At 30.0% G+C, this 72,089-nt stretch overlaps 2 protein-coding genes across 2 annotated transcripts; one reads left to right on the top strand and one right to left on the bottom strand.

The window, feature by feature from the left end:
• Positions 1-34,158: 34,158 nt before the first annotated feature.
• Positions 34,159-56,493, bottom strand: LOC132948023 (uncharacterized). Its single transcript, XM_061018264.1, is given in 10 exon segments — positions 34,159-40,656; positions 42,202-42,285; positions 42,749-42,823; positions 44,498-45,007; positions 45,080-48,376; positions 48,378-48,441; positions 48,542-48,669; positions 49,098-49,186; positions 50,245-50,317; positions 55,808-56,493. Coding segments are annotated over 10 exon segments (4,557 nt in total). The 5' UTR covers positions 55,997-56,493; the 3' UTR covers positions 34,159-40,608.
• LOC132948460 (uncharacterized) lies at positions 36,026-37,910 on the top strand. Its single transcript, XM_061018911.1, is given in 4 exon segments — positions 36,026-36,397; positions 36,400-36,545; positions 36,755-37,554; positions 37,642-37,910. Coding segments are annotated over 4 exon segments (1,587 nt in total).
• Positions 56,494-72,089: the final 15,596 nt, after the last annotated feature.

Consider the following 72,089-nt stretch of genomic DNA (forward strand, 5'->3'; position numbering starts at 1 on the left):
CCTTCGCGAGAGATAGTTTAATGATTTTGTCAATTTGGACTTGTGTTTTATAGTGTTTTATGAAGAACAATTTTAAATATACAACTTAAACTTTTCAACAAAGTCTAATTATTTATCAACCTACCTAATAAATCCTCTACCAACGGTCTTGCTACCTGCAACTAATAAGCTAAGCAATTAACCCAGTTTCTAGTTTATAACAACATTATTCATCATTAAGGTTTATTTTGGTTTTTATTTTATTTGAATCCCCACAATGTATAATATTTAAATATTTAATTAATAAATATTAATTAAATATATATCTTACTAGCTGTCCCTCCCGGCGTTGCCCGGGTAAAAGTTACCTCAGGTGAAATAGTTATAAAAAGCCAATATTATAACTTATGTGTATAAGTTCGAGGACTATATAAAAAATGCATTAATTGTATATATATTATAGCTGATCCCGTTCACTGCGTTGCTTGTTAAAATATGTACCAACTCTATAGGATTCAAACTTTGTTCAATTCGTTTATTTAATATTCGGTGTATGATGTTCAAAAATTTTCATCGATCATCTTGAATATATAATTACCCGAGAGACACGCTTGTATGTATTGTATGTGTGAGACACATAGTATGTTTTCAGATAGGCAACCTGCGGTGGATTGCAGACTCCTCGAAGTGCGTACGTAATTACGAATGTGTTTTTAACACGTTGATATTACGATGTGCATGTGTCGACAAATTGGTCTTGGGAATACCGCTTTTACTAAGCTACATAGCTACAGGTCGAAAATTATATTCATTATTCAATCATAACCAATACCAACCTTACAATAAACAAAAATATATTATTATTTAGTTTCTGTTTTTACTGGACAGATGGCACCTACATCCAAATTTCCTACTTTTCCGGTGGATTTTCTTAAAATTATCTTACCTAAGAGTTAAGAACTTTCTCCTGACAATATTACGAACACAACAAAAAAAGAATAAGCCAAATCGGGGGTCAGGGAGGATCGAATTAGTAGTGATTGTGGAAACCCAGAATGCTTGTCATGTTTCCAAGTCTACGTAACAGGCCATTATTTATAATAATTGATAACTCCTTTGTTTATTAAGTTAGAGAATCGATCAAATGCCATAAACCTTCTCCGCAATGAGCTCTTCAATTTAAAAAAAAATCATAACGGTCGGTTCAGTAGTTACCATTTATATATAAAGATATCTTATATATAAAAATCCCGTGTCACGTCTTTGTCCGGAATAAACTTCGAAACTACTGGACCGATCTTGATAAAATTTTTACAATGTGTGTAATTTGGCCGAACTTAAAGATGGTCTAAATTTAAAAGGGAGAGGATCAACCCCGGGAGGTGCTAAGACGGGAATTTTGAGATTTCAGATGGACATTTTTGTTTATAAATGATTTCCATGAGTGACGTCGCGTCGTATAAAATGATTCGTTCTAGAAATTTCAAACAGAATTATAGTGGATCGTTTTAATTTGTTGCCACGAGAACAAACAAACCATTTATTATATACATCGACGATTTGTTTTTGTACATATACATGTTCAATCAGTATTATTATTATTATGCGTCTATAAGCAATGATGGGTTTTTAAGCTATATAATAATAATAATCAGTGATGTAAATTGTATAATACAAATTGTTTAATATTGTATTATACAAACGTATTATAATATTATGTCATGTATAAAAAAATAAAATACAAATGGTATAAAAAAAAATTGTGATAAATGGTAGATCAATAATAAAGAGAAAATATACGCAACACATAATGTTTCAACTGATAACAGTAATACAACGACGGAGCACGGCCACACAAGTAACATGGTTATTATAGTAGGTGGTAGTCACCGTCATATAGGAAAGATATTATAAAGATCAACACCAAAGGACTATTCTAGTCATAGATCTACTAATCTAAGTTCTATGATTCTAGTCGTAAACATTTGTAAATCGTTCTTATATAGTAGTCTGATATCTTACTGATAACTGATAAGTCATAAGTCATAATCGTGGACACTACACCTAAGACCGTATAGTGTAATATTCTACTAAATTCTAATAATAATATTTAACTACCTACAGGCTACAAGTTACAATTAATTGAAGTTACTAAACGTTAGTTACTGTTTGTTTTTACTATGGGTCGACCTTCAAAGCAAAAAGCTATTGTTGACAAATATTTTACCGAGTATTATGTTGGAAATATTGAAAAACGAAAATGCTTATTTTGTAAAGAGGCTTATGTCTATAATTCATTTCGTTTGGCAAATAATTTTAATATGTCTAAAAACTGATTCAAAAAAGTAAACACTTACTAATTAAATAATTACATAGGTACTAATTAAAATTACTGCAAATATTAAAACCTAATACTCAAAACTTAGAACCAATATATTTTCATATATATTCTATTAGGTAGGTAGTTATTAATTTATTACCAGACTGCCATTACATAATTTAATGATCAAAATGCTTTATTATTCATCAATAAACTGGAATATTATTGATATTACATTCTTATTACACTCTGGTAGCTATATATTTAACAATTATCTAAACTGTATATGATTTTTTAAAAATACTGTATTATGTGCGTATAATTATGATTACCTTTTATCTATTAAATAGATTTTTGGTCTAATTATCTTTATGTAGGTAGATGAAAATATATTTATCTGGACCCAACGTTGCGGCCACGCCTATACAACAATAATTGTGTGAATCTGCGTTTATTGAGTAAAAAATTATCACGTTGTTGTCTACAAATATAGTTAATAACAATTCCTTTTAAAAGTTTTTGATTGTGATATTTGGTACCTCTTGCCATTGTTATTACGACGTATATGGTTTAGGGTTGTGGGTATTGAAATCGGATACCAGTATCGCGGCATTAGATTTGTTATAGCAATAAATGACCTATGACTAATATTGTAATAATACTAATTACTAAACACGTTTACGTCGAAATCAAATATCGTATTTGGTTTTTGACTGTGAGCATGTATACGCAGCGTGACTATAATTATTTTATCCTAAAGAGGGACACTTAAAAAAGGTGGTACATAAATACATAAGAATTGCAAATATTTTTCATTTTATTCATTATAAGCAAATTAGACAAATACCTACTATACATCTTAAAATATTCATGTTCTTATTTTAGATTAAGGGTCTCGGTTCTCCACACATATATTTTTTCAGCTCACAAACAAGGCATTTTTTTTCGCTTATATAAGTGGTTGCAGGGGCGTATACAAGGGGGGGATGTGGGGGTCAGATCCCCCCCCAATAGGCCTTTTTTAAAATTTTATAAAATAGTGTTCTTAATGACTTAATGTAAGGAAATTACAAGGAAAAAAAATGGCAAGGATTTTTTGTAAATTTTTATTTTAACACATTCAACAATTAATTAAAAATAATTTACTTAATATTAATCAGTAATCATATATTTATTTCATATTCATATAATCGTATTATGTGATATTTGATAATATGTATATTATATATACAAGTATAATAAATTATTATAAGATAATAATATGTGGCAGACCAGCCACGGGCCGTCGCCAGTCGCCACTGTCACCGATATCAACGCGGCGGAGACGACGCCCGCATGTCCGTGCGTATAATAATACATTTTCCTATACATTAGAAAAAGAAATATAAAAATAGCTAAAAATAGCTTAAATAATAAATATTATTATCTAAAAACAAAAATCAATCACAAATATTATGTCAGTTGTACGAACAAGTCATAACTACATATAACTACTTGTAGAATTTAAAATAAAATGTATTGAATATATATATGTTTTATCATTTATTAGGTATTTAAATGTGCACATACCTAGGTTTAGGTATTTTTGTTCCATAATAATTTGTTTGCAACTGATCCCCCCCCCCCCCCCATACAAAAGTTATGTATACGCCACTGAGTGGTTGCCATTAGTTACATAATATTATATTACTATTATAGTTTATAATTAGTAGAAATATGGCATATACATTTTTTTACAAATATATTTATAAAAAAAACAGATCTTTGGCACAGGGAATACCGGGATGGACAGCTAGTATTATATAATATGTGAATTATTTTTACTAAAAATTAATTCAATCTACCTTATTATACCTATTACTAGCAAAATATATTAGGTACTAATACCAATATAAATATATATAAAAATACCCTTGTGCGGTCGTTTTTACACATTTTAAAGTTGGAAGGTTTGAGTTCAGTAGAGCCAAACAAGTTAAATACCTGGGTTCAATATTAACTGAAAAAAATGAGACTGACAAAGAAATAGCATCAAATTCTTCTATAGACTCACCAATATACTAGGATTACAATCTATTTCAATAGAAATGAAGATACAACTATATAATATAACCTTAATACGCCCAGTTATCACTTATGGGGCTGAGGCATGGCCATTAGAAAGACTGAAGAAAGGAAATTTTTGTTTTTTGAAAGGAAAGTCTTAAGGAAGATTTTTGGATCTGTGAAGGACAGAGAAACGGAGTAGTAGAGAACAAGAAAAAATGAGGAACTGTAAAGGTGGTTCCGGAAAGAAAATATATTAAGCGTAATCAGAAAACGAAGACTTCAGTGTGCTGGACATGCTATGCGAAGTCAGAACCATTTCATAAGGATGAGAACCCAGTTGGTTAGAGCGGCCACTGGGAAGACCAAGATTGAGGATTAGATGTGAGATGGGATGGTCTCGATGGCCGGAAAACCCAAGAAAAAGAAGAAGAAGAAGAAGAAGAAGAATAAAATACCCTTAGAAATATAGTAGGCTGAGGTCTTCGTTGTGAATCGTTTTTTATTGAACACAATGGTCAATATTTATTTAATTCAAAATTATTTGTTGTAGTGATTATAAATGTACATTGTAGTTGCGTAATAATCACCACGATATATAAGCACTAGTGCTTAAATCTCCAGCTGTTTTATTTAACTTTAATACCGATTATAAATATTCATATTTTATTCAAGATTCAGTAGACACTTTTCAAGTATGGGAATCATGGGTCGATGGGCAATCATACTATCTAAAGCCGTAGTCATGATAGGTTCAAGAGTCATGATAGAGCTATGAATCATGATAGGTTCATGAGTCATGAGTCATAAGTCATGACTCATGACTTATCACTGTTTGTTTACAACGGTAATCGGTAAAAGACGACACGGAAAAAAGCTACATGTAAAAAACGACAAGGTAAAAAACGTCAAATGTAATTTACTCAGAAATCACAAATATTAGTGACTAATTTTATTGTAGGCTGTTACCATTGTCATTCCTCTATAATATGGGTATTTATAACAAAAATCATATTGGAAGTGGCAATTAATGACAAATAAAAATTAGCCCAAAATGCAATTCAAATTACGAACAAAAATATATGCAGAATTATTACACAATAAACTCAAACTATATGTGAAGAATATTTAAGTGGGAAAAATGGAAAATAGATATAGAAACCAACTTTTTTAATAGCAATAGCATATTTTACTATACGATATGTATGATTTCTTTTTTATTATTATGTAGGTAGTAGGTACCTTATTTATATATATATATATATTTTGTATAAAACTTGATCATTGACTAAAACTAATGATTGTGATTTTTAAGTTACTGAATATTTAAGTGGTGAAAGAGACGAAACAAATTTTTAACAGCTATTGCATAATATAAGTAGTACCAGCTACTATACGATGTTTGTGATTTATTATAATTGTTATTTACCAATTTATAATTTTGATAAAGTCTTGATAATTTACTTAAAACTAATATTTGGGATTTTTAAGTAAAATGTATTTGATTTTTTTTACTTTGACGTTTTTTGCTGTGTCGTTTTTTTCTAGATTAGTTCACAACACTATGTGTAGTGTAGTAAATAATGATATGCGTTTCCGCATACCATTAGTTAAACTTAAATATAGACTTCAATATAATATGTATAACATAGTCTTACTGTTCATCATATTATATTTCATAGGATATATGTAATATCAATATTTTTTTTTTTATAACAATCACATAACGATACACAAAAACATGCGCAAATCGAAATAAGATACAGCCTGTAATCTATATATTAATTACTTATTTTTATAGTATTTATAATATTATGTGCAATTGTCCCGATCAACTATCGGATTTACGATCCCGAAACTTCTTCGACAAAGAACAAACAATGAGCATCCGGAGGCTATTCAAAAATAATATCTTCTTCAGGCTATTTATAAATCAATAATAGTCCATTGTTCTTTTGTTTGCCAGTTTCGTATAAATACTTTGAGTAGTCGTGATTGTTGGGAAAACTGTGAGAGATCAATTGTAGCTTTTTGCCTCCGTATTATTTATTCATAGTTTCAAAGGAAATGTGTATAGGTACATGTACATGTATATTTTTGTTAGTGTAATAATCAGTATTACAAATGTATTATATAATATATATTGAACAGTAAGATACATTAAGACTATTGTTATAAACTAGCAATTGGATTAATCGCTTAGCTTATAATTTGCAGGTAGCAAGACCGTTGGTAAAGGGTTTCTTGGGTAAGTTGACAAAATAATTAGACTTTGTTGAAAAGTTAAGTTGTATATTTAAAATTCTTCTTCATAAAATGCTCTAAGTTCAAATTGACAACATTGTTATACTGTCTCTCGTGAAGGTGCTCGTATGTACGACGGTAAATCACGTCTAATCTACAAGCCGTTTCAGGTCTGGTTTTATAGGGCCTCATGCTCTCCTACCATCCCCCTGATCCATCGATATATCCGTAGACCTCACAGGACGTTCTTCAATTTATTATCTATACATTCCCACGCCTGGCTATTCCAAGAATCGTATCCCATTACCATATTTTCAATATATGCTATACGCCATCCGTTAATATTTAGATACTGTGCATTATTTATGTATATATGTTATAAGTAATAACCATATATCATATCATATTCATATAATGATGATTATATTTCTTCTGTAGGCTTTTTTTAATAGTTGTTCAGAAAATCAGAAATACGTACTACGTTTTGATTACTCTATTTAAATATTAATTCTGGGTGCTTGGCTATCTGGTTACTATTTTCTTAACCTGTTCAGGTGAGATTGTAGGACCTATTGAAATGCGGTTCCAAGATCGTATCGCCCTCTCGTTATATTCCCACAGCGTATTTTAATAGGATTTATGACATTGATTTATATATCTAAATTACTATAATATGCTATTCCTTAAGCCGAAACGATCACAATAATATAGTATGTATATTATTGGGTTCGTTACACTATATCTTAAATTGTTTAACTGAAGATGTGTGGAAACGCATATATAATTACAGTAGGATGTATTTTTGATAGATTTTATTAATTATTATCATATATTTAAAATAATTGGCCTGGTGATGTATTTTTATTAAATTTTAAGTTTTAATTATTCATATTTGATTACTCATGCAATAATTATTTTAGCTAAAATCAATTTTAGTTTTCTTAAGTTTAAATGCTAGGTAGGTACATGAAAATACATTAATCGTTATACTTATTTAATTAAAATAATTATTTTAGTTTATATATTTAATTGGTATACAATTAATTTAATTGTCTTAAATCTTTAAATGTCACATGATAAAATAATATGTATATAATTTCATTATACTATTATTTAATTAAAATAATTATTTTAGTCTATATTATATTAAATATTTAATTGGTATAAAATTAGTTTAATTGTCTTTAAATCTGTAAATGTTACATGGTGAAATAATATGAATGTAAAATTAAATTATAGTTATTTATTGTAATAATATAAATTATACAGTAGACTCGTATACAGTGTTAGGACTTATCTAGATAAATTATCAAGATAATTATATTTTTATCTTTTATCTTATCTAGATAAATAAATATTAGTTATCTAAGTATTTATTTTAGATAAAAATTTAACTTATCTAGTGTAATGATCTAGCAATTGGGTTAACTGCTTAGTTCATAAAGTTGCAGGAAGCAAGACTGATTGTAGAGGATTTCTTCAGGTAGAGTTGATAAATAATTTAGACTGGTTGAAAGTTATTTGTTTATTGAAAATACTCTAAGTACCTACAATTTGACAAGTTGTTGCGTTGTCATTCATAAAGGTGCTCGCCTGTACTGTGGTGTTACACGTCTGATCTACAGGCTGTTTCGGGTCTGGTTTTATAGGGCCTCCTGCTCTCCTACTTCCCCCCTAGTCTATCGACTTATCTGCGGATTCCACAGGACGTTGTTCAATTAATCATAATATATATATATATATATTAATACACATAATATATTATTGTGATCGTTCCGCCTTCAGCTACATTTGGCAACATAAAAACTAGATAAACAATGGCACATTAATTCGACTAGATAAATCAAAGTCATATATGCGAATAGAAAACCTATGGAAAGATACCGAGAGGGCAATGCGAATCTTGTTATCTCATTACTACAATCTCACCTTAAATTATGAATGTATGAATATAACAATTAAATCTTATCTTGTTATCCATTGCAATAGGTACTACAATCTCACCTTAAATTATAAATGCATGAATATAACAATTAAATATTGTTATGGAATATGCATATGTATATATATGTATGTAGTGCATAGTATCTAGAATGTAACGGATGGTGTATAACATATATGCAAACACGATAACAGGATACGATTCTCGGAATAACCAGACGTGGAAATGTATCAATTTACAAGATAATTTTTTTGGTGAAAATTAGCTAGATCTGTTCGAAAATATTTCATTTTTATTATCATTATCTGAGGCACAACTTGTACGTAAAATAACATCCAGGGCTAAAAATATATGACGTTATTCTGAAAAGACTATAAATTATTCCTATTTAGTACGTATTACCTACTTCTTAGTAATTAATATTCTGTATTCGGTTAATAATATATAATATAATATACTAATTAATTTATGTAATTAGCCTATATTAGTATATTAACCAACATAAAACTAACCTAACCTTTTTAGTGTCAAAAAGGTTGGGAAACACTGATCTAAAGGATAAACCTAACCGGGATTAAGCAATATTATAATTCTTGGTGGATTTTATGAACAAGAAACTATACCGCCATCCATTTTAGCGGTATAATATCTGACTTCACCCGTGAAAAAATATAAAATATATCTTGGTCAAAATCAGACAAAATGTATCTTGGTTTTAGTGCACCTAGGACCTTAGTTTACGGGTGAATTGGCGTCGGTGTATGTCATTTTGTGAACTAATTCTACTGGGATGGACAATTCGTCTGTGGTGGCCTGTATGTTGATCGTCTGGACATAAGAGGTATAGATACCGTGAGAAATCTATTTTTAGATGACTTGACTTTTAGTAACTCTGAGCTGAATAAAAGATTTTAGTGTAGTAGTTCTGGTAAGAAAACGAATATGGCGTAGGAACTGAGACGATTTTTAATCACTTATTTCTTCCTCACTAATAATATTAAGCATACACGTCGTGTTTCTTCAGATTCCATGGGAAATTCTCACTAGCTTGGTCGCATTGTGTAAAGAAACCACACAATTGACTTTGGTGTCTTCAATAGTAATTTTAGAAATAGGGAACTGTGATTCAACTTTAGAGAACCTTATGCCTACATGGTCATTCTGCCCAAAACGCTGATGAGTTTGATCACCGGCGATTGTTGCGAAAATTGGGCCGTTTAAAGCCGGATTTCTATGCATGTAAGGCTACCCCAATCGTTTCTTTGTTTCGTCTGATTCCTATTAATTTTATCCATTTAATCATTCTTCTCTTATGATAATACTTTTTTTTATTTGAAATTAAGGCTTTGATAACTGAGGTCATTTTAGGTACTGTTGGTTTGAACACGTGTGTGTATGTGTGGCAAAAATCTGTCACTGAAAATTCCGAGTGGTCATCCATCCGGGAAATAGTGACACCTGCTGGTGCGTACACTCAGAGCACTTTCATGACTGAATGCAAACACCGCGCCACAACGAGCCACATGTATTATAATGTCTATATATAGTCTATTATAAACTTAAAGGTAACAGCATATTATATTCTGTGGTTTGATGGAATTTTTTTTATATTTTAATAACATCAACAAAAATTATTCGTATGCAGCTGCGTACATAAAACTGTATAAAATAAACAATGTTATGAGGAGATATTTCCTGCAGTCGTTATAATAAATATCCTGAAACGTAAAGTACCCTACCTATGTCAATATTTAATAAGTTTATAACTATTTAGACATTTAACCGGACACAGATAAAACCCATGTTTATTAATAAATAATTTTCATCCTGTCATTAGGAGATATTTCCTGTAATTTGTCTTCAAATTTCATACATATTGGTACCTTACGACCCACAGATAAATTTAAAGTCACTATATACAATATATACATACAACAACACCATCGTGTTATGTAAAAATTACAGCGGAATTTTTGGAGCAGATATTTTTGTTAATGGGTAATTTTCTAAGATTCATATTAGACAATAGTCCTGCCTCAAAAGTACAAACGAACCTTATTTCTGGAAATCAATATTTACAAATGATCTAGTTATAGTGATGGATGTAGCGATCTCCTGCGTACAGGTAATATTGATGAGATATAGGATGAGGTAGAGTTGTAATAAATTGCGTAGACTGATTAATTTATTAATTTATTTTATTTAAATGTTTTAAAATGTAGTGTGACAATAATATTTCTAAGTGTTTAGAAAATTGACGATTTAACTCGTTTATTTTCTAAGTCTAAAATATTGCAAATCGAAATATTTTAGGTACAAACTAATAAATTTAAAAGAAGGTCTGGCGTGAAGATGCATGCTCGCATTTGCTTGTTAAAATCACGTTTGAAATTCGACCGGTCATGTTTTTCCTATATAAAGTATCCCCTCTATTTCTTGTCGCTTACGATAAGTGTTGTTGCTCCCACGGTCGTGGGGGTCAATGCCCAGAATTAGTTTTTACTACCTACGGTCATACACGTGTGGCCGTGTATTGGCAGCTGTATTTCGTTGCTACACACGTATTACAATATCTAAATGGCATATCCTATGATAAATACGGAGTTCTGTTAATCGTGCATTCTTGGCATAGTGACAAATTAGAATAGTGCAATAATAACTAAGCCCAAAGACTTTCCCACAGTGTATATTATATTCTGGCCCTCGCATCGCTGTTCTTCGCGGTTGACCTTTTCTACCATCTGTGGTCTATGCAGTTGTTAATAATAACCATCTGCTTTCTCAAGGTCTGTTATATGGCAAGATGATCTCTAATGTTATAATTATGTGTAAGGCGAAGTATGTAGCCATCATTTCCGTTCCCGAGGTTATTGACTGTTTATAAATTGTAATCATAATACTGTAATTTACACATCTTATATGTATGTGGAAAGCGAGTCATCAGTATGTAGCATTGAGTATTAGAGGGAAAAATTCATAATGGAAGAATACTATTAAATCGCGTAGATCTTATAGGGTCTTGAACTGTCCAAATCCTACTATGTACTATTCTTCAATCAAGACGTTATCTGCCTATAATATTATTATGTCCTTCATAAATATTATACATCATGACATGTCTAAAAAACTAATTATAGTTTGTATAATAAATATGAATTAAAATGAACAGCAAATGTATACAGTATTACAGTTCTATTTTATTTTAATTATTCAAGAATGTAAGGAAGGGAAGACCGAAAAAATATCTTGAGAAAATAATATTCTTTTATATAAACCATGTACATCTTGTAATTTATCATATTATATGGTAACAACTGTCTTCCAAAAACCGGTAAGTAATATACCTATTATATGTTTAGCTGCGTAAATTACCTATTATTATTTAATGACCTTATAAAAACAAGTAGGTACTACATCAGTACATCATCATAAATTATAAATTATAATTATAAAATAAAATTATAGATTATAATTTTATAATTTTATTTGTTTTATACTTTTATCAGATGTTATCAAAGATTATACCTATATGAATTGTCAGCATTAATTACAAGGTGCACTGATAGGGACTTGTTCTTAAAAAATATACCTATTATAATATTTTATTTTATTACGAACCTTTTCATTTCTGGTAATACTTTAGGCGTAACCTAAAACGTGTTTTGTTGTTACTTATCTTTTGCCAGTCAGTCTAAACGTTATAAAACACAAAACAGAATCAGACACACAACGAGAGTAGTTATAAATTTAATTTTAGGATTATATAATGTTATAACTTATAAATATCCTTATCTTATGCGAACACACAAGGGAGTCTGAAATACACAAGACATCACTACATCAGATGTATTCTAGAGTCACTTGTCAGAACTGTTTTAAATGTTATTATATATTACCTACACATTATTCTCTATAAATTTAAACTAAAAAATTGTTAATTTGAAGCAACATAACAAGCCTTTTCATCTTTCTCGAACAAATTTGCGCACAAAAGGGCTTGTCCACTGTATCGTATCCATTACAATAATATTTCTACCTATATTCATGAGCTCAAAAGGTAGTCCCTAAATATGCACCAAGGCACTAAATCTGAATGTATTTAGTGTTGGGATGGTGATTAACAATATAAGGTAATAACCTACGATTATCATATTCTGCGTATAAAACCTAAAATGTAGTTTTTTAGATTCTGAGCGAAGCGATGAATGTATTGATTCTACAATGATGCGTGTTTTTTTTTTATTTTTTTTTTTATTTTATTTTTTATTTTTGTGTCTGTCATCACCTTTTAGGACAGTAAAAGTGCTTGGATTTTCTTCAATAGTAACTTTTCTGATAGGAAAGTGAATCTAGTTGGTACTTTGGGGGGTCAAAAGTAAAAATTTCCCAGTAGTTTCCAAACGCGACGTGAAAAACAAAAGAAAAATTAATTATTTTTACGCAAAATCAGTTTTTGAGAAAATCGATGTTGGTTTTTGGTGCAACTCTAAAACAAATGACCGTAGATGCTTGAAAATTCAATCTTGAATGTTCATATTAGCATTTTCTATACACCATAAAATGTTGAAAATATTTTGACTCTTTTTGAGCTGTTTACGGACATTGTCAGTTTTCAATTTTTATAGTTTTTTTTTCTATAAATATCAATAAATTTTTATTTGTTGGGTAAAAAAGCGTGAAAATTTAATATAAGGCTCCTGATATATCGTTCTAATAGCAGTTAAAAAATATTAAAAATACATAGGCACAATTTTTTTTTATAAGCATTTAAAGTTCAAATTTTGACAACATTTATCAAATTTATAATTTATTAATTATTTTGTGGTTGAAAATGTATAAAATGTTTAACTTTTATGGCTAAAGATTGAAAATTTAAAACAAGGCTCCGAGTAAATAGGTTATATATAAATTACTTTATTCACAATAATATCATCAAATATACTTGGTAAAATCATAGGCTGACTGACCGTTTTCGCTCAGAATCGTTTTTCTTATACAATGATATTATATCATTGAATTCAAATTTAACACCATCCATTACAGTGACCCACTTGTAACCTACTGTACAGCAGAGCGACATCCACTTATCCACCTTTTTTTGTTAAATTATGTTTGAGTTTATTTGGTAAAAAAAGAGCAACAATTATTTTCAAAACACTTTCAGATTCAGTGCTTTAAAACACATATTTTGAAAAAAAAACGAAAATTGCATACTTAATAAACTGCATTTGTGCTGAACTATAATATCGCATTTAATAAAATTTAAATAATTTAAAACACATTAAATACAATTTCCATTGTTTTAATAATAAATTAAGAATATGTACCTAAGCTAATATGATATTATTGTAAGGTAATATTTACGATTGTCGATAAGAGATATTATTTAGTATAGAGTTTAGATTTAACTTTTCATTAATTTCACAATTAATAGCAAAATATAAGTGTTCATTTTGTGCTGGTGTGAAGGTCTTGCATGTTCGGAGGTTTATGTCTGTCTGAAAATTGTATGTACCAGCGTCGTATTTATATGTGAACACATCAACACGTCATGACTTTCTATATTATTATATACATTATTCGACTCGATGTTTGCATGAATAAATACATTTAAAACTACAATTGAATATTTAAACAACAACAATTCCATGAATATTTTATGATAACTAGTTCGTATTTCTTTAAAAGCATAGAATTAAAATAATGTTATTCTATAATCTATTTTATTATCTTTACGACTTTACCCAATATAGGTCAATTGTGCATAGGGCCTAATTTTTTCCCCACTTCTACACAGAATGAACAAACATATCAATAGTTTTTGACTTTCTGTACACATAAATTATTACTTTCAGCGATAACAATAATAATATGTATTTCGTTATTAAATTATACTTTACCTAATTAATAAATATTATTAATGTGGTGTGCCTAATCGTATCTTTCGACGTATTTACAACATATTATTTAATTGACGTGACTACGTGTTATTTAATTATTATTGTAAATTTAAAAATACATATTTGAAATTACATAAATAAAATCATAAATACAAACTACAACAATAAGTGTGAAATCACACAAAATTCATCTGAAAATAATGTTTCTACGGCTACCACCTTATATTTTATTATAATTATTTAGTGACTTAAACTTTAGAGCCAGATTCGTGATATTTAATATTATGTAAATAGATACATTTGTCATAACACGAACCGCAAGCAACCGTAGGTAGTACATATTTGTTAGGTATAGTAATTTCTGAATAATCATTAGTCATTAACATGTGTCAAATATCACATTATACTTATTAAGTTACATGTAAATAGATTTTTCTCTTAATTAACATGTTCATTATTATAGCCAATAGCTGTAATGTTGTTAATAATAATAGGTATTATAGAAAATTATTAAAAATAATAGACAATATGCTACTTATTTATTTAATTATTATTAAAAAAAAAATGATTTATGTAAAAAATATATATTTTTTTTATTATACTACTCACTTAAATGTAATCTTTATTTTAAATAATTAAAACAATATATAATATTTATTATAATATATAGGTACATTTATATTAATAATACAAAAATAATCTAACAAACTATGTAAAGTTTGATTTTATTAATCATATTCCTACTATAATATTATACTTAATATATTTATTACTGAAACATAACTATTTAACCAATATTGTAAATCAAAAGTTATAATTAATTAAGGAATTTAATATAATTAAAAATTGTCAAACCTTCAATAATATATCTTCTATATTCTTTGTAATAGGTGATTTTACTCTGTAATTACTCAAAAATCATAAAAAATACGGTTTTTTGTGAATGTGTTTTATCTATGTTGAGAAGAATACAAATATTGTGCTAACTATTCCAACTGCGTTTTTATATTTATTGAAATTAAAAAACAATTTGGCTATATCATTATCATAATTATAGCGTACCAAGAATGCAATAAAAGAAATAGATGATTATAAAACCATTATGTTCTCATTGTTTATCTCATTAGAACAATTTACACAGATTTATCATTTGACTGACAATATTTGAATATTTTTTCACATTTACGTTTGAATTGAACTTATTTAAATTTAATAAAATCAATAAATAACATAATTATTCAAAATTACGTCTGGGGTACCTAAATATACTTATAAGCTCAATGCTCATGTCCTATTTGTATACCAAGGTATTAATAAGATAAGATAAGATATAAATATATAATATAAGATATTTACGATATACGCTGACCATCACAGATACGGTATCAGGGTTTAGCAAGTTACTCAATTTATTTAACTGGTTACAAGTTACAAGTTACTATAAAACTATTTCACTAGATACTTTTATGCTGTGTAACTAGAGAAAGTTAGACTGTTACAGTAATGTAACCAAGTTTAAAGTTGCATAATACATTGGTAAATGTATAAAGGATTATTGACCGGCTTCGGATTAGAAATGTTAGGAAAAAAAGATGTGCCTATCATAATCGTATAGCCACTGTATCCAATGGCCAGATTAATTGTAAAAATCAAAATAGACGAATTAAACGTTTTTCTTTAGCAGTCCCGCTTATGAATTTTCAAAGCACAAAAAGCACAATGTAACTGTAATATCCTTGGTGCTTGGTACCTACTATCGTAGTACTAATAGTAGATAAGTGGCTGCCAAGTTATTATAGATGCAGGTCGCAGACACTTTATTTGATGTTGAAGTCGTGGTTGATGAATAAATAAAAGACAGATGTTGTTTATCGTGAATTTTATAATATTGTTCCAAAATAATGTTGTACAAAGTAGCGTGAAGATGCTTGCACTAATGGGTGGTAGTACACGTCTGAAAACAGGCCGATTCGGGCTCCCTTTTATATGAAGTTCCCCGTACCCCTTGCGGCCTTGCCTATAGACACGGATGTGATTTGTGTGACCATCGTTCCAGCCCACGCATTTTATGACTTCCCAGTATAATAATTCTGCGTATTCAATTGAAATAATCATTCTACTCTTTTATATTTTTATATTGAATATCGTCGCATACAGCGTTGTAATAAAAATAATCATTCTACTATTTTATATTTTTATATTTGAACATTGTCGTATACAGGGCTTCCCGAGTAATTATATTATTCAGTGAGCCTGTCTTCTTATGCTAAACAGTAGGAAATCCTATTTCCGTTTCTAATATCCGATTTATGCCGAATTACAGTATAGCTATTACAGATTTATGTTCCATGTTGCCTTATGCTAAACAGTAGGAAATCCTATTTCCGTTTCTAATATCCGATTTATGCCGAATTACAGTATAGTATAATTATGTACCTGTGGAATCTGTTTTATTGTTAAGTAGTAACTTGCTTACTACATAACTTTTAATTGTAATTTGTAACTTTCATATAAATTTACATGACAATTTATAACTAGTTAAAAATTACAAATTACGAGTTACAAAAGTAACCTAGTTAGACAACTTAGTTACATGACGATATGGCCAAGTGCCCAACCCTGCAGATATACCTTGTTAATTGTTTTAGTTTTATACGATCAGTGGCTCAGTGGTTACACATAATAATTTGAGTTTAACAATATGATTGTCACGCATATTTTAGAGGGCATGGACCTGAGTCACAATGGTTCAACAAATTTAAAATATTATATTAGTCATATTTTTACGATAAACTCAATTTAATTTTGAATAAACATGTAGTAAGCAAGTTACTACTTAACAATAATACAAATTACACAGGTACATTAATTATACTATACTATAATTTAGATACTGTAATTCGGCATAAATCGGATAATAGAAACGGAGGTAAGGGTTCTTTCTGTATATTACATTTTAATGTCTTGGGTAAGAGACGGTAGATATTAGGAACTCACTGAACCATAATTTGCTCTGTATACGACAGATGTTCAAATATAAAAAATATATACCATATGATTATTTTGATTACAACGCTGTACGCTGTACGCGACGATAGTCATTATAAAAATATTAAAATCATATTAAAAAGATTATTTCAAATTTAATACACAGAATTATACTGGGAAGTCATAAAATGCGTGGGCTGGAACGATCGTCACACAAATCACATCCGTGAGCCGAGATACAGTATCTATAGGCAAGGGGTACGGGGAACTGCATATAAAAGGGAGCCCGAATCGGCCTGTTTTCAGACGTGTACTACCACCCATTAGTGCAAGCACCTTCACGCCACTCTGTACGAGCATTATTTTGGACTTAGAAAATTATCAACAATATAATAAAATTCACAATAAACAACAACTGTCTTTTAATTATTATCAACCACGACTACAACATCAAACAAATTGTCTGCGACCTGCATCTATAATATCTTGGCAGCCACTTATCTACTATCAGTACTACGATAGTAGGTACCAAGCTCCCGAGTATATTACAAACATATACTTTCCAATTTGCCTCTACGCCTAAGTTAACGTTAGTTGATTACTTATAATGTTTTTAATATTTCCAAATAAGTTAATTTTGAATTTTCGTATTATCCAGATGTTTTAGCCACGGATTCTCCGAAACGTATTTACTAAAAACGATACAATCTAGTACTTACGTCTACGTCCTAACGAGAAACCTCGGGAATTTTTTAATGTAGATACATGTTATTGTAAGATAATAATCAGAATCACGATTTTATTGTATCAATATCACGAATATAAGCACCACGAATTATATTAAAAGTTGTATACGGACTGAGAACTTCTATAATAGATCCAGACGCTGGTGTTTTTTTCAATAAATAGTTTAAAACAATTTCAACATTAATATAATGATAGTTTATTTTAAATAAAAACAATTAACAAATTAATCAGTTTACGCAAATGTATAACAACACTACGTCAGTACCTCATTCTATATTATCAACAGGTAACTGTAAGTGGGAGATCGCTACATTATAATTTATGATATTATATGTAATGTAGGCATAATAGTCAATGTACGTGCCATGCCTGAATGACAGGAAAGCCTATAGAGCAAAGGTGAAAACAACAAGTTATTTTTACTTATTAGCATAATAATGCAATTCGGCAGGAACTAGAAGTAAGATTATGATGTGATTAGAACATGAATATCATTCCACAACCATACGTCCTTGTTATAGGACCCATATAAATACGAGTAGAGGCGTAGAGGCCCACACTCAGCCCACATTAGCTTTGCTTAAAACATAGTCATCGTAGTCAAGACCAGTCGAAAGTCTAGTGAACTTATGATTATGCGTTTAATTATTTTGATATTTAAACTACATGAATTAAATATCCTGTTTTATTTTAAAGTAAAGAGTAAAGTATTTAAATTATTTATAACCTATCATTCTAAAGTACGTCTCAGGAGAAATATTAGAAATATTTAAAATTTTGTAAATTGTTTTTCAGTTAGAAATTCAGTTAGTCTTATTTTTTGTAAGATAAAAAAATTTAATTGAAGATTTCACATAAGTTTTTCTATCTATAACAAAAACAAAAAAAGTTTACAGAACATTAATTTTTATGATTATTAAATAATCAAATTTTAAACTTATACATTTTACAATATTTGATATTCAGCTGTAAATTATCAAATTTTTGATATTTTGTTGTATTTCCAAAACAAATAACCATTAACTCTTGAAATGTTCACCAAATATTTATATTAGCATTTCCCATACATGGTACCTACAATTTTTTAATCTATTTTGACTCTTTTTTGAGCTATAAATAGCCATGGTATTTTTTTCCAAATTTTTCAAATTTTGTGAATTATTTTCAGTTAGTAATTCATAAAAGTTTTTATTTTCATAGCTTTCATTAGAAATTTTAAGATGAGGTTCCCTAATTTTTCTACCTATATCAAAAAGAAAAAGTTCACTGGAAAGTCACGATATTTATATTGATGAAATATTTTACAAAATATAATATACTAGAATATAAAAAAGGTGGGTAAGAGGATTTCACTCTGCTGTACAGTAGATTACAAGTGGGTCAATGTATACAACAAAATAACTAAAATCGTTATTCTTGGTTATTATTAATATATAATTTGCTCCAAATTTGAACATAAAATAACTATTAAAAAAAAAACGGTGTTTTTATATTTTTGAGATATTTTGGTTACAGAATAACCTACTTAGGAGCCTTTTTGTTTGGTTAGGTAAGCCTTTTTTAAATACTTTGATTTGATGTTTGATGTTTACCGTTTTTTTGTCGATCGGAATTATTTGTCGATCGACAAAACGTGTCGATAAACCGATGTCAAACAAGTGCACTGTTACATGTAATACCAGCTTTACACAGTAGTTATTTCAGTATACCTATCCCCACTCATTGCGCTGTTTTTGCAGTATTATTTAGGTAGGTTTTTCGTAATTAATATCAATTGATAGGTACGTAGTAGGTTTTGTAGTACCTATTGCCTATATAAAAATTTACATAATATAAATCAATAAATAATAATGACAAAATGCCAAAATAAACGGATATGCACATTAATACATTATAATTTATAATATGTACAGTGATATGTAAATTGTTTAACTTATCACTTATGTATGAGTTATTTATTTTCTAAATTCAAAATTGTAAAGCATATTAGGTTAGTATTAATTTAATTTTGTATTTACTATACTTGTATAGTATTACTTGTATTTACTAGTTATTACTATACAATACATTAAGCACATTTACAAAAAAAATTTAATTTAAATGATAATCTCCGACGACTTCCGATACTGGACTATGAATAGTTATATAATTGCTACAATAGGCATACACGTATAGCAGTTAAAAGGTTAAAATACATACGTCTATAGACTTTAACCTATATATTGTACATGCATCCACATTCTTTAGGTATATTAAATTATTTAAATTATAATCTACCTGATAATCACTAATCTTAATATCTACTTATTACAATTTTATTTTTCTACTAACAACTTATAAATTGAAGTACGCGGTATACGTATTTTTGAGATTTTAGGTTGGTGTACGAAAAACTTATGAGATACCTTGTATTTAATGTATTATTTTTTAAAGTTTTATTACTCACATTTCACAAACAAAAATGTATTCATATACATGAATCGAAAAAGAAGTAGGAAATTTAAAATATTTATAAGCTGCAAGCTGCACACAACAATATTTTGAAAATTTTACCATGTTTAGAAAATGATAATATGGGTATAATAATATATATTTGGTAAAAATGCTGGTTAAATATACGACAAAAAAACAAAATCCATTTTTCGAAAGACTAATTTCAATCCAATTTATTCTCTATTTACACCGTTCTACTATACAGTGTACATAATACATCAGTATTGACTTATAAGCTAAATACAATAATATGATTATATTAATAATATAATATACTAAATTACATGAAATTTTTTGAGAAAATTAATTCAATTTACCGTAATTAATTACTAATATAGAAATAAATTATTAAATGAATAAAATGATATGTTATAAACTAGCAATTGGATTAATTGCTTAGCTTATAAGTTGCAGGTAGCAAGACCATTGGTAGAGGATTTATTAGGTAGGTTGATAAATAATTAGACTTGGTTGAAAAGTTTAAGTTGTATATTTAAAATTCTTCTTCACAAAATCGTTATACTGTCTCTCGCGAAGGTGCTCGCATGTACGATGGTAAATCACGTCTAATCTACAGGCCGTTTCGGGTCTGGTTTTATAGGGCCTACTGCTCTCCTATTTCCCCCTAGTCTATCGATATATCTGTGGACCTCACAGGACATGATTCAAAATATTATCTATTCATTCCTACGCCTGGCTATTCTGAGAATCATGTCCCATTATTATCTTTACCATATAATATGTTATATGCCATCCGTTAATATTCAGATACTATGCGTTATTGATATATATATTATAAATAATAATTATAAAATTATACTCACATGACTATGATATTGTTCATATTTCTACCGTTGGCTTTTTTGATATAGTTGTTCAGAAATGTGTCCTATGGTTTAACTACTGTATTCTAAATATTAATAATGTGTGCTCGGCCATCTGATCGTAGATCGTCACCCCCTTTCTTATTGAATGTGAATCTGCTCGTGTATGACTCATCATCACTCTATCATTGATTACTTTCTTAACATGTTTAGGTGAGGTTGTTCATCCCCATTAAAAGGCGATCTCAAGGTTGCCTTTTTTTCTTGTTGTATACCTACAGCGTATTTTAATTAGATTTATGACACTGATTTAAATTACATACTATTCTTTATCTAATCTTTTATGTTGTCTAATATACCTTAAGGCGAAACGATCACAATAATATAGGATGTATATTATTGGGTCCGTTACAGATAAATAAATTACAAAATATCCTTAGAAAGGCGTGTCAGCACTCGGCACACATTGTGTGAGTAACACAATCTCTGCTCAAAATTAAAGTTTTTCGTATGCAATAATTTATCATTGAATTCAAATTTAAGTATTTAACACATGTCTATTACAATGACCTACTCAATGACGTGGTAACTGGAAAGTACACTTAATACCAGTATTATATTATAATATAGACTTTCCCAGTATTTTTTTTATTATTAATATATTATGCATAAATGTATTAATGTTTTATAACTTAAAAGTTAAAATTTAAAATTACCTATAAACAAAGTACGTGTTTTATCATTCTAAAATGACGACATCAATATAATTGATCACATTGACAAACCTGCAAGGCCGTTCCAGACATTGTTTTCGGGAGTTCAAAATACGAATATTTTAGTAAATCCGGGATTTAAGTCTTGATATTATTAGGTCAAAAATAGTTTGATAATAAATTTACGATATCTTGTTACTCGTTTTTAACGAACAAAAATTATTATTTTGAAATAATAACGGATCACGGATCATAGGTTGTGTAACGAACCCAATAATATACGATACTATATTATTGTGATCCGTTTCGTCTTGAGATAACATAGAAGATTAGATAAAGACTAGCAGATAATTTAAATATATAAATCAATGTCATAAATCCTATTAAGATACGCTGCGGGAATACAACTAGAGAGCGAGGCAACCTTGGGTCTGCATTCCAATAAGGATGAACAACCTCACCTGAACAGATTAAGAAAGTAGTCGTGGATTAGCCATACACGAGCAAGTTCACATAGAAAGGGGCCTGAGGGGGTGGCGATCAACGACCAGATGACAAAGCACTCATAGTTAATATTTAAATACATTACTTAAAACGTAGTTAAAAAGCGTAGAAGAGTATGAGGCCCTATAAAACCAGACTTGAAACGGCTTGTAGATTAGACGTGTATACTCATTCTACTTGCGAGCACCTTCACGCTAGACTGTGTAAATATTATATTAATTTTCAATTAGAGAACTTTCTGAGACAGTTTAATAAATTCAACTTATCTTTCAACATTGACTAATTATTATCAACAAATCCTACAAATCCATTCAACATCGGTCGTGCTACCTGCAACCTTATAGACTAAGCAGTTAGGTCAACTGTTAGTTTATAACAGTTGTATGGCGGTCGGCGGTCGGCGGACAACGGTATAAGTTGACTATAGGTACCGCAGTATTTTAATAGAACCGTCCTCAAACGCCATAAGTACCATAATAGGTACTCACTGGTTTTGTCATATAGGTACTTAGTAAAATTAGTACCAACATTTTACAAATTATTTATACTGATAGATCAATAATAGTAATTGGTAATTACTAACATTTTTAAATCACCTAAGCCCCCATATCTACAATATATTATAACCCATCGCCACAAGTAGGTATTCAAAAATATATATATTTATATATATTTAGTATACTTGGTCTTTAAGGAAAAATTCCAAAAATCAAATTTGAATAAATTATGTACAATTTAATCATGAAAATAGGGTGAGGTCCCGCGTACAGGTATATTGATTGAAGAGGTAAGATGGTAGGCGTATATAGTAAATAACCAACAATAATTGAATTCACTATATTAAAAATTATTATTTTAAAATGCATTAAAATTTAAGCTGTGATATTCCACTTGCACTAGAATACCTTAATCAATGAAATGATTAAGTGTTCAGAAAATATACGATCACTCATATATTTTCTAAGTCCTAAAGTCAACTGATCCGTACTTTTCTAAGTCCAGATTATTAATTAAAAAATACTCTGGCTGAGTCTGGCCTGAAGGTACTTGTACCGGCTTTGACAAAATAACATGTCTGAAATCTGAATGTGGTCTATTCGGGTCTCTCCTATTTTAGGCCTACCCTTCCCAATGACAAAAGTGTGTTGTTCTCATTCTGTGGTACACGTGCGTATAAGGTATAGGAAATGCCATCGACCCACGCCCATATAACACTATAATCGTATTGTGAGTGTCCTGTATAGCTGCGCTATATCATCTATCGATTTAGTATAGTGTCGTAGTACTACATAACCTACACTTAAAGGTGTCATACCTAGAATAGTATATAGTGTATCCGACAAAATATTGTTACGTGCTGCCCCTTCAGGGATTCACTATGTAGATGATTTGGAAATAATGGTAGCCAAATTAGATTTATAATACAATGTTTTATTAGAACAAATATAAAATGTATAGTATCGTCGTGGTAATAGTAGTAGTAGTCGTCGTCGTCCTGTATATGGCTAGTGGCGTGAAGTCGCTTCTGCGTTGCTGGTCCAGGTACATCTGTCTTTACTGTGTTCCCAGCCCTCCTATATATGATGTCGGTTCCTTTGATGGATCCTGCGCATGGACGGGGCGGTGTATGTAGCTGGTTCAATAAGTTGTTATTCTCGCAACCACCGCTCGTAACTTGTTGTTGGCCGCTCTCCTTGATTAGTTTGCCAAAATAGGATGTAGTTTCTAACTATGAGGTTACGTCTAGGAGACCATAACAACTCAAGGAGAACTGCCTCTCCGAGTAGAATAATACTTATATACTAATACATGAATTGAGTACGTAAAGCTATTCCTTTACAATATAAGAAAATATAGATAACAATCAAATACGTAATAATACAAATTTCTTATATAAATAATCACACAATCAGATCATGAGACGTGAAGTGACAAAAGAAAGGCTATACGTATACATTATAATCAAAAAACTAACAAGAAAGACTCATTTCTTGACAGGTATAACGAAATACGAATAATAATCACTGAGTTTAATTGAAATGCAATTAATGAAATTCAATGGGTAATTGAATCCAGAATAGTGCGAATAACAAAATCGATCCGATACTAGGATCACATAGAATAGGCGACGCGATATTGTTATAGTAATAAAGTGTTATATGGAAAATATATTATACATAATATATACAATAGAACATTATACCTATATATAATAATATGAATATGAATACATTATATTCATAGTTACAATAGATTAGGGAAATGACGCAAATACGGGATGGATGTGGGCTGTCAACAAGTCCATGAGAATTGAGGTCGGTGACCACATCCGTGAGAACATTGATACAGTATCGATAGGCAGGAGGAGCGGGAATAGGACTATAAGAAGGACCCCAGGACAGTCCGTATAGGCAGACGTGTTTTATCATTCTACATGCTAGCACCTTCAGTCTTCACGCCAGACGTTACAACAATTTGTCATTTTGGACTTAGAAATATTTTGAAGAATACTTCAATAAACACACAAACTTAACTATCAAACGAGTGTACATTTTATTAAACAACCTAAAGTTCTACCACACATCACGGTCTTGCTACCTGCACAATAACCTAGGCTATTACCACAATAGCTAGTTCATCACAATAAAACCAATAGTATTTCATTATTGCATGTTGCCAAAGCAGTGTTAAAAGTCGTGAAAAAGAATGTGATATTGCCGATATTGTGAGCTATTTATTAATTTCGTCATGTAAATCATATAGTTACAATTTATATTAATACTAATCGGAACGTTTGTGCATCACATCGTATTTTTCCTTTTACCGAATTATAATATGTGCTAGACTTTTTCACAATGGACTTTTATGTTTCAAATATATATATATATTCATAAAGGTATTCAAATGGTGTTTGGTAATTACTAATTTATTAATACGCAGTTTTTATAACAATAATCAGTTTTATGATTCCACTTACGCTTTTGTGTGTTTTATGTTTGGTCGGTCGTTCGATGTTTCCGTGCCCGTAACAACATATATTTGTTTTATTCATAGATTAGCTAATAATGAAATGCTATAATGTTTTTCCCAAGGTCTATTTCATTGTTTGGTATATGTTATGTATCCTATGACCCGGCAGGATCGCGCTAAGTATAAAAAGAAAAGTGCGTCTTAAAATACACATATAGGCAAAATACACGTGAAAACTGCCGGACCAAAATTGGAAAAATTACAGGAAACCACACGATTCACGAATAAAATGTCTTGAGATAGCATAACAAATTTGTAGTTAAATAATGAAGTTTGAAAAAACAATAATTGTACGTAGAATTGCATGGTGCAGTTTTAAAATCATTTTGAACAATATCAACGAGTTATAACCAATTTAAATATAAACTATTGTAGCATATTTTCAACATTTAATTAGATAATATTCCCCGCGGCCCGTATTACAATGCACTATCCGACACCTATTACAATGCAGTATGCACTATCCGACACGCATTACAATGCAGTATGCACTATCCGACACGCATTACAATGCAGTATGCACTATCCGACACGCATTACAATGCAGTATGCACTATCCGACACGCATTACAATGCAGTATGCACTATCCAACACGCATTACAATGCAGTATGCACTATCTGACACGTATTACAATGCAGTATGCACTATCCGACAAGTATTACAATGCACTATCCGACATTCCGACACGTATAATGGCAACCAATAATAATAAAAAAAAAACATCATTATTGTAAACCATGGATATTTAGTTGTTATAAATTAAAATCACCGATATTACAGTGATTGTAGAAGTCAGTAGTCAAGGAGTTCAAAATAACTCTCTAAAAGTGTTAATCCACAAACAATTATGGTGACAATAATCAAAATTCATAATAAATATTGAGAAGAAGTGATATTGATATTTGTTTATGCCATTCAAACATTAATAGCTGTCATGTTAACAATAACCTCCTACGAGTCTAAATGATTCATATTACTTTAATTAAATTTATACTACGTAGGTTGTAATGATTAAATCGTGAGTCCGAGTGAACATGTAATGGTATTATTTTAACAGCATCAAATTACTACGGTAAATCTTACCATAGTTTAAATAACTATAATGCAAATTTAAAACTGTACTAACAACTTTTAAAATAAATAAATAATGAAAATTCAGTTTGAATATAATAATATGTGTAGTTACTAGTTTAGACATTTAAATAGTTGACTATTAAGAGCAAAAACATTTATGTGAACACAATATAAGTTATCATTTCAAACAGTATTATTATGAAGATATTTTGTTGAATAAGTTTATACATTTAAACAGTTTATTAACACAGTCTAGGTACCTGATTTAATATAAAAATAATAATATTGTATTTAACTACAAGAATTTATTTTATATCAACAATAAGTATATTTATTTTAAGATTTAGTGGTGATTGGTATTAAATTAACATCAGTAATATGGACTTTAAAATGTTTAACATAATACGTATTAAACTAACAATTATTTGCAGTTATTTTAGATATTTCAGTTTTCAGTTTAAATATTATTGTGCAAACTATAGATATCTTTTATGTTAAAATAATCTGCTAAAAAATTGAACTTAAGCTTGAGTTTACTATAATTTTTTTAGCAGATTATTTTAACATAAATGATATCTATAGTTCAAAGACTTAGTTCCCTATAATATGATATCACAACTTTTAAAGCCGTTTTTTTTTATACTTGGCGTTTTTTTTTACACGAATGACGGAATGTTTTTCTTGGCATATATTATTATAGTTTCCTTCCCGAGGTTAATGACTGTTTATAATATTATAATACATGGTGTTTTTATATGTATCCTATATATACATATATATATTGTAAGCTAGACGCCAGTACATAGCACATGCTTAAGAAAGCACCCTTTATAAAATACTATAGGTATTACCTATAACATAATTACACAATTTAAATTTTGTAAATTCTTTATTTTCATCATTGCAGTGCCTTACTTGTAACGTTAGATAAATTAATAATTTCAAGGATTTGTACACGTGTAATTTGAGGAACATATTATAAGCATTACAAGCAAGAATTAAATACATGATTGACTAGTTACAAAAAAAAAGCGCAACATTCGCTACTGTAATGAGTATCTAATGACGTTATAATATTATTGTTCAGTAGATTGTGTTCTAAATATATGGTACTTCGCACTTATTAATGCAGTCAAATTGATAATATCATAATAATATTTTTAATTTACACAAATTGAATATTGCTGTTAATTGTCACCGACTGCCGACGGGCATCGATAGTGGTCATCGTTTATCAATAACAAATGAGAATCTGTTATTAGGAGCTATAATAATATTGTCATATGTCATATGATATAAAACAGTAAATAGTCAATTTAATTGAAATTTTAAAACGACCATATTTTATGACTGAAAATATTTTTGTTGGTATAAAAAATAAACAACGATTTCAAACATTTGTGAAAGTTCGAGACATTTCGGTGAGGTCTGGACCCCCTGGATTACCCCCCTCACGCTTACTGATTAATACTTGACGAACTGCTTATCGTTGGCACGCAATATATGTCATTATTGCTACACTTCTTCAAAATCTCGTTTGAAAATGTACACATTTCACTCCCTATATTATGATCAATGTTTACATAAGTTCAATGGGCCGCGCTAAACATCACCCTATACAATCGTCAATCATACAGTGTCTTGCTATAATACAAATCATAACGCCATGTCCTAACTAATTTGCACGTGTGCCGACTTTTCTGCACCTACGCGGCGGAATTGGGGTCTCGTAGCATAACTTAATTTTCTGGTCGATTCGTATCCTTTTCCGCGGATACAGAGACTTTTCCTAGACGAGAAGTGTGACAAGGACAACACTTTTATAGTTTGATTAATTTCAATGCTGTGTTTACTACGCTCTTCGCAATGACCTCAGCATGTTTTTGATATTAATTACCTAATTAATTATGTCGCCACACTATTCCGATCACGTGCTATATTATACATATTTTATCATAGGATGGGTACGTAACATTTATATTTAGTATTTACATTGTTGTAGAATCTAATCTAATCACTTAATTTTAGAAATACACGCATTGTCCGTGTTTTAAAAACACATCATGATGCGGGATCGACAATTAATACAAATTAAAATCGTAAACAATTTATTAGTTGTCCCCCTCATTTAGAATTATAAAACTAACGATGTAACCCGAGTGTCATTAATAGTCAATTTATTGTCGTTCACCAAGACTAAATATTCGTAAAGTTAAGAAATATATTCTTAAATTGAAAATCTCTCTAAATAGTAAGTGATGCAAATCAAACCTAGAGGTCCTATTATAGTGATATAACTGTAGCGTATAGTGTATTAATATTATTAAATTATTTAGGTACACAGTATTTTATGTAAATATAGGTAGCAATTATTACACTGTAAAATTACGATTTAACGATTTACAATAATTTTTGATCACAACAAAACAGTGATAACATTAATAATAGCTTATATAACTTACAATTAATTCTTTATCATTCGTAATTATTATAATACAGCAGTATCGGCATAAATGTTAAAACATAAGTTTCAGTAACACAATTTTATACCAACCTATAATATGTTTATGTATAATAATTAATGATAACTAAGTATTAATAATAACTCGCAGGTCAGCATTATCGCATAATATTTTAGATTAGGTAGGTACTTGATAAAAATATATACTAAAAACCACGAATATATCACTATTATTATTTACCAAATTATTTAAATGAAAATAGTAGGTCATTTTTACATTTTTAGAAGAAAATATTATATTGTAAGTAGGTATTAAGTTGATAGATAAAAACTGATGTTTTTAAGACCAACGAACGAATTATATTCCATAATAGTTACCTACGTGCAGTGCTGGGCAAGATACCTAAAAAAGGTAAACCTACATGTAGGTGATTTATATAAATATTTAATTATATTATTTATATCCCATGTTTTGAAATAAATTCCTGGTTACCTTTTAAAGAGACTAATTTTTTGAAAGTATCATCTGACATACTAGATCTACATGGAGAATGAATAAGCCCAGCAAAAGAAAATAGTCGTTCAACAGCTGCTGAAGAAGTTAGGCTTGTATTATATTTTATAAATAATTTTTTTATTTTTGGATAATTATCTAAATAACTAAGTGATTTATTTTTATCATTTAAAAAACTTATAAACTCAAGCTCGTTACTTGACTGTTGTCTGAACTGGTCTGGTTCAGAAGATAAAATAATAAAAGATTCTGACTCTGACTCTGCACCTGAATGAGATTCAATTTCTGAACTACTTTGTTTTGCACTACAATCAATTTCATTAATTTATAAATTTTGAATTCTTTTTTTCTCTCGATCAGTTGTGCCAACGTAATTTAAATGTAGGGTGAAAACATGTAGCTAAAATAGCATGATTAGCTTCAGGTATTAAATTTAAAAAGGAAACAAATCTATTAGACAAGGATAATATTAATGGAGATATCATAGAAGACAAATGCCTTAATTGTTTTTCTTTTAACGATTCAAGCCGGTGTTTGAGTGAAAATAATGTTGATAATAATACACCGTAGTAACAATTAATTTGGCCTTGCAAATAATCTAAAGCACATGCAATTGGCTTTAATAAAATTACAAACTCATCTAAATACTCTATATTTAAATCTTTAAAAACATAATTAGTATTAAAAGTATTTAAATGTTCGAAAACAGTATTTAGTTTTGCTTTATTAATAAGAAGTTGACTAATCGAATCAAATAATGAATTCCATCTTGTTGGACAAGAATAAATTAAAGAACAACCTAATATACTTTTTATAACTTCAGCAGATTTCGGACGTCTTAACATGTTGTACAAAAAATTGCACTTTTCAATGGCTGTGCTCAGGGATCAACGAAGTCTTATCGCTGATATAATATTATCGCCAGACACCAAAATGGACGCTAAATGGAAATAAGGAAGAATGATTGAAGTTTACCCAGGAGGTAGTGAAAGTTGCAGTGTTTGACAAGTTCCTTATAAAAAGGAATTCGTTCCGTTCCTTGTTCCTTAAAAAAAAAGAATTCGTTCCTTTGGAAAATAAACGAGTTCCTTTTTTAGTTCCAAATAAAATTCTTATTTAATCACTTATGTTTTTTTTTCATATGCATACTTCTTTAATTTTTAATTATAATATATAACTACAAGTATAGGTAGGTACATATTTTATAATTCTATTTTGAGATTTTCTTCAAAATTAATTATTGGCTAACGTATGCCGATTGTCTTAACGTCGATACTCGATAACGATGACTAATTAGCATTATACATTATAACATTATACACATAAAAAAAAAATTTAATTTCAATTATTTGTGTAAATTATTGGAACTAGAGAGGAACGAACATTTTGTTATGTTTCCTTAAAAAAAACAACTAGTTCATTTCCTCGTTTTTTTTTTATAAAAAGGAATACGTTCATCGTGCCATTCTTTAAAAAGGAATTCGTTCCAAGAATCCGGTCCTTCCAAACACTGGAAAGTTGTAACTATACGCTCATCATTGGGTTCCAAAATGAAGTACCCGACTGTGAAACTATACATCCTACCCACCAAAACTATACTGTTTCAGGTTAAATTTGAAATTTTCTAACGGGGGGAGGATCTTGAGACCATACAACCAATACTATATAACCAATTATACACTAGGTATCTGTTTTTGTGAATTATTATGTAAAAAGGACCGACGCCCGAGAATCATTGTTGACTTTTTTCGGTCTAGTGTCAGGCGTCGTCGTTAACATTGTATTTTTGCTAACAAGACCGCATTTTTTATATTATTCATTTAAATTATACTGCGTGGGCAGAAATCGCCACCTATTATATATATATATTACATGTGTAGGTACTTTAATATTTAAATGTCATTTATTATAGGATATAATTAGAAGAGGTATGCATAAATATTTATTAAAAAGAAGAGGGATCTGTTACTTTAAATTCAAGAACTGTATAAAGGTTTTTGGGCCACACCCTAGCATTACACAAAGTTTGTTTTAATAAATACATTACATATTACAAGGGTCATTTGGAAAGTATTGACTGTTTGTGGTTAAAAGCCAGTAGAAAATCGTAGCGCCTATGATGATAGCACTATATTAAAAAGTAAGTTTTCCATAATAGAATGAACAGTAACGCAACTCAGTAGCTTCAAAACTGACAGAGCAGTCACATGTCCAGATGAAAGCCGCTGTTACCTCAATAACAAAGTATATTGAGAGCAAGATGAAGACTTCCTCTTTACATACGACCATCATACAACTAACACAAATCAACTGTATTTTCTTCATACAAGCTAATCCTAAAAAGCAAACGTGATACCACCCAGGTCTAAAAATTGTATAAAGCCTAGTGAGGAATCACTACAGAAGTTAAAAAACCGAAGTGAATAATACATAATATAAATTATATAAACATCAAAAAACTATATAACGTGATCATCCTCAAGTTAAAATGTTAAATAGTTTTTCAGCGTACACGTCTAAGTAGGTACAACTGAAATTTGGTGTGTTTCGTAGTTTTATATGCCAGTAACGTATTACAAGGATTTTAAGAACGGGCCTAGGATTGCAAAATTAGGCCTCATAATATTATACTTGAGTATCGAGGCCATTCTTCCATTTTACCACGAGGTTATTCAGTTAAACCTCTCAAGTGAAGGTGAACGTCATACCTGCATATTTTGTCTCCGTCTTACATATGGAGTATGGACTGTATAGCAAATTTGCGTTCAGCAGTTTTAATTGTTAGGTTAGATTTAATAATATAGTGAGTTATAGATACTATAACAACTATTATACCTACTATAGTCCTTACTTTCCTTCTCGCTGTCCATCTACATTATTTGAAAACTTTATGTCTCGTGTTCAGTATGTTATTTAACTGTTTCCTAAGCACTTAACACACCTTTATAATCTGTGTAATTTTTTTTTCACTTTTCAAACCCATCGTTGCCCCACATTGCTTCCACAGCATGTTACACCCAAAAGGTGTTGAACAATCAGAATTTTTTTTCCGGGCAACGGAAAAGTTAAGATAAGTTTTGAACACCATACACCGAATATTAAATAACGTATTGATCAAAGTTTGAGTCATATAGAGTTGGTACATTTAAAGGTCAACTAAGTGCACGAGATTAGCTAGTATTATATATGTTTATGGTCGATAAAGAAAAAAAAGTGAAGTATTTCCTCCATGATTTACTACTTTATGTTCTTTTTCTCTTATTTCTTTCTCAGTTATATAACTATGATTCCCTAGCATTGAGGGCAGGGCGCGGAGTGAAATACGCTGTCCATTAGTTTATAGGTAAATAGTTTGACCACCAGGTAATGGCAGGGATACCAAAGAGTGAGACTTATACCGGGTGAAACTATTAAAGTTTTTGAAAATATTTCTTATGCCATTTTTATCGTTATTCTTTTTACTTTTTTTTAGTGACAACACTCTTAATATCTATAACCATAGGCGCAAATTGACTAAATTTTTAGGCCATATTGCTTAGTACCACAGAATATAAAAATTAGTACTAATTACTAGACTTTGAACTGGGGAGACTTGACTGGAATTTGGGGGGGGGGACTTTAGTCCCCTCCCCCTATTTGCGCAAATGTCTAAAACATCATGTTTTTATGAGTAGTCCGTTGCATAAAAATACCATTTTCGGCCAGTAGCTTATGATTTATAAGTATTTAAAATGTAGAAAAGTATGCGAATTGGAGTTATACAGGAATACCTCGCAAAATTCTGATCTATTACTTCCCTAATCTAAATTTTAAATAGGTACATGCAACCAAATGATTACTTGTCCAAAGTTTGAATTTTATATTATATAAAAATATTCTGCTTAGAAATATGAAATTAAAAACGTTTGTTGGCATTCAAAAGATTAAAAACTTAAAAACATTTTTTTTCCAAAAATGATTTATTGTAACGAACTAAAATTATTTAATTATGTAGGTAGTTAACGTTAATATTTTCTTTAATAACAAGTATCCAACAAACCGGGATTAGTTTTTTGGATGCCAGATGAAATAAAAAAATTTGTAAATAATATTCTATATTTTTAATGAGTATTGTGGCGTGAGGGCTATGCCACACCCCTTTTAACTCATGCTTGCATATAGTAGGACCAAATACATGGATATATATTTAATCCGGAATTCCTTTTATTAATCGTAATAAGTGATTAAAAATGTAAAAAGTAATTATCCATTTTGTGTTTATTTTGCTCCAACCGGCCGAGTTTGGTGTCTTAGCCCTTGATGTATTATCAATAAATTATGAAGGGAACATCGAATATATAACAATCAAAGAAAACACATATTAATTAACAATAATCTTTATTAAATATAAAATGTATATATTTTGAATCTCGTCAAAATGAAAGCATCCGCTTTTCAAACAAGACCGTATTTAGACATTTTTATGGGGACAAATGAAAAAAAATTAATTTCAATTAAATAGTAAATTCTTTAGGTATAACCCAAATATATTTAATGCTGAAATAACTCCCACTCTAATTACGGTCTTGCTATAAGTAATTTATACTTTGGTACTTAAGTATATCAATTTAAATGAATATATTGATTTTAAACAAAAATATAATAAATTTTAAATACTAAAATTATTATAATTTACCTTAACATATTATTAGCAAACAATGCTGATTTACAAGTCATTCGTCAATAATTTTACATTGCTTATCTATAGTATCATTAATCTATGCTAAGTATGTATTTAAAATTCCCTAACTTCATTAACAATAGGGGGTCTTTTCCAAAACTTATTAATTCTATTTTTAACAAAATCGACTTTTACATTGATTCTTCTTTGCTAAAAATAGCGGCCAATCTAATGGTATTATTATTTTTTATCCAAAACAAAATATTTGTATGCGAAAAATGTGTTGGAAAATGCGCATTTTATTTATAACGATCTATTTCCATAAACTATTTTTGTCAAAACCTGCTAGTGCTATACATGTAAATAGAATAGGTTATAAATATAGCATTTTTTCGAAGCGTGCCATTTGAAATAATATATAATTAAACATTTTAAAATAAGTTTATATTTTATAAAACATTAAAAATTTTAATTTACAAAGTATTATTTATCAACCAAGTGGTGGAACGAATTTGTTTTCTATTTTAGGGGAAGTGTTGTCGTATCTAAAAGTTGTTTTTATGTGCCTATCTGATAAAACACGATTCAAGATATTATACTGGTTACACAACGAATTGTGAAATGGACCCCGTCCAATTGAAGCTATAACAGCTATGGAACTACTGACTGGCACCATTTAGCGATATAATGTGTTGAACCGATATGATATTTAGTTATACACACGGTTAAAGATAGTATGGTTGCACAACAAACCATAATCAAGTGATTCTCCGAGTTTTCTTGTTATCACAACGAATAGCAGAACCGAGCATTGTCACTTCGAGCGTTTAAATATTGAATCATATAATATTCGTATAATTTTATGCCTAGTACTTAATTTTTACTCTATGAGCGCTAGTAAAAGTTTCTAGAGTATCGTTGATAATAAAAGAAACTATGAGCATCATTAAATAGTTTCTTATCATAGTTCGTTGGGCAACCATACTATCTTTAATCGTGGTTATACATAAGCATATGTCTTACGATAAAAATACGTTTTGAATTGTTGAGTTTCCAAAAAAATGCTGCTAGATAGCGCCATTTTGTATTTCCACAGCTGTTTTGGCGACTCAGTTTGACGGTCATGAAAATACATTATATCATAGACGGGTGACCATACGTCCTGTTTGTTACAGGATTGTCCTTTATTTCAGCGTTGTGTCCTGTTGTCCTGACAAACTTCTTTCAGGACGCTTTTTGTCCTGTTTTTTTGATCAAACAAAATGAATGAATTTGAAAACGAAACTTACGAAAGTAATGAATAATGATTATAATTGTAATCTTGTAATTGTCTGAATTTATCAGTATGGGGTATGACGATATGTCTATGAGTTATAGGAGCTTATCGGAGTTATCGGATTTACCGTTATCTGACTATGCTTTCGATTCTATCTATTATTATATTTATATCACTGAAAATACGTTTTATGAATACGGCGAATAGCGAATGTCTATTAGTTGGGTTCCAACAATCGTTGAGTGTTGTCGACTTGTTGATAATCGTTAATATAATATTTTACAATTTTAGGAAAGTCATCTATTAAAATGCCTAAGCGAAGGTGCGTATTTACTCCCAGCTTGAAAGTTGAATTTCCGTTTTTAAGAGATAGTGATGAAATCGGAAAAGTTTTATGTATTGTATGTAAATCAGTTTTTTCAATAGAAAACGGTGGTCGTTCAGATATTACACAACATGTTAAACAAAAGAAACATTTATTGGCCGTATCAAGCAGTTCTTCAAATAAGGTAACGAATTTTTTCACTAATGTACAGTCAACAAATGAAAGCAAATGTATTGCTGTGGAAGAGGGTCTTTTTGGATATCATACTATTATACACAATCATTCATTCAGGTCTATGGATTGTTCAACATCAATTATAAAAAAAATTTACGAAAAAAAATTTTCGTGTGCTCGTATACAAAATGTGAATCTATAATTGTGAATGTAATAGCTCCTTTTGCCATTCAACAGATGTTAGATGAACTAAAATCCGTTAAATTTTTAACAATTATGGTGGACACGTCAAACCATAAAAATTTAAAACTGGTTCCAATTCTGATTCGGTATTTTAACCCCCAAGAAGGGATAAAAATTAAAGTGTTAGAATTTATGAATTTAAAAGGAGAAACATCAAATATTTTATAAGATTACATACTGAATGTTTAAATAATGTTGTTGCATTTTCGGGTGACAACTGCAATACAAATTTTGGCGGCGTCTCGAGAAAAGACACAAATAACGTTTTTGCAATTCTAAATGAAAAATTAAAAAGAAATATTTCCGGTATTGGCTGTGCTGCTCATATTCTGCACAATGCTATGCATAGTAGTGCTGATATTTTGCCAACTGACATTGAACTCATAATTAATAAAATATTTCAGTATTTTCATATTTATACAGTTCGTATAGAAAAATTAAAGGATTTTTGCGATTTTGTTAGTATTGAGTACAAAAATATTTTAGGATCTGTAAAAACGCGTTGGTTATCTCTACAGCCAGCTGTTTCTAGAATAATAGATTTATATCCTGCATTGAAATCATATTTTATGTCACAAGAAAAGTGTCCTACAGTTTTAAGAACTTTTTTTAATGATCCTATATCCATGGCATGGTTATATTTTGTACAAAGTCAGTTGAAGGTGGTATGTGATACAATAAAAAGGATAGAAGGTGATCATATATCAGCAGGCGAGGTGTATGAAGAAATTGAAGTGTTATGTGGTAAAATAAAAAATCGGAAAAATCAACATTTTTTTACATCAGAGCTAGCTCAACTTATTTCAGATCTTGATAAGAACAAACTGTACAGTGAAAAAAAGTTTATTGAGATAACTGATGAGTTTTATGACACGTTTTTATCGTACGTGGAAAAATGGGGATATCACTTTGAACCACTAAAAGTTTTTCGTTGGATTCAAGTACTAGATTTTCCAATTTGGAGTGACATTCAAGAAAGTTTTAAATATATTATTAAGAATAATCCAACATTGAAATTCGATGAAGATGAACTTTTTGACGAATTTAATCATGTGATAAATGTAATGAAGGTTAAAATGCAAAACTGGAAAAATGGTTCAAAAACCGAAGATAGGTGGTGTGAAATATTCAAAATTCTAAAAAAAAATAACATTTCAATTAAATATTTTACGGTTATTTTAGAGTATTCGATGGCTATTCCAGGAACTAACGCGTCGGTAGAAAGAGTATTTTCAATTACAAATGTTTTATGGACAGATGAGAAAAATCGATTTCTTGTGGACACAATTAGATCGATAATAATCGTAAAACAACATTTTAAAAATGTTTCATGTACAGAATTACATACATTTCTTTTAGAACATCCACAATTATTAAAACTAATTACTTCTTCAGAAAAGTATGAAAAATCAAATAGTGAAGACATCTCTGAACAATCGTCATCAAAATGAATTAATAAGTTTTTTTAAAAAAGTAAAGTACATGAATCTTATACAGTGTTATTAAAAATTATGTTTAAATTATAAAATATATATTATATATAGATATATATATATTAAGTATTAATAAAAAAAAATTAAATTATTATTAATTTTGTCCTGTATTTTTTTTTTTTTAAATATGGTCACCCTATCATAGACCGATAATGTTTAACTGTATATCTTAAACGGTGCTGATAAACATCGCTAGATATGGTCATATAGAGTTTAAATAACATCACGTGAGAGGACATGCAATAACTATTTGTGTTTTCCCATGCGGCATACAATAATATTATACTCGTCACAAAATAGGTGAAAACAGAATAGACACGCTCCAAAAACCGTGATAAGAGCTATAATGCCATCAATATAGCCAATAGCTATGCAAACAAATTAACTGATTTATATTGTATACAGCCACTTTGATCTACAGTTTTTAAGTGACAATTTTGGTTTTTTTTTATTGTACATTTTTCGAGGGCTCATTCTGGTTTAAACTATTCTGTGATCTAGTAGTTAGTAGTCATTCTTAAATAATAATAAATATTACCAACTTAAATTTTGATGAAAATGCTATCTTGACGATAAACTACAATAATCTATATATCTATACATCTTACGAAAAGCGCTCTCTATGTTTCCACGCTCGGTGTGCAATCACTCCTTGTCTATTAGTATAAGGCAGCGTTTCTTAAACTTTTTTATCCGTGGAACCCTTTTTTATGTCCACTTTTATTGTGGAACCCCTACTTTTTTTTTCTAGCTTTTCAGCTTTTTTATTAAGCTTTCAACAGTAAGTTTTTATAGCTCTACAATTAGAACCTATACTTTGTTTCAATAGTTTTAATGTGTCATTTTATGTAAGGATTATTTACAATAAAATTTGTAATAATTTTGTTCAATAATAATGTGTACACACTATTCTGTATTTAATTCAAAAAATATTTTAAATAACAGACAATAACAGAACTTCTAAAGTTCTAAATTTTAATTTTTATGAGATGAGTGAAATTACTTTTTACTATTACAAATATTCTTAATATCGAGCTTTATTGATGAAAATTGTATTCTTATATTAGGTTCAGCATCAAGTCTGCTGCGGTATTTTGTTTTTGTAGGTACATATAGATGGTGAACCCCGTTTCACATATATATAAGTGGTTACAAATGGTATAAGTGCCAACACGACCTTTTGTGACAATTGAGGATATTTATCTTTTGAAATGCACAAACATTTAACACAGAGAACGATTTAAAATTTTGAAAAAGAGCACTTAAGTTTCACGAAACCCTGAAGTGATCTCTGCAGAACCTGGGGTTCCATGGAACACAGTTTAAGAAACGCTGGTATAAGGTTATTATATACTTTCTATAGATCTTAGAACAAAAAAAAATGTGTTTTCTCAACAATTTGATTTTTGGCATTAACACGTTTTGGAAAATAACCCCTATTCTTCTTTACATTTTAAGTTTCATTATGTAATAACTAATTCAAAGTTATCATTTAATGCCCCTGCAATGGTCTGTTAAATAGTTCAAAAACAAAGCTCCCAAAAAGATTGAGGTATATTGATTAACCTAATTAGGTTCCTCATTAAATGTTTGTGACTAATATTGTGATCATTGATCATATAGGTCATATTATGGTGATTGTAAGTACTTTCGTTTTAAGTCAAAATTAGTACATGATAAAGGGATAGATTGAGTAGATTGTTTTCTACTCTTAAATATCTAAAAAAAAATAGATTGAGAAGCTCAATGACCTGAAGGCATTTATGTTAATGTCTATAGAAAAATACATTTTGACGGAACTAGATAATGATTAATAACAATGAACTGGGTAAATTGTTATTTTAATAATTATTATTTATTTAGCGTTTATGTAATAAACTGTTTTTGAAGGACAAGTTTTATTTAATATTTGATAAAAGAACATGCTAAAAATTGTATTTGTTATTTGTTTGAAAAATTATACACAGTTAAACTGGAAGATTGTTCAAAGCTAAAATCAAATGAAATTAATAACTTTTATATGAGAAATTTCAAAAAACTAGTGTCAAGAATATGTTTTACTAATAAAAATATTACAGCCTAAGCCCTAAAGTAATATATTAGTACAATACAATTTTTTTAGGAGCCACTCCGACATTAAAATATTTGCACGCATAAAAATCAGTTAAGTTTTAATACAACCTACTGACTGGAAAACTTATCAAACACTCTTCTTTTAATTATTATAACTATAAGAAAGTTGATTAAGAAATAGTCTCAGTTAAATTGCTATTAAGTTTAGTCAGCCTTCCAATTAAATAAGTAAAACAACAGTAAGTATACAAATAATAATACTATGGTCTTATTGTAAACTATATAATAGAAAAGTCATGCATAATTACTCTTATTATGTAATGAAATAATAATATTATCATCTATTACACAATAATAATAGTTATTATTATTAGAATAACAATTATTCTCATGTCAATATGTCATTAACCAATTAAATAATAAAATTGAATAGATACATGTAAATAAATTAAGTTGTAATTATTTACAAAAAAAGATGCAGTTGAGGGTAATATGATAAAAAAAACATCAATGTAGATACAATGAACAATGTTGTAAAAATTAATCATAATAATTTTAATTAAATAACCTGTAGGTTATCCAGTTAAAAAGAAACACAACATTCGTTTTGGTGATAATGCCAGTCAGATTTCTGAAACAGAAAATTTAAATATTTACTTGATTGTATATTTGAATGTATTATAATATGAATACAGCTACATCTAACACTGCATAATATACTAATGAATTGAGTGTGGAAAACATTAAGGAATGATAAAATAAATTACTTAAAATGAATTGGAACAAAACATAATTTATTTGTTCTAAGTATATATCTTGAAACATTATCAAGGGGATCGGTATCGGACAGTTTTTAATGAGTTTGAACTTTGAAATAGTCAGCTTTCAAAATATGTAAGTGATCATTAGTGTATCTGACTGTGTGTAAAATAAATATCGAAGCACTTCTGCCCGCGCATGTTTAAGTCAAAGACGGACATTGCGCGTGCCAAACGTTAAACAATTTATACTCATTTGTATATGTACTTTTTGTTCTTTCTACTGATTGACCTAGAAAAAAAAAAAAAACGATAATATTTTAGAAAACTTATCTGAATTTACAAAAATGTGTACTTGAGATCGTTCAGTTAACATTCTAAGATTGCTGTTTTAAATTCAAATAATGAACGTTCCAAATTATAAAAAAAAATTGGTGGGGGGGGGGGGGGGGGGGTGAAATTGAGAATAGTGAACTTGCCGATCTCAAGTAGATATAATAACGAATTCAAATCAGTTTTTAAAAGTATTGCCGCATTACTATAGTACGGAGACACTTTATGCGAGCTGCTAATACAGATGAGACAATATTGTATTTCGGCTGTTATATAAAGAAATTTGAACTATACTCTTTACCACGAGAGAACAGGGCCGTTTCACGCATGTAAAATAACTCGATTGGTGTGTCGAGAACCACGTGATCATGCCTACAACGGCTAGTTGGTGGGGGACGCGCGGCGGCGAACTAGTTTTGGTCAGCCGCCGGTTCCGTTCTCTCATGAAAAATAGTATAAAATATGTAGTGTATAGATAAATATCCCAACAAAAACACTACTCCATACTCCGTGTAAAAAAAAAACGGTAAATATAAAAAAAGGCTCTAAAAGTTGTGATATAATTTTAAAGGTAGCTAAAACTACAGATATCTGCTAATAAATTGATAATAGAACCAAGCCAAGTTCAATTTTTTAGCAGATTATTTTAACATAAATGATATCTATAGTTCAAAAACTTAGCTACCTATAAAATTATATCACAACTTTTAGAGCCGTTATTTTTTTATACTTAGCGTTTTTTTTTACACAGAGTATGGCGGAGAGATTTTGTTGGGATATACTTATTTCTTGTTGATGCCTTATTATTTCGGGAACATATTGGATATTAAATAATATATTGTCTTGATAACAAATCAGGAGCATTTGAAATAATTTTACGTGGGAAAGTAGTCATAGAAACCATAATGAAAATTTACCACCATGCGCGCGGCGGTCACGCTTTTAAGTTCGCTGGCCGTACTATAAGTCGTAGTATATGATGGATAAAATATTGGTATGTTTTGACCAAAATAACTGTCCACCGATCTCCTTTATATCAGTTAAAAATTGGTCTTATAGGAAAAATAAAAAACATAAAATCTTACTTGGCATTGTATACTGCAGTAAAAAGCAGCCAAACAAGTATTACAAGAAAAACTGGAAACATTTGTACAGTTGGCCGCCATACACTAAAAAAAGACGAATTACATTATTTTTAAATTAGTAAACATTCAACCTTTCAATTACCAGAATATTCTTAAAATTAATATATAAAATTATTCTTACAAAAGAAACAATATCAAATTGATCAAATTCTTTAACTAATTGTGCAAGTATAATGAAATGATAAAATAACTACAAAATCATTTTAAATGTTTATGCTAGGGTTGCAATTTATTAGAGACTAAGAATCGGAACATTACATTTTAGGGTATAGAATACTAACCCTAACCCATTGTAAATTATTTTCTGACTTAGAGGTATTCCCCCTTTTACTCTTAAATTGAATCTTAAAAGGCTTTAACCTATTTACACAATCCCAATTAATTGTGTACATTATCCATATCTGAGAAAATAAAATATCTCCTGGTATTCTTACCTAGGTACTGAATCTCATATTCCATATTATATGACTAATTTATTAATATTTACCGTTTGATTTATAGTATCAGCAGCTTGGTGATTTGGCATGTTGGGTAGTCGAGCATCAGGCAAATCTGGTGAAACCTGTACATATTTAAAATTGAATCACTTTTACATTTTAACCTACATGGCAGATTTTCTAAAATTGTATTAATATAAATTATAAACAAGCAGTCCCTACCCGGCTGGGGTCTGCAGGTCTGTGGTAGCCTGCCAGCATTATCAAAACCCTAGTGTAAGGAAAACTCTCTTTGACTATGGCCCAACCCACCTACCCCACCAGCTGGGAAGGTTGGACGTAGACTGCTACCAGTCAAGCTAAGTCATAAGACAGAAGTGACCAACGCATGGCTTTTGCGACACATTCGATATTATTGATTGGCGCGCTAGCGTCAAATAAAATAACATATAATTTTTAAATATTTCTAAAATTATGTTTTTTAATATTAAATAAATCATAAGTCATAAATATTATATGACGCAACAATCATTGCGTCAAAAAAGCATTAGTAATGTTATGAAATATAGTATATTATTAGATTAGAATCTATAATCAAGTCAATGATGTACATTATTTAAAGCACATTCTCAATTTTTTTTTTAATTTGGCACAATATAGGAAAAGGTTGGCCACTTCTGCCCTGAGGGAAGGAAAACCCCAAAAACAAACTCGGACAGAATTTACCTTTACAATCCCACGAGATAGCGGTCAACCTTCAAGGCACGACCTGACCATGAGACAACTAATCAGAATGCAACGCAACGGGACCCCGGTAAACCCCCACCAAGTCAACAACTATTTGCGCAAGCGGCATCCCACAGATTATCAGAGGTTTGAATGATGGAACAAGACGTAAAGGAATTATATACCCAAGGTAATGAACAGGTCCAACCGGGAAATCCACTCACTACAGCGACAAGCCCAACAGATTCTGTGGGTGGCCATCCATATTTCGATCCCAGTACCAGAAATGTTAAACATTACAAGCAGTCAGTGGCGTCCAACCAGGGACCTGTCAATCATGCTCCACTACGATTGTCGAGACGGACGAGCCAATGGGCGCGTAAAGAGAATTAGGCATTATCGGAGATAAGGAAGCTTCACAAGCAAGCAATCGTCAAACTAAAGTAATGCCGGGGAGAACCATGAACATCGGTATCCTCAGTGAAGAGCTTCTGGGTATGTTCCAAGACTATGTCAACTCGATGACGCCCTTCGCCAATAAAAACCGCAATGTTCAAGCAGCGCACATGGAGAAGGAAATCAAATTAATCACAAACACTCAACAATGCCAGAACAAGAAACAAAGGCAAAAATATGACGAAATAAAAACCAAAACAAGCTGAAGGAACATAATGAAGAAGGCCTTAAAGAACCACCATGTTTCTATCTGCAGGTCAAGGAAATAGTAACAGCAGGACAAGCGGCCACGGGCGAGACTCAAATAGGGGGGGGGGGGGGACGAAAAATACCAAACATGGTGTCTGGGAAATTCTGTATTCTCTAATATTTGAAATATTTTTTCCAACATCTTCTCATATTCTCATAACTCTTTTTCATCATTGTCTTGAATACACCACACATTCTAAAAATCTCGGTATCTTTTTCCTCTTAACAAACATATACACTTAATTAGGTATTACATGTTCCAAATTGTATTTATACTTACCTCCACGTTTCATTGTATTGGACTTGCATTCAATTTAAATTATAAGGTAATAAAACAAGCCTATAAAATGATGATGATAATTAATTACCTGAGTATTGTGATCGGGAGTCTTCAAGTTATTCTGACTTGAGTAAGAATTACTATAATTATAACTTTGGTTCTGCATATAGGTATTCATTGATGCCACATTTGCTGTGTTGCTTTCTAATAGACCACTAATTATTGGATGTGTGTAGGTTGTTGGATATGTAAGCGCATTTGAATATTGAGGATGTGAAGTTGCTGATGGAATGTTATGACTATATGTCGATTGTGAATACGACGAGGCATTAGAATTTGTGTATTGAGTGGTGTAAGTACTAGATTTACTGCAAGAAGGATCACTACACATATTGGTATACTTGTTTGATGGCCATGTATTTGCTGCCTTTGGACGCTGTGAATTCGCTGCAGCTGAACTCTGATGGTGAATCCCTCTCTGATTATTTGAATGAATTGGATGAATATTAGATGTTCTGTTTATATTGACTGATGGATTTGTACTCGCCGGATATGAAGATTGTGTAGTATTAGAAAGTGATGGCAAACCAATAGGAGCCTGCATAATATTGGAATTAATATTATTGTAATATACACTTAAACTTCGAGAGGCTACAGTTTGCGAAGTTACCGGAAGTTGACTAATGGTATTACTGGAGGAATAATGATTGTAATATGGACTCAAATTTTGAGAAACTGTTGATGACACCACTAAACTCTGAGGAACTGCTGCTGATGAACTTGAATTATTAGGCACTGTTGATGATGAACTTACATTCTTAGAGACTGCTGATGATCTTGACTGAGCGATTGCTGATGAACCATAAGTTATGTCAAATTCTTTAGGATTATTTGCAATAGTAAAAAATACGCGTGGAGATTCAACTTGTGTTTTTGATTTTTTACTCATTGTTGGCTCATTTGTTGCATTCATTACAACACATCGGCGTTTATTAACAGATGATGGTGCTTTATTGTTATCAACAACTGAAGTATTATTTTGGACAATGGAACTTTCATTACTTTCATTAGAAGTTGATGCGTTGAATTTTTTCATAAGGTCACTGATATTATTATTAAACCAATTTAACTTATTAATGAATGAATTTGAATAACTAAATTGAGGACGTACTATTATTTTAGATATTTTAGGATCAACTGAAGCAAGGCACACTTCCTCTATATTTCCTGGTGTAGTTTGATTAATAGTATCTATACAATTGTCTTCCGTTTTGAGTTTTTTGCGTTCAAGTTCATTCGAGGGTATGTTAGTAGTTATATTCGGTATTACTTTGGTATCATTCGTGGCATGTACGTCATCAATTTCCAAGAGGTCATCAATTCTTGTCAATTCAAATATACCACTCTTCTTATGTGACTTAGTTGGTTTTAAATCTTGATTAATAAATAGATATCTACACCGTTTAACCATTTTATAGTACGATGTTGCATTTCTTATAACTGACTTATTAAAATCTATTTTAAATTCATTTTTAGTATTCATAAAGATAAAAGCGACAATAAAACACCAATCGAAGAACATACTAGGTAAAAACCAAGTTCTCCATAATGCATTATCATGAAATTTGATGTATTTTTTAATAGCATCAAGGAACACAATCAATTTTAATTTCAATTGACACGGAAGAATGGAAGACTTTCGAGCGATTTCACGAAATATGCAAATTAAACAACCTGTAAATTGTGCCATATTATATTCGATGTCATTAAACATATTAAGGAGTTTTATGATTAACTCTCCAACAAGTTCTGATTCAGTAGTTTTCCATAATGCATCTACTTTGTATAGAAAATCATCATTTAAAAAATACGTTGCCAAATCTTTTATTATAGAATTTTTAAATACCTCATCATCCGTGTTTATAATTTTTCTAATTTTAAGCACTAAATTTGTATGGTCCAATATTTCCGATTGTTTTTTCAAATCATTAATATCCGTATCGATTTTCATTTCATTAATTTGAGAATTGGCTAAATCTTGATTACTTGTAGATTTTTCTAATTCTGGATCTATAATTTTTCCAACAAGAGTATTAGTTTCCAATAGAACCATATTGGAAGATTGAACATTTTCGTCTATAATTAATTTTGGAAACATAATTTCTCCAACGCCGGTTTCCAATGCAGATTGTTTTTTCGAATCATCAATATCTGTATCAATTTGAGAGTTGGCTAAATCTTGATTACTTGTAGATTTTTCTAATTCTGGATCTATATTTTTTCCAACTAGAGTATTCATTTCCAATTTGGTTCTATTGGAAGATTGAACATTTTCGTCTATTATTAATTTTGGAAACATCATTTCTCCAATGTCCGTTTCCAATACAATACTCTCAGAATTGTCAACAAATTCATCTATTATTAATGGAGGAACCGTCATTTCTTCATCATAAATATTCGGAGTCAAAACTGGACCTTCAGAATTTCTATGTGGAACTGTATTTTCTACTTCAACGTTTGTTTCTAATGCAGTACTATTAGCATTTTTAAAATTTTTTTCCATTAATTTCGGAACCATAATTTCTCCAACGTCGGTTTCCAATGCAGATTGTTTTTTCGAATCATCAATATCTGTATCAATTTGAGAATTGGCTAAATCTTGATTACTTGTAGATTTTTCTAATTCTGGATCTATATTTTTTCCAACTAGAGTATTCATTTCCAATTTGGTTCTATTGGAAGATTGATCATTTTCGTCTATTATTAATTTTGGAAACATCATTTCTCCAACGTCCGTTTCCAATACAATACTCTCAGAATTGTCAACAAATTCATCTATTAGTAATGGAGGAACCGTCATTTCTTCATCATCAATATTCGGAGTCAAAACTGGACCTTCAGAATTTCTATGTGGAACTGTATTTTCTACTTCAACGTTTGTTTCTAATGCAGTACTATTGGCATTTTTAAAATTTTTTTCCATTAATTTCGGAACCATAATTTCTCCAACGTCGGTTTCCAATGCAGATTGTTTTTTCGAATCATCAATATCTGTATCAATTTGAGAGTTGGCTAAATCTTGATTATTTGCAGATTTTTCTAATTCTGGATCTATAATTTTTCCAACAAGAGTATTAGTTTCCAATAGAATCATATTGGAAGATTGAACATTTTCGTCTATAATTAATTTTGGAAACATAATTTCTCCAACGTCGGTTTCCAATACAGTACTATCAGCATCTTCAACAAATTCATCAATTATTAATGGAGGAACCACCATTTCTTCATCATCAATATTCTGAGCTAATACTGGACCTTCAACATTTTTATGTGGAATTGTATTTTCTCCTTCAACATTTGTTTCTAATTCAGGAACTTTGGAATTTTTAACCATTCCATCAATATTAAACTGTGGAACTATGATTTGTCCAACATGATTAACCTTTTTCAGTACAAAACTTTCAGCGTTTTGAATGCTTGCGTCGGTATTTAGTTGTGAATTTATCTTTTCAAGATTATTCATATTTGATGCCGATATTTTAGAATTTCCAGTATCGCAAACATTTGGACCTTTTTTAAATTTTTTATGAACCGAAGTTTTTAATTGACTAGTTAATGAAATTGATTTTTTAGCATAAAATGTATTTGATTGAGGATTATTTTTAATTAAATTCGAATTTATGCGGACAATAACACATGTGCCTGTTTTAGTATCCCTAAGGTTTTCGAATTTCGGATCTCGTAGGCTATAAGCTTTAGTTAGTATACAACTTCTATTACCAATTTCTTCATCATCTGAAATTATTGTTGAATCAGAATCAGAATATATTTTAGGTGCTCCAATATATTCATTAAGTTTTATTGTATATAGGATTTTTTTATCTTTTGATGAATGTTCCTTGCCAAATAATATTATATTTAGATCATCAATTTTTTTTTTTAAGCTGATTGTCATATTTTTTTTTATACTTATTTTTTTTAAGTCTTTTAACACTTTTTTCAATAACTTTACATGGCAAAATGGATAACCTCCTAAAACAGAATTTTAAAAAACTAAATTTAATTCTAAGTTTATACACGAAATGACGCACAATATAAAAGATAAGATTCAATTTGGAAGTAAGATATTTACCTTTCACTAACTCCTGAAGATAAAGTAGGTTTAAGATCAAGTCTTGAACATGTGTTAGTCGCAATTTGTTTCATCATAGCTTTACTCTTTTCTACAGATCCGGTTACATCATAACATTGTTCAAAAGTCTAAAACATAAAATGAATACATTCATACTAGATTTATGTTTAAATTAAAAATTAATTATCATAGCTTAAAACCGATATACTTTATAACGGTTTTTTATTATTCAATGAATTCGGTGTAGGTTTATGAATGATTTTTATATTTGGGTTTTGTTAACTGTTTTTCAAGACATTTGTTTCGAGCCCAGCAGTAATAATTATAAACATAATAATAATGTACAGTCGTTATTTAAAACAAAAAGTTTTAATTATTTTGGACAAAGCTACAATTGAGTTTATTATGACAAGTATGCGAACAGTTTCTATCAAATTTTCAAATACGCCAATAGTAAACTTGATGGAAACATGTACCTACCAATCCAATTATATACACAAGGATTAAGAACAATCACTTAGAAAATTCGTCTTATTAAAAACTAAAAATCACTTACCCTTTTTAAATGAGTTTCATTTTCATCAAATTCCTTTAAATGTTCTTTGAGAAGTTTGTTAACGTTAAAACAACTAATTTTCTTGTAATCTAGAAAAAAGTAAATAATGCATTTAAAATATTATAAAGATAATTTTTGATATCGATAGAAGATAGGTATTCAAAGAACTATGATAAAAACTTTAAGCTATTCATTATAAATCGTATTATAATCGTATTATTATTATATAGGGAAATTCTAAGCCCAGAAAGGGCGGATCAAGGGAAGGGGTGGAACGGTCCCAAATCTATTGATTTTAGTTCCTATCTTTCTACACAACCTTTAATAATATACACATTCAAGACATTTTTAAAAAAATTAATTAAATATCGTAATACGAAAAAATGACTAAATAAGTTTATAAAAAATTGATATTTAATAACAAGATAATGGTTTGAAAATAAGTGAAAATGTAATGAACAATATTATAGTTTAGTGTATGACGTGCTATTACCATGTGTCCATAATTATACTGCGTTCGCCGAGAGAACGTAACTTTCTCGCGCATCGAAATGAACGTACACCGCCGTCTCGAGGTCAAATTCCTCTATCACGTGGCTACTATTTACATGTAAAATACTACGGTGGGGGCAGTAGCATCGTCGTCAACTACAGTGGCGTATCTACAGGGGGGAATATGAGGGTCAAATTCCCCCCCCTGAGATCAAATTTTGTACACAATGTCGACAAAGGCGTACGACGCGAAGCGCACGTACTGGAAGTGGTGGGAATGCGCAATAGTGAATAAATATTGGGTGGTACCCAGTTGCGATCTCTCAACGAACGCAGTATAGTATCCATCACATAAAATAGAACTTGTTACTCCGGTGGTTGTGGCAACTATAGTAGGTAGTATAGTGTCCACGCATTTATGTTAAAAAATGTTAAAATTGTATCTAATGTAATATGGTAAAATGTATATTTTTACTTTTAATTAAATAGTACAAAATTATAAAATTGAATACAACCATAAAAATGTAGTAATATAAAATGTTTTGAAATTAGAAGGTTTGAAGGTTCAAGAGTGATGTTCCGGAACCCAATGGTTCTATATTTCTGGTTTGGGAATACAATAAGTTAATAGTAAATAAAATCATCAAAAACTTACTTAAATACAAAAAAGCTTTTGCTCGCGTAAACTCAACATTTGAATATCTGGATTCCTTCTCAGTTGCTACAACCTAAAAAATAAAAAATAAAATATAGTCTTAGCCTCGGTCTTAGCGGACAATATGTGACAGCATATCAAGTAGGTAGGCAATGTGCAAAAATTTGATTGGATGCATGCTTGTACCTGATCTGCCTATTGACCAATGGCAACCAAATAATAAATACTTATTTCTACTAATTATTTTTATATTTAATATTTATTATCAGGCTTGATTGTTATATCGTCCAAAGGTAAGCCCATACTGTAATCTAGGTTAACACGTTTAGCTTGGCATATTATAAAACAGTTGCCGCATTTAGCTTTCTGGCGGCAGGGTTGATAAATGTTTACATGAAACTTCGGATCGAAAATTAGAATCAAGATAAAAACCACGATGCGACGATCAGCGGTTTCATAAGATGAGGATCCATGAAAAGAACGAACTCGGTACAGCGGATGACAGTGTAAAAGAAACTAAATGAGACAGTATGACGTGCTGCAGTCTAAGGTCCATGGAACGTAAATTTTTTTTTATGAAGTTCTAACTTCAAATAATATGCCAATTTTTGTGATTTTGGCGAGTCTTGTCAAAATTCTTAGGTACTTCTCGTAAAAAAATATTGTAATTATAAGCTTAACTTTTGTTAGTAGTAAATAAAACAATATTGGCAGATTTTTTTTAAGGATAAGTATAGCAGTGTTTCCTAGCTTAAATTATGTTTAAAGAACATATACGAATTTATTTAACTTATTTTTTATTTTGCATTTTTTGTGTGTTTAGTGTCATTTATGTAGCTAATAAAGTAATATTTTGATGTTGTAGCCTATAGGTCATTTTTACAACTGTAATTTTAATTTTAAAATCAATAAATAATTGTACTAACTTTAAAAATTTTATGAGCGATTTTAAATATTTAAGTCATTGATGTATAGCAATTTTTAGTGTATTTTATGTCATAAATGCATATTTTATATGGGATTTTTATAGGGTTTTTATAGCATCAGCATCCGAGCCCTGATGACTGATCAATAATTCAAGGTACTTAAAATAAAAAATAATGAAAAATCTTACCCTAATCTAGGTACTTATTATTATTATATTGATGTATCTATTTGTAAACTATATATGTATGTATTATCTCGTATATTACCTTTAATTGCCTATTTACAAATAGGTATATTAATATTTATTTAATACTTCAATTCAAAAAAGGTATTTAGAAGGTACCTAATTCACTTAAATTAATTTAAAAACAGAATTCATTGACTTGAAATTTGTTTTTAAAAATCATATGCCTAATGCATAGGTTACTAAAACAAACAATGTAATAGGGTAGGTATAGCAGATAACACGTAAACATCTCATAACAATGCAAAATGTGGTTTTCATGTTAGGTATTTTGAATATCTTTTGGTAACATAATACATACAAATAAGTAATAACAAATTAGTGTATTATAAATTGTACCTAGGTACCTATATCGATGTATAATAATATAGTGACCAGATATAATTTTTTTCGTAGTAATTACCGGTGTTACCGAAAAAACCGAGGAAAAACCATAACATAGGTAGGTAGTGATATTTATAACTTGTATAAAATGTATATAAGAAATCATAATTATTTTTCCTGGTTTGGACGACTCTAAATTCATCAAAATTACCAATTACCGTGGTACGGTGTTTTTGGTACTTACCAAGGTATAATATTTTAGATAATTACCAAGATCCAGTATTTTCGGTATAATTAAGGCGGGCTTCCACTATCCACGTACGCGTGTACGTGAATGAAAATCCTTTGCTGTGATTGGTTCGTTAGGTTAAGTTACCACACAATTAACCACGATACCGTGTTGTTGGACATAGTTGAACATTTTTCGTGTACATGGCAAACGTGTATAGTGGAAATCCGCCTTTATGGCTTTATCATGATACGGTATATAACTGGTTATATCGTAGATACCGTTAATAAACAAATACCGGTTACCGACGCGGTGTAGCGATCCCCTACGTACTGCAGGTACCATTGATGAGATAGAATGAAGTAGTGTTGTATAATACTTTGAAAAGACTAGAATATTTATTAAATATTTAATTAAAAATGCTTTAAAATGAAGGTATTAAAAGTTAAACTGTAAAATGATATTCAGATCACGAAACATTAAGTGTATAGAAAATACACGATTTCAACTCGTTTATTTTCTAAGTACAAAATATCGCTGATCAAAAGTTCAATTAAATATTTCAAAAGGTCTAGCGCGAAGGTGCTTGTAGCTTGTACTAGCTCGTCGAATTCACGTCTAAAATATGAGCTATTCGACTCTCTACTTTCCCGGCTTAAGTGTTTTTCCTATTATTGTGGCGTACGCACGGAAATATCATCGACCCACGCTCGTATGAGTCCATTCTCCCTATCCTGTGCAGCTGTGTTTTCGATAAAGTAATACATAGTTTTCATTTTTCAATAATATTATCATAATAATAGTAATCTTTTATAATACCAAATATTGTATTACAGTCGTTAATTCGTTTTTCGATACGCAGTTATTCCAAATATTTATTAGTTTTATAATGCCTATTAGTTTTTATCTGAGTTTTTATAACCATTGTCCATTCATAGTGTCGCCTCACGAGTGCTGATCAAGTACTCTTTTGTGAGCCTTTAAATCAGTGGTCACCAACCCCTTTCTACTCGTATGTTCTTCGCCATAGCCGTAAGCAGACCTGTATTTCCTAAAATATTTTTGGGCCCTTCTCTTAATTCTCTTAATTGTACGTTTACCTGCATCAAATTATCGTACATTATCATATTATGCGCATCAACTTACTGAATAATAGAAGGGTATAAAAATAATTGTTGGTTGAAAATACAATGATTGTCATAATTCACTTATAATAACATAAATAAATACAAACAAGTAAAAATAAATTGAATTATTTCAATTGAATTGTAGTCATAAATATACGAGTAATTATATAAAAAATGTACGTACATTATATTATAGGTACTTAGGTATTACAGTTAATGATAAATTTAAGATTTTTTAGTTCAAAAATAATAAAATCAAAAATAAGGTTCAAATGTTGACGAAATTCGTTAAAATCTCGAAAATGTGCATATTATTTCAACATTTTATAATTTTTTAACTATAAATCACATGTTTACTCCAAAAAACAAATACTACATGTCATAGGTAGGTATGTTTGAGTAAAAATAAAATAAAAATAAATTGTGTCAATTTCAATTAGTCACATCATATTATATAGTCATAGTTATAATACAATTAATATGGGGTTCGGGACTTACAAGCATTTGCTTATTTTTATGGATTGACTTAAAATATAGCAGAGTGCTATGGAAGTGTATGTCATGTTACAAAACGTTCAATCATGAAATTTGAAAATGCTTTTAATTGCTTTTTCATCGATTTTTCAAAAAAAATGCTCATTTTCAGATTTTCTGGTTGTTTTTGCTTTTTTGACCAGTTTTTCTACTTTTTTATTGTTTTCTCCTGAAAAGTTGTTTTTGATAGAATTAAAATTAAATGCAAAATTAAATCATTCAATGCAACACCTAATAAAGGTAAGATTTAATTTATTTATTTATTTTTTTCGAGATTGTTTTCAACTATTTGTGATTATCGTTTATATTTTAACTTTCAGAAAATCCATAAATAATAATGCAAAATGTCTCGAAAGTGAAGTTTGATTTTTTTTATAACATGAAGATTCATTTATTTTTATTTTTTATTTTTTAGTTAGAAACTTTTTCTTATCATTATTTTTAGCACAGTAAGACAAATTAGGTACCTATGTGTAGTACCTACTAAATCATGTAAAAAGAAAATTTTTTCAATGCTTATTTGTATGCTTATAATGAAGTTTTTAACCGCTTTTTTAAGTGCTTATTTATAAATTCTTTGTGTGTGTGTGTGTGTGTGTGTGTGTAAAGGAGAGAAGGATAAAAAAATATACAATGGCGAAAATATGTTAAATGGCTAGGAGTGCTGATGAGCCTAGATTATCTATTAGTTATCTATTTCCTAGTCTATTTCTAAGATAATTGCAATGTTTATTTCGAGTTTTATTTATTATTTGTAATTTTGTAGCCAATAACATCTAACTGTTGTAATCATAAGTTATTCCACGCAATTTAAAAATATTTTACGTTTTTTTACTTTTTTTTTTTATCACGAAACGAGTTATTTTTCACCACATATTTTAGAAAAATTACATTTTATTCTAGTAATATCAATTAAAATACAAAGCCTTTGCTCTGGAATTTAAATTGTTGGGCCCAAAAATAATGGATTTTGAAACAATTATAAAAACATTTTTTTTTTTAGTGATTTCAAAAAAATAAAAAACGATATTTCACAGATTATGTTCTTATAACTATATTGTATATCAATTTGGAGTCTTAACTATCACTACAACCTGAGTGGTTCTGTCCCGTGCAAAACCGTTTATGCTATATTGTAAATTCGTAAGACGGAGAAAACACATGGGTGTAGCGTCCTCTTAATGGTTGATTATATAATATATTATTGTCGAGATTTTCAAGGAAGAAATTGAAGTTAATAGATACATATCGGGTCAATTTTGAGTGAGATAAAAAATACGTGCAATATACAAGCTATACCTATACGTACGGGACCCGTATCGGACTTACCCGGTACGTCAGTACGTAACTATTCCAAGTCGACACGTATAGAATTTTTCTTGAAAATCTTGACATGTGTAAAGCGAATCGCCTGTACGTATTAATCGAAATTTTAAATAGGTACAGCCAGCCCTACATTAAATAATAATATTATTAATAGCCGAAAAACGAAAGTAGTATGTAGTGATTGTTATCATACGAGATGAGATGTGATGGAACGTAGAAAAGTATGTGGTTCTTTGTAACCGGTTGAATACGGTTGGTGGGAAGGGGAGGGGCACGGAGTTTGGGAATGTCTACAGTTCAGTACACAACGGACGGCGGCATTATTTCCCACAGTCCGCCAATGAAAACAACGGTCACGGACTAACCTAACATCGCCTAACGTAGTAACGTGTTGTGTTGTAACTCAGAATGCACACAGCACATGTCATATTTCCATGTTTGAGTTTGACCGTCTACCGGGAATACAGATGCACACGTACGCATAAAACAAATTAAGACGATGACGATTTATTTTGTATATTTTGCATTTACCCACCGTTGGTGACAATCGGACGAGCAGTTCCTTTGGTATGCGTTAATTACGATCTAACGACTAGCACACAGATGGAGCGATATTATAATATATATTTTTTAAGATTTGTGGTTTTGTGTCGAGTTATTGTGGGGCCCTAGATTTGCGACTTTAACGGTCGCGGCGACACAACGTACTGAAAATTTTAATCTGATACCGCCCAGCACATCGTGACATCGATAAAACCGGTCGATCTGTGTTAGTAGACTGCACCCAGGCTTATACAGTTATACCTTCTAACCACAGAATCTATCACAATAACACTTTTATTATCATCTTACCTTCGATTGGTTAACTGAACTTTCACTGGAATGTATTTGGAGAGTACTTAACGCAAGGTCACGCCGCAAGGCTCCGTCGTCGTGTGCCTTGTAAATCTTTTTCCTCTCTGGTTCGGTGCTGCGCGCACTTAAACTTTGACGGATTCGTCTCTTGCGGATTACCGCACCGTCGCGCACGAAAGCATTCATTGGATGACGATAATAAAAACGTCTTACGCTGATCACACGTCCATAATATTGTTTTTGGAGCCGGAGTTTAAAGGCGCAATATAATTATTATTAAGTGAAAAAATAGAAAACTCGAGGATTAAAAACATAGATTAAATATTATCATAGGAATTAAGCGTAAATAAATAAACACGATTGCAAATCACATATTATTCGTTGCAGTCTAATCACGTTATTCGTTTATTCGCGTTCCGTTGTGTTAACATGGGTAATCGGCCGAATTCATTACGACGACAGCGGCGGCGGCGGCGGCGGCGACGACAACGACAACGGCAACGGAGAAACGACGAAAAGGACCGGCGGCGCAAATATGACTGACGGACGGACCGCAGTCGACGGAGTACATACTACGCGTTTCTTGCCACTGCGCGGTCTGCGGATGACGGTTGGCCGCCTGGCCGAACAACCGCGCGTCTGTCCGATAGGGGCGCGCGCGAGCCGGTGCCGAACAGACACGCTACCGACAAACGAGAATATACGACTGCGATGGAATTCCGGCGGTGATCTTGAAAAACTGGTAAGAGTGGCACGTCCTACCCGCGCACTGCCGCCGACTACGGTTTTATTATATTTAGTTGGGTATTCATTTTTACTTATTACCACGGGTAACCGCCAGCCTTCAGCTTCTCTCGCTGGACAGTTATATTATATTTTTTTTATAGATGATAATATTATATTTTTATTATGTTGTGACTTCCCCCTCTGCACCACCCAAAAATCATTAATATATTTTTATTATACTACATTGTACAATCGTTGATTAAATATTTAATATTTAATGATACAATATTATATTATATGGGACGGTGAAAGCGGCAATTATTATTATAAAATACGCGATAACTAATAATGATAAAAAAGATCAAACAGTTATTATAATTATAATTTAATATGTATTTTTATACTACGATAAAAATTGTACAACATAATAATATAACAATTATTATTAAAATTGTATTTTGTGTAATTATCAATAATGGGTATATTATTGGATCGAAATGCGAACGTATCGACAAGTTTGAACTTAAAATCATTACTGTTTTAACCATTAAGAAAACCTTTTAATCTCTCAGTTTCCTGTTTCATATCTGTAAGACCGTGATTATATTTTTTATACTATAATGTTATTTATAAATCAATAGATTCTCATTAATCATTATCTAGTATTATTTTTTGTCTGTTGTATTGTACTATATAGTGACTACTAATTACAGTCGTTATGGTCAGTGTCGAAACTACTGAGGGTAACCACGGAAAAATACCGAGAAAAAAAACCAAATTTTTATATTTTGTTATAGTTTCATATTTTATTAGACAATAAAATATAAAAATAATGAAACAATAAAACACGATTAATTATATTATATTTATTTTATGCAAATCTAGTTTTCGAAAAAGTCGATTTTGTTTTTTAGTGCAACTCTAAATAAAATAACCAAATATAAATAACATTTTCACTGAATGTTTATATTAGCGATTTCTATGCACCATAATATTTTCGAAATATTGCGACTATTTTTGAGTTATTTATATGCATAAGAAAATTTCGAGTTTTATTGAAGTTTTACAGCTTTTTGAAGTAAGTATTTAGTAAGGAATTGTTATCTATTATCTAGATAATATTTTGGCTATCTTTTCCCAACACTGACTATAATATAACCATTAACCTTAAATAGTTAAATATCGCTAAATATTAAAATATGCAATAAAAACAACAACATATGCAAAAATAGTACAACAATGATATTAATAAGGAGAACTTTTTAAAGTTAATAGTGAATAGTGTTGATATCTGATTACTGGGTACAATAATGTAGTGATCACGCGTACAGAGGTTGATTTGAAGACTAAAATGATAGGTAAACGTCACGCCGTAGAGATGATAATCTTCTCTTTCTCTTCCTCGTGATTCGTGGTAAATAATTCAACTTTTCTATTGTAATGTTTATTTAATTGCTCAAAACTCATAAAATTTTAACTATTAGAACAATCTCAACCTATGAGTGGTTAGTGCTTCAGAAAATATATGATCACTCAAATACTTATTACTTTCTAAGTCCTATAAATTCGATTGATCAGAATTATTTTAAGTCCAAATAAATAATTAAAAATACTTTGGCTTGAAGGAACTTGTACTAGCTTTGACAAGACACGTCTCAATATGGTAAATTCGGGTCTCTTCTATTGGCGATTGAAACTTGAAAGTGATATGATGTAAAGGGAACGCTGTGTATCATTTATATGTTATTTTACTAGTTCCCCGTTACAGATCCACCCCCCCGCCGTCCTGATAATTGATAAGCATTCAATGGGGAATAGTAAGTTCCTACACGAGAGTAGCAGGTAAACAATTACATACGTTAATTCCTACAAGGACATATGTAAGTACTAAGTTCCTACACGGTAAAAACCAGGTACGTATGTTAGTTCCTAAACGGCGGAAAAAGGTACATATGTAAGTTCCTACACGGCGGAAAAAGGTACATATGTAAGTTCCTACACGGCGGAAAAGGTTAAATATGTATACACGAATTTAAAAAAAATAAATATAAGATGATTAAAAAATATAATAAAAATTGCATAATGCAAAATTTTATATTTTATAAGGTTTATTTCTATAACTTAAAAATTTAACATAATCGTATTGATTAATTTTGTTTGTTGTATAATCTGATTTTTTTTCATTTATGCCACAGCACCAACAGGTGTATCGTTTTATTAATACTTGGTCTAGCCGTAGCTAACTAATATACACTAAAATATACTTCATTTAAAGCAAAACGTATACCCACGAAATTACGGGAAAATACGACAAGACTGATAGAATCCATATGACAAACGCATGTGAAAGTTTTCATTCAGATTTTAACTCAAATTTTTATCACCACATCCACATATTTTTAAAATTATTGAAATTCTCAAACTTTTTCAAGTAAATACATATATTAAAATAAGAACCACAATTAGTAACAAAAAACCATAAATCAGTAAAATATACGCCGAAAAAGAAGATTTCATAAATAAACAAATTTCAGATTATACAACGAACAAAATTAATCAATACGATTATGTTAAGTTATAGTAAATAAACCTCATAAAATATAAAATTTCGTATTATACAATTTTTTTATATTTTTTAATCACCATATTATTATTTTATATTTATTTGTGCAATGCGCTATGAAGATTTTCTTATATTTTTTTAATCACCATATTAGGTATATCTTATTTATTTGTGAAAATGCTCTATAACGATCTTTATTATATTTTTTAATCATCATATATTTATTTTTTTAAATACATATTATACAGTGTGTAATCGAGAACACTCAATATCTTTGCGTAGAGACCTGCTATTTGAATTCTGTTTTCTTGGCAGTTTTTATGACATAAAAATACACATTTTTATGGTCTTTGAATTTTTTTTACTTAACTAGTCACGCGCATGCGCATGTCAACTTTTTTTTTTAATGGCAACCCCCTGCTTTAACTACTAATTATTTTTTGCCTATTTTTTTAATGAATTTGGGTAGTTGAATCAACTTTCTAAGTCCAAAATTGACCAAGTTACAGCAATTCAAAAAAAAAAAATGCACTTGATTTTCAGCTTTTTGATTGTAACTCTGAAAATAATTATTTTAGGATTGTTAAAGATTGACATTTTTATAACAATTTATTACGTTGATATTCATACGTTATTTTAACTTCAATTACTGAATAATTTTCTCTTTAATTTGTGTATAAATCATAACTTATTATAGCAGAAAAAACGTAAATTAGTATGTTGTTTATTTCTATACATTTAATAGATCTATTATAGAACGTATACATATTTAACCTTTTCCGCCGTGTAGGAATTAACATACGTACCCGGTTTTTACCATGTAGGAACTTACATATGTACCTTTTTCTATCGTGTAGGAACTTACATATTATGTACCTTTTTCTATCGTGTAGGAACTTACATATGTACCTTTTTCTATCGTGTAGGAACTAACGTATGTATTTTGTGTATCTGCTACTCTCGTGTAGGAACCCTTTCAATCGCCAATAATTTATTTAGGGTCTACCCATCCTAATAATTAGTGTGTTGTCCTCATTATGTGGCGTACGAGGTCCAGCCGTCCAGGAAATGCCATCGACCCACGCCCGTATAATCTATAATCGTATTGTGAATATCCTGTGCGTAGTTATTAGTTAATATCACAATAATATGTATAAACTATTTATATATAATTATAATAGAATAGTGTTTGGTCATTTAGCAATACGCAGTATTTTATAATAATCACATTTATAAGTACCTATTTTATAACCGTTTCCTTCCCGAGGTCAATGATGTTTTAGAATTATAATATAGTGGTTTTATAATATGTATCCTATACGGCCAATAGCTATACAATATGATATAATATAATGTAGGCTAGTCGCCACTACATAGCAATAACTACAATACATATTATCCTCATCCGTTGAGTCTCGACTGTGCATAGACGCATTTTATTTATACGAATCTAGCTTATTTAGATCTCTATATATATCATGGTTGAAATACAAGGTTATTGCATTTATACCCCTTCTAGATCAAATATTTGATGATAAAAATAAAAATGGCAGCGTAAAGGGAGCCAATAATAATCAAAAATACATGCGCGGGAATTTTGAATTTGTTAGCTTTTGTCAGCGTGTTTTTGATGATAAGAAAAATTTATATTAGTGATATCCCTTGACGCAGCCATTTTGCTTATGATGATAACAATCCAAGTCAATATGCAATAACCTGTATAATTCAACCATGATAATATATATTATAAGTATAAGTTTTATTATTATTAAAAATTTATAATATACGTCAGTGGCGCAGCTTAGCGTATGCTTTGAAATGGTAAATTAATGAAATCGTGGGGGGCTATGCCCCCACACCACCTTATACGGTTTTTAAAATTTTACTATAAACATACAAAATGTTACGTATTTATTAATATATATATATATATATAATATATTACATTACCTAGTACATAACAAAATATTATATTTAATAAATAAAAAGTAAATCACTTTTTAAAAATTAACGCATGATAAAACTTATGATAGACTATCAAAGATAGCGTATGCAATACTGATCCCGCATACACGAGTGACGAATACAAGGCCGCAAGCGTTCTATTTTAGATTCTGAGCGAAGCGATGAATGTATTGATTTTACAATGATGTGTGTTTTTTTTTAATTTTTTATTTTTGTGTCTGTCATCACCTTTAGGACAGTAAAAATGCTTGGATTTTCTTCAACAGTAACTTTTCGGATAGGAAAGTGAATATAGTTGGTACTTTGGAAAAAAATTTCCCCGTAGTTTTCAAAAGCGACGTGAAAAACAAAAGAAAAATTAAGGAAAACGGGAATTTTTACGCAAAATCTGTTTTCGAGAAAATCGATTTTGGTTTTTGGTGTAACTCTAAAACAAATGACCGTAGGGACATGAAATTTTGACTGAATGTTTATAATTGCATTTCCTATACACCATAACATTTTCCAAATATTTTGAGCTGTTTACGGACATTTTCAGTTTCCATTTTTTTAGTTTTTTTTCTATAATTATCAATAATATTTTATTTGTTTGTTAAAAAAGCTTGAAAATTTAGAAGAAGGCTCCTAGTATATTGTTTCAAAGGCAGATAAAAAAAAATTAAAAATCCAGTCGCAATTTTTTTTTATAAGCATTTAAAGTATAAATATTGACAAAATACGTAAAAATGACGAAAATTTGCAAATTGTTTTGAGTTAGAAATTCATAAAAAATGTTCTTTTTAAATCTAAGATTTGAAAATGTAATACAAGATTCCTCATAAGTTTATATACCTTATCAAAAAAAAAAAAATGTCCGCAAGCAAATCAAATTAAATTTTTATGAGCGTTTGAAAATCATATTTTTACAACATCTGATATTCACTCGATTTCACATGTAACGATTTTGTTATTTTCTTGTAATTCAAAAACGAATAACTGTAAATACATGAACATTTTACTGAATGTTTATATTTTTATTTTCTATGCACAATAAAATGTTGAAATTATTTTGACTCTTTTTGAGCTGTTTACGGACAGTTTTCAGTTTTAAATTTTTTTATTTTTTTTTTTCTATAAATATCAATAATATTTTATTTATTGGGTAAAAAAAGCGTGAAAATTTAATGCAAGTCTCCTGATATATTGTTACAATAGCAGTTGAAAAATATAAAAATACATAGGCACAATTTTTTTTTATAATCATTAAAAGTTCGAATTTCCACAAAATGTATCAAATTTTAAAATGTAATAATTATTTTGTAGTTAATAATTTGTTAAATGTTCAACTTTTATAGCTTAGAATCGTTTTTCTTATACCATGATATTATATCATTGAATTCAAATTTAACACCATAAATTACAGTGACCGACTTGTAACCTACTGTACAGCGGAGCGACATCCACTTACCCACCTTTTTTTGTTATTAATATTATCGATAAGAACCATAAATAACTGTCGGTGAATGTCTGTACATAATAAACATGGTAGGTACTATAGCCGCTAGATATAAGAACTATAGCGAGTCCCGGCTGTGATGTTGCGGATTAATCCTACTGAATAATGATTAATGCACTTGGAAGAAAATCCACAAAATATTATTACAAAATACTAAATTAGTACAATAAAATTTAAAACATTTTTATAAAAATATAGCATTATTAATATATAAAAATAATTATTTTTCAATTTGTGAAGTGTATGCTGTGCACACAGCATACGCATACGCTACGCCACTGATATACGTATATTTCATACAATACTTCAACATTTTAACATTTATAACATTTAAAACTACCGATGGAAAAATTAATTTATTACTATAAAACGAAAAAATGTATAATCTAGGCATAGGAATGCCGTATAGAGTTCCACGGCTCTACAGATTATTATTATATTATATTATATTATACAACTATAATTAAACAATATAATATAGGAACCGACCTTATAACGGCGTACAGTGATAGGAATAATAATGAATTTAATTTAAAACTAACTAACATAGAAACAAGAGAAACCTTATATTCAGGGTACATAGGAAAACTTAATAAAAACGGCAGGATGTTAAACTTATTAGAAGCACATGGATTGGTGTGCAATACGAATTATCATATCACGCATTGTCAGGATCCAATTGCTGATGTAATTTTAACCAAATGCGTTTTTGACTATGTAGTCACGAAAATAAGGCCGATATATTTGTATAGACTAGGTAGAAAATATAGGAAAAAATAAAAATATATATAGAGATTTTTAGGATAATTTCACGGTGAAGGTAATTACGTAGATTTAACACAGTTATATTATTTTAGATTTATCGAAGAATTAAAAAAAATATTAAGCACCGAAGTACATATTTATAAACTTAAGGAAAATAAGATGGAATCGGTATGCTTTAACTGGCACATATTAAAAGCAAACAAAAGATTAAACGAACGTTATGATTTCAAAAAATTAAATAAGATAACCAGAAATATTGAACTCTTTATGAATGACCATTGTAACGGAGAATGTAAGGAATTACTTAAATTAATAGAGAAAACAAGAGATCTAAGCTATATACTCGAATATCCTAAGTAAATGAAATTATGTTGTCATATATGTGTAACAGTTTATTATATTATTCACATAACTTATCAATTGGTGGAAGATTTATTATAACTAATAAATATTGTATTAAAAAGGGGAAATATAAACTTATATTATATAATAAACTAACATTTTAACACTTCTAATATTATAATTTCAGGTAATCAAAATTTATATTATTATGTATTCAAATTTTATCTTATTGTAAAAAAAAAAAAGAGAACACAATGTAATTAAATAATATTGTAAATTACATTATAAATGTAAAATGTCATAAAATATGTATAACAAATTATAACCTATTATAACAAAATTGTAAATGTAAAACATATATATCTATCAATTACTGTAACTTGTTATAAGCAAGATTGTAATGAAAGGTAAATATTATAACAAATTGTAAATGTAAATGTATACCAAATTGTAAAATCAACTACTGTTGACTATTGAACTTAAATAGTATTGTTAAAGATTCTTAACCTTACAGGCTAATAATCTTTTTTTTGGCAGGGAGGTGTAAAGGAATAGCTTTACGTACTCAATTCATGTATTAGTATATAAGTATTATTCTACTCAGAGAGGCAGTTCTCCTTGAGTTGTTATGGTCTCCTAGACGTAACCTCATAGTTAGAAACTACATCCTATTTTGGCAAACTAATCAAGGGGAGCGGCCAACAACAAGTTACGAGCGGCGGTTGAGAGAATAACAACTTATTGAACCAGCTACATACACCGCCCCGTCCATGCGCAGGATCCACCAAAGGAACCGACATCATATATAGGAGGGCTGGGAACACAGTAAAGATAGATGTACCTGGACCAGCAACGCAGAAGCGACTTCACGCCACTAGCCATATACAGGACGACGACGACGACTACTACTACTATTACCACGACGATACTATTGTAGTAAGCAAGTCACTACTTAATAATAAAACAAATCCCACAGGTACATAATTATACTATACTATAATTTAGATACTGTAATTCGGCATATATCGGATAATAGGAACGGAAATAAGGGTTCTTTCTGTTTAGTAAATAATATTACATTATTATTTCTTGTTTAAGAAACTCACTGAACAATATAATTGCTTTGTATACCACAATGTTCAAAATATAAAAATATGAAACAATAGAATGATTATTTTTATTACAACGCTGTACGTGACGATATTCAATATAAAAATATTAAAATGATTATCTCAAATTGAATACACAGAATTATACTGGAAGTCATAAAAGGCGTGGGCTGGAACGATGTTCACACAAACCACATCCGTGAGCCGAGATACAGTATCTATAGGCAAGGGGTACGGGGAACTTCATATAAAAGGGAGCCCGAATCGGCCTGTTTTCAGACGTGTACTACCACCCATTAGTGCAAGCACCTTCACGCCACTTTGTACAACATTATTTTGGACTTGGAAAATTATCGAACAATATAATAAAATTCACAATAAACAACATCTGTCTTTTATTTATTCTACAACCACGACTTCAACATCAAATAAAGTGTCTGCGACCTGCATCTATAATATCTTGGCAGCCATTTATCTACTATTAGTACTACGATAGTAGGTACCAAGCAGCCAAGCATATTACTCTATATTTGTTCTAATAAAACATTGTATTATCTGATTTGGCTACCATTATTTCCAAATCATCTACATAGTGAATCCCTGAAGGGGCAGCACGTAACAATATTATGCCCCCTTTGTCCTCTCCCCTGGATCCACCACTGCTAACGATTACTGCAGTTAGTCTATACATAATATATAAATTTAACCTACATTATGTTGTACAAAAACAATTATTTATATTTAATGTTGTTTTATTTTACTAAGAAGTATTATCTAGTTACTTACCTAACTAAATTAATTAAATGAATTTGAGTAAATACCACGGGGTGTCGCCAATGGGCAACTTCCCCCTCCTGTAAATCAATTTCCATCACATTTACTTATTGTATAACTTGTAAATACAAATTGTGAATATTATGTTTTGTTCAATAAAAAAAAAAAAAAATGTGTAAATATTAAGTAAAATAAAAAAATTTGAGTAAAAGCATTAGTTGAAAATCATTTTAAAATTGATGATTCAAGTAATATAAGTAACACAGACGACAGACCTGTAATATATTATAATGTTTCTATACTTAAATAAAACCACAACCACAGGTTTTTTTTTTATAGTGGCGACTGGTCGTATGGAATGTGGGGTGATATATACGCACTTCTTTTACACACTGCACGTGACACATGCAACGCATAAAATACAATATTCAACACATCTATTATCAGACGTTTTGTAAAAACAACACAATCGATTATCAGCGGCACCAGACAACACCGTTGTAACTCATATTATTTTATCCTATAAGACCCCTTCAATAATCCTAAGATCAAGACATTCGGTAAAAACAACACAATGAATGACACCTTGAATATCACCTTTGTCACATCACACAAAATAAAATGAAATCATAAACACATCAATACTTTAACATTACGTATTAATGGTAATCGGAATAAAAATCCCCGGAAAAAAAATCCCCAGACTACATTATCACTCACAACCAGAACCAATCTAACAAGGAAGCAACGGCACCAGTTTACCACTATAGGTTACAGGTGGGTCACTGTGTTATAAACTAGCAATTGGGTTAATTGCTTAGCTTATAATTTACAGGTAGCAAGACCGTTGGTAAAGGATTTCTTAGGTAGGTCGACAAAATAATTAGACTTTGTTGAAAAGTTAAGTTGTATATTTAAAATTCTTCTTCATAAAATACTCTAAGTCCAAATTGACAATTTGTTATGCTAACTCTCGTGAAGGTGCTCGTCTGTACTATGGTGAGACACGTCTAATCTACAGGCCGTTTAGGGTCTGGTTTTATAGGGCCTCATCCTCTCCTACCATCCCCCTGGTCAATCGATATATCCGTAGACCTCACAGGACGTTATTCAATTTATTATCTATACATTCCCACGCCTGGCTATTCCAAGAATCGTATCCCATTATCGTATTTTCAATATATGCTATACGCCATCCGTTAATATTTAGATACTGTGCATTATTTATATATATATATGTTATAAGTAATAACCATATGACTTAATGACATTGATTTATATATTTAAATTACTATATGCTATACCATAAGGCGAAACGATCACAATAATATAGTATGCGTATTATTGGGTTCGTTACAACTGTATAATGAATTGTATTATATAAATAATATATCATTGTGGGGGGACGAGGTGGCCGAGCGGTCTAACGCGTCGACTGCGGCGCTGGCAGTCGCGGGTTCGACTCCCGGCCACTGGGCGGCATTTTTCTTCGGGCAAGTCACGGTGTCCGGAGAACAAGTGCCGCCATCCCCCCACCCCGGGGCACGGCAGAAACCTACGGGTGCCCCATTAGAAATTCTGCCAAACACAACACACACGTGTACCAACCTACCCAATATAAAACCTACCAAACCTACCCAATATAAAAACCTACAGTACCCTCCCCACACCCAATGGCCTATGTTGCCGCGGGTTACTCAATAAAAAAAAAAAAAAAAAAAAAAAAATATATCATTGTATAAGAAAAACGATTCTGAGCGGAGACGGTTTGTCAGTCTGGATATTTTATAATTTTATTATTTATAGGAAATTATAGTTTTGGTGTTATAACTAGCATATTATGCAAATGTAAATATGTAATATAATATGTTTCCTCATCCGTCGTTCGTAATTAAACCTAAAACTCTAAATACTATACCTATTAACAATATTAGATTCTGAGTGGAGCGATGAATGTATTAATTTTAAAATGATGCGTTGTAATTTAATAAATATTATTAGTGGCCTGCAGTGGGTAGGTAGGTACTTTAAACTTTTAAAGTACTCAGAGCATATTTTAAGTAATTTTCACTGGGTGGCACTTCAATAAAATTGTCTACGAAAGGAACATAGAAGGGAAATCAAATCAACTCTTCTATCTTAACAATTTTAATGTAGGTTTATAGTTTATTTACTGAACTCTACTGAGGCATAATATATTAATATTATATCAATATAACCGATTTTTCATTAATAAAAAGGGTACGCGGCAGAATAAACGATATATACGAGTGATGAGTACACGAGTTCACGACCGCGATGGTCACGAGCGTTCTGTTTTGTTAGGTATTGATATTATCGATAAAGTATATAAATAACTGTCACTGTACGTCTGTACGATGGTCGTATCTGTAAGCAATCGCCTACTATAATATAGTGAGGTATTACCGAATTTAACGCGGTGTTGTGGACAAATCATAAAAATCATTCGACAATCACAATAAACTATGAAGATAATCCATAAAATATTATACTATTATAAGATACTGAAATAGTCGTTGTGCATACACACTACACAGCATACACACACGCCACTGGTGTAGGTACATCCGTGATCCGTATACCCGAGTAGGCATCATACTATACGAGTGTAAGTATTTCCGTGCTATGAAATATGAATACTCCTGAATAATTGTATAAACGTAATATAAAATTTACCTGTACAGTCGTGTATGGTCACGTGTCTTATTCATCAGGAGCACAGGACGCAAATAAGTAGAAAATCAGATAATATGTAGTAACATAGCACGTTATTCTCACCCAGCCTTCAATTTATGAAGACGATCACGACCGACAACTTCCGAAGAAATTGATAACATTGTTAAAATTACGTGTATTATTTACGTATTACATCTATATAATATTATATTCGTATTTTATATCAATATATATAAACAATCCCGGCAAAGCTATAATTAAGTGGATGTGAGTATGTGACATATTGTTCTACATTCAATAAAATATTATTGTTTATTACATAATATGGGATAAACTATACAAGAGTCGAGAGCTTAAAATAGTTTTATATGCTTTATAGACTCTATATACATAATAATTTACATTGGCATTGGTCGTTATGAGAATGTGCTGGTCAGTGGCACGATCACCCACCACTGGGTAGCATTCAAATATCACTACAACGTGCTTTGTATGTTAAAATATGCTCTGATTAAGAGGATGTCAGCGCAGTATTTCTTTTCTCTCTCTGGCCCACGCGCAACATAGACAAAACGCATTTACGAAGAATCATTTTTTCTATGTTTTTAAGTAATCTTAGAGTAAAATTACCTATTACAAAAAAGATAGAGAATAATATTTTTAAGGGAATGACATATCGATTTGTCGAAATAATGTACCAAAACAATTTAAACATAATTTAAATTTACAACATTCTTTGTTTATTTTGAAAGTCGAATACAAAATCAAATAACAATGAAATATAAAATCGATATGTCATTCCCTCAAAAATATTATTCTCTATCTTTTTGTGATAGGTGATTTTACTCCAAGATTACTTAAAAACATAGAAAAAATGATTCTGCGTTAATGCGTTTTATGCATGTTGCGCGTGGGCCAGAGAGAGAAAACAAATAGTGCGCTGACATCCTCTTAAGTACTTATAATTTTGTTTTATACGTGCAATGACATTTCAAATGCATTTTTTTTGGCAACAATTTAACCTATAAGTAGGTACTGTACTATTGTAATACCCGGCACGAGTCATTTGGTCGATGGTTTAGTGTTTGAAAAAAAATGATCGAAATGTCATGCGATCTAATTATTTTTTGGTCGGAATGTTTTGTGGTCGAATGGGTTCTTTGATAGAAGTAAAGATAATGATTAGATTTTCTTTATCTAGTATTTTTATTGATGTAGCCCGTATTTATATCATAGTAGGTACTAGGTAGTAGGTAGTACCATCTAGTATACTTATGCTAATATCTATAATAATACTTACCAATTATTAAAATATTTTATTACAATTTTTTTTTTACCTAATAATACTTAGGTATTACTTTTTTTAAATAATTAATTCAAAATATGTATATTTGACCAGTGGTCGAAAGTCTAGTGATCGAAATAGCAATACCTAATAGTAAAATTAATTACTTTAATTACATTAGTTTATTTATATTATAAAATCTACTTAGTGATATTATACGTTGACCGCTGACAGACCGTCTTCGCTCAGAATTGTCTTTCGTATACAAAGTATTTGTATTCGTATTTCAAACCATTGAATTCAAATTGAATAGATCCATTAGTCATTAGTAATGACTCATTACAGTGACTCCTCTAGACACCTAATGTACAGCAGATAGTTATCCACTTTTTTTCTTATAGACATTAGAATTTAGATTTGGACGAAAGTTAGATAATTAAACGTAATTCAAAAATATTATTCGTGGGGACTGAGCTGTTTTGCATATACAATGCCATTTTCCAAACTTTTATATTTATTTTAAGCTATTGATTAATTACCAGGGCTCGTTAAGTCGTCAGTATATGCCCCAAAAAATGTTTAGATACACATGCTTTCATGCACTAAAAATGCATTAAAAAGTTCACAAATATGCACTAAAAATACATGAATTAAAAAAAATCACCGCGACAATCATTTATTGTTATTTCTTACATGCACAAGTCATTTAAAGTCATTAGATCAAAATATTCAAAACCAATTTATGGACGTGAAATAGCCGTCGCACTGACAAATATTAAGGTACTTCTAGTGGTTCGATTTAACGAACCCAATAATATACATACTATATTATTGTGATCGTTTCGCCTTATGGGTATAGCATATAGTAATTTAAATATATAAATCAATGTCATTAAGTCATATGGTTATTACTTATAACATATATATATAAATAATGCACAGTATCTAAATATTAACGGATGGCGTATAGCATATATTGAAAATACAATAAGAGGATACGATTCTTGGAGTAACCAGGCGTGAGAATGTATCGATAATAAATTAAACAACGTCCTGTGAAGTCCACGGATATGTCGATAGACTAGGGGGAAGTAGGAGAGCAGGAGGCCCTATAAAACCAGATCCGAAACGGCCTGTAGATTAGACGTGTCTCACCATAGTATAGACGAGCACCTTCACGAGAGTTAGCATAACAAATTGTCAATTTGGACTTAGAGTATTTTATGAAGAAGAATTTTAAATATACAACTTAACTTTTCAACAAAGTCTAATTATTTTGTCGACCTACCTAAGAAATCCTTTACCAACGGTCTTGCTACCTGTAAATTATAAGCTAAGCAATTAACCCAATTGCTACTTTATTGCTAGGTTAACAAGATTACTTTACATCGGTCGGAGCACTTTTTAAATTTTAGCAAATTATTAACGAGTATAAATATTTTACATTTTATAAATTTATAAATTTTATAATCTGAGTGGAACGATGAATGTATTGATTTTACAATGATGTGTGTTTTTTTTTTATTTATTTATTTTTTTTTTATTTTTTTTTGTGTCTGTCATCACCTTTTAGACAGTAAAAGTGCTTGGATTTTCTTCAATAGTAACTTTTTTGATAGGAAAGTGAATCTAGTTGGTACTTTGGGGGGTCAAAAGTAAAAATTTCCCAGTAGTTTTCAACAGCGACGTGAAAAACAAAAGAAAAATTAGGGAAAAACGGAAATTTTTACGCAAAATCTGTTTTCGAGAAAATCGATTTTGGTTTTTAGTGTAACTCTAAAAGAAATGACCGTAGGGGCATGAAATTTTGACTGAATGTTTATAATTGCATTTCCTATACACCATAACATTTTCCAAATATTTTGACTTATTTTGAGCTGTTTACGGTCAATTACCATTTTTTTTAGTTTTTCTTTTTATAAATATCAATCACATTTTATCTGTTTAGTAAAAAAGCTTGAAAATGTAATAGAAGGCTCCTAGGTTATTGTTTCAAAGGCAGATGAAAAAAATTAAAAATCCTTAGTCACAGTTTTTTTTTTATCAGCATCTAAAGTTCAAATATTGACAAAATACATAAAAATGACGAAAATTTACAAATTATTTTGAGTTAGAAATTCATAAAAAATGTTCTTTTTAAATCTAAGATTTGAAAATATAATACAAGATTCCTCATAAGTTTGTCTACATTTATCAAAAAAAAATGTCCGCATGAAAGTCAATTTAAATTTTTATGAGCGTTTGAAATTCATATTTTTACAACATTTGATATTCACTCGATTTCTCATGTATCGGTTTTGTTATTTTATTGTCATTCAAAAACGAATAACTGTAGTAGATACATGAACATTTTACTGAATGTTTATATTTTCAATTTCTATACACCATACAATTTTGAAAATATTTTGACTCTTTTTGAGCTGCTTACGGATGTTGTCAGTTTTAAATTTTTTTATTTTTTTTTTCTATAAATATCAATAAAATTTTTTTTGTTGGGTAAAAAAGCGTGAAAGTTTAATGGAAGGCTCATGGTATATTTTTACAATAGCAGTTGAAAA

Source organism: Metopolophium dirhodum, chromosome 7 (assembly GCF_019925205.1).
Source record: "Metopolophium dirhodum isolate CAU chromosome 7, ASM1992520v1, whole genome shotgun sequence".
In the NCBI taxonomy this organism is placed as follows: domain Eukaryota; kingdom Metazoa; phylum Arthropoda; class Insecta; order Hemiptera; family Aphididae; genus Metopolophium; species Metopolophium dirhodum.